The 63,324-nt window shown below is 41.3% G+C and overlaps 2 protein-coding genes across 2 annotated transcripts in view; one reads left to right on the top strand and one right to left on the bottom strand.

The window, feature by feature from the left end:
* Positions 1–8,090: 8,090 nt before the first annotated feature.
* cbfa2t2 (CBFA2/RUNX1 partner transcriptional co-repressor 2) lies at positions 8,091–39,974 on the top strand (the record flags this gene model as incomplete). Its single annotated transcript, XM_037678802.1, is given in 11 exon segments — positions 8,091–8,598; positions 27,345–27,503; positions 27,717–27,958; positions 28,060–28,149; positions 30,670–30,854; positions 30,944–31,197; positions 33,165–33,250; positions 34,195–34,387; positions 35,358–35,426; positions 35,565–35,755; positions 38,812–39,974. Coding segments are annotated over 10 exon segments (1,785 nt in total). The 3' UTR covers positions 39,154–39,974.
* A 16,043-nt stretch (positions 39,975–56,017) lies between these two features.
* Positions 56,018–63,324, bottom strand: part of necab3 (N-terminal EF-hand calcium binding protein 3) — a 55,688-nt gene continuing 48,381 nt past the window's right edge. The window contains exons 9-12 of the mRNA XM_037679823.1: positions 60,667–60,779; positions 60,196–60,273; positions 59,684–59,775; positions 56,018–56,214 (exon numbers count right to left, since the gene is read on the bottom strand). Of these exons, the coding sequence (XP_037535751.1) occupies positions 56,186–56,214; positions 59,684–59,775; positions 60,196–60,273; positions 60,667–60,779 (312 nt within the window). The 3' untranslated portion in view covers positions 56,018–56,185. The remainder of the gene's footprint in view (positions 56,215–59,683; positions 59,776–60,195; positions 60,274–60,666; positions 60,780–63,324) is intronic.

Raw genomic sequence — 63,324 nt, forward strand, 5'->3', positions numbered from 1 at the left:
CACACACACATATATATATATATATATATATATATATATATAAGGGCGTCTGTCAACATAAAAATTGTGAGGTTTATGGGAAACCAATATTGTATGTTTTCATGGTAAATTTTGTTGTATTTTTAATTACAACATTTTCAGATTTTTAAATATTGCTTTGCTGTTGCTGTACTTGCAAACTCCACATCACCGGCCAAAGATGTTTAGGTCATTTGGAGTTTAAAATGCAAAGACTTGCCTAATGACTACATCCATATTTATACACAAATCACAACCACATGCATCAAGTTAGATAAATGTAGATGTTAAAATGGAATACCTCTAGTTCTATAAAGCTGTGGCTGGAAAAAAAAACTGCACTTTTTTATTGTTAATAAAGATCTTGGCCACCATTTTACAGAGATTTTACAGCATTAAATATCCCAGTGAAATCCAATCACCAAGATTACTCTTTTAAATTCCTCAGAGAGGTAAAAGTGAAATATTCTCAGCATGTGTTAGCTGCATTGCCTTTGGAAGATGAATCTAACATTCTGCTTAACAGTCCTGCTGCTGAGAGGGGAGTTTCTTTAGAGGACATTTCTTTTTTGTTGTTGTTGTTGCACTGTGCTTGACGGCTGCTTGTAAAAATGTGCACGGTATTTAAGGTTACTCATACAAATTTATTGGCACAGAGTTACCAATGTATGATGATGTGAAAGAACTGGAATTCAAACGACCTGAGGAAACTTTGCATACTCCAAACTTCTTAAGGTAGATACATCTAATAAGGTTGAGTCAGGTCCTTTGGACTGGAGGTCTTCTGACTAAAAAAATGAATTTCAACAAAGAAGAATCTGTCCTGAGGACCTGACTCAACCTTGTTTAAATTACATACACACTTTGTAACTGCCATCCATTAGTCAAAATAGTCAAATGTTTAATTTTACTTTGTTCTGCGTTTTCATTTTATTTGAATAATAGGGTTTTACTAAAACAGTCTAATGCCCTAGTTGCAATACATTTGGAAAAAACATACAGAAAAAAAAACACATTTGCAATGATTTGCAAACAACTGAGCATTTTAACTAGATTTTCAACATGTAAGACTGTTTGCTGAAACAAAAAGACAAATGTGAATTTTTTTTTTTTGTGTGTGTAAAAATGTATTGACTGCCAAGAGGTTTACTTAAAAAAAAACTGTAACTCCAAGATGCTGGCAATTACCTCTCATAAAACATTAGCTCATTAAAGAGAGTTGTACATACTCTGTGTACACAATTTTGTTCCTCCTCATGTATCTATGATGCGAATGACAATAAAAAACCTTGACCTTGAATTATTGGTCATTTTTTTAATTTCAGCATTTATTTAATTTTTTTATTGCTTTTATAACTCTTACCTGGAGGGCTCTGGATTGTGCCAGGGTTAGGTTGGGGTTATACTTTTTTTTTAGTTTTAGGGGGTTACATAAAAAACTTAAATGTGCAACGTGAGGTGTACAAAGTATCCACAGTCCTTTCATTTGAAAGAACTGCAGCTGTTGGCACCTCTTTATTTGGTTCATATTGGGGTTTTTTTTTACTTTAAATTTCAACAAATGACTCAAAGATTGACAGCTGCGGAGGGTTTAATTTTCTCATAACATTTACAGTTTCTTATTTCACATTCATTCACATTTGGACAGTCTTGCAAACTGGATCTCTCACTCTGTCTGAAAGTAGAGCAACATCCTAATTCTTGTGTTTTTCTAGTTATCTTTATGGCAAAGGAAGAACATAATATAATACTTTGAAATAAACAACATTTTTGTAAATAAGCATGTTTTCATAACATCCATAGACATTTTGACTCCAAGCAAGGTTTCTTTAGTTCCTGGCAATTTTTGACCTCAACAACATTTCAACTCTGCATGATTAAAAGTGACTGAACGGGGTTTGTCGTAATTTACAAAAATGTTTTGTTTTTATGGGATGGGGGGAAAAGCTTTGCAAATGCTTGTAAAAACAGACAAAATTCTTTTTTTTTTTTTTCAATGGACTCTTCCCTTCAAATCTCTATAGTAGTTTTTATCTTGCTTTTATCATTTATAATCCTAAAATCCCCTTTTCTGTTCTAAAATAAGTGCTGTTTACTTTTTCTAAAACAGGAAGTTTGTGGGAGAGAGCGTGTGAACTGACGCAAATGCTGCATACTTTCTTGTGCTTTCCCTCTCTCACGCCTTATCTTTCACACACATGCACACAATGGCAAACAGCTGCCAGAAGCCGGTGCAGAGTAAAAATGATCCTTCACTGAATACAGACTAAGCCTACTGATGTTATAATGCAAGTTACATGGTTATTCTGGTTGTTTAGAGTACCCTCTCCGGGTCGGGAGGCGGTCCTGCCCCAAGTGGAGGAGTATCTCCGGGTCTTGTTCACGAATGAGGGAAAAATGGAGCGTGAGATTGATATGCGGTTAGGTGCAATGTTGGCAGTGAAGCGGGCGCTGTACCGGTCTGTCGTGGTGAAGAGAGAGCTGAGTCAAAAGGCAAAGCTCTCAATTTACTGGTCGATCTACATTCCTACCCTCATCTATGGTCATGAGCTTTGGGTTGTGACCGAAAGAACAAGATCATGGATACAGGTGGCCGAAATTAGTTTTCTCCGCAGGGTGTCTGGGCTCTTCCTTAGAGATAGGATGAGAAGATCGGTCATCTGGGAGGGACTCAGAGTAGAGCCGCTGCTTCTCCCCATCGAGAGGAGCCAGTTGAGGTGGCTCGGGCACCTGGTTAGGATGCCTCCTGGACGCCTCCCTGGTGAGGTGTTCCGGGCACGTCCCACCGGGAGGAGACTCAGAGGAAGACCCAGGACACGCTGGAGGGACTATGTTTCTCAGCTGGCCTGGGAACGCCTTGGGATTCCCCCGGAGGAGCTGGCCCAAGTGGCTGGGGAGAGGGAAGTCTGGGCCTCCCTACTTAGGCTGCTACCCCCGCGACCCAACCCCAGATAAGCGGAAGAAAATGGATGGATGATTGTTTAGCATTGCAGACTTAAAACTATTAGAATTTCTATTCATTGTAGATATTTTCTGTGAGTCCCCCCCCATTAAGAAAACACTATATATAGCTATATTGTCCAGTATATATATTGTTTGGTGCTGCTGTTGTATTGTTTTTGTAATATTAGTGCTTAGTCTCGCATCTTTTACCCTTTTCCTTCCTCAGCCTGCTGTCTTCATGTTTTGTTTTCACTCCAAGTTCATTCAGCTCCTGTCATTCAGTTATCTCCACTCTGCACCATGCCCCACTCTGCAATCACAGCTCATGCTCTCCCCCTGTTCACCTCCCTTAAAGCTCCCTGTCAACCCTCATTCAGTGCCAGATTCTCGAATCTCCTCAGTAGTAGAAATTCAGCGTACCTTGTCTTTTGACTATTGCCTTGCCATGAACCCTTGCCTGTTTTTTTTTTTTTTTGAATCCTCGTTCTGCCTGCCCCTCTTGGATTTGTCTCCCTCTCTGACTACGGTACCGACTCTGCGCTCCTTAACAACGACCACAATTCAGGATTACAATTTGGCTCTGGTTTCTGCTCTCTGCTTCCCAGTGCTTGACCCCTGCTTCTACTATTGAACCTCAGAACTGGATCTCCCCTTACTGGACCTCTACAATCTTCGTCTGCTCCGCGGCTGCAATTCACTCTGCATGAGTGACGTCATCGGCACCAGCGCTACAACAGCACCTGCCACTCCATCAAGACAGAAGGCTATTGAAGATCTCAGAACCCCTATACTTCCCTCATCCACGCCAAGTTCACTAACTCTTCTGTCTTGACAGATCAGACCCACGCCTGGACCCTGATCTACACCAGAAGCTGTTTATTCACAATAAACATTTTAAAACCATTCCTGAGTCTGGTGTTGATGTACTGATCCAAACTGCTTCTTGTCACTTAGTGTTTTCTTCGTTTTAGCATATTTCTTAGTTCATGTCTTAGATCTTTATTACTGTTTTTCTCTTTACAATTTATACTTTTGTTGGATGTAACTGGGACCCTGTGTACACAGTTTTGTTCCACCACATGTGGGTGCGAATGACAATAAAGAAACCTTGATATGTGATTATTAAGAAAACATCTTCAAAACAAATTTACTGAAAACTATTTGGAAGCTTGAGTCACATGATTGACCTACATAGGCTGGCTGTAGTCTGTGATGGGTAATTAAAATGGTGGAATCAGACGTGTGGAGTCTCAGAAGATGTTTAGGACAAAACATCTGTAAAAACAGCTGTAATGTCAGCCTCCCATCCATCACAGACACCTACACCTCCAGATGCAGGAAGAGAGCCACCTGCATCATTAAGGACCCCACTCACCCAGCACACACACACTTTTTGCCCCACTCCCCTCAAGCAGAAGGTTGCAGAGCATTAAGTGCAGAACCACTATACTGAGGAACAGCTTATACCCTACAGCTGTTATAAATCCCTAATCAGGATTATCACTGTGGACAAAAAATCACTGTAAAACCACTTTCATTGCTATGTGCTGCTGATTATCCATGCTGCTGATTTATTTCATGCTCCTGTATTCATTCGTTCTCATCTACTCACACAGACTCATGTTCGTGCTGCTGTTGTTCGGCGTATTGTTTTGCAGTATTAGTGTTTAGCGTATTCTTAGTTTAGCTTATTTGTTTATCTTAGATCCTTATTACTGTTTCTTTTTACAATTTATATTTTTGCTATTGTTGGATTCTGGGACCCTGTGTACACAATTTCGTTCCACGTCATGTACCTTATGTGATGCGAATGATAAAACCTATTTGAAATTTAACTTGTACTCACATCTGGCTGCTGTCTGTGTTTTGTTTTTATATACAGTACACACAACTGGAATTATTCAAACATAAAACAGGACATCAATGGCCGCTAAAGTTCCTGTCTGATAATTATGGTCTAATCATGTTTGTTTTCATTTATTTGTAATTCTTTGAGATTTAACATTGGGTGAGGAGTTCTGCCATCTGGGAGGCGTTCGGTTTAGAGCTGCTGCTCCTTCTCAGTGAAAGGAGTCAGCTGAGGTGGTTCGGTCATCTGATCAGGATGCCTCCTGGACACCTCCCTTTGGAAGTTTTCCAGCACATCCCTTTGTGAAGAGGCCCAGGGAAAGACTCAAAACTCGTTGGATGGATTGTGCATCTTCATTGGTCTGGGATCACCTCGGCGTTCCCAGTCAGGAGCTAGAGAGAGTTGCTGAAGAGAGGGAAGTCTGGGTTTCTCTCCTGGACCTGCTGCCTCTGCAACCCAACAACATAAACTATAAGTGGTAGAAGATGGAGATGGAATCTAGAGCTAATAAATTTCCCATTTTGATAAAATATTGGATGGGTATACTGTACATTTAAAAAGGAAAGAACAGTTCACAGTTTCCATCTCTACAAACTGTGCCAAAGCTTCTCATGCATGGATGTGTAAAGCATCTACAGTGTTTTTACTCTTTGCACAACCCATCATAGCCTCTTTGAATAGCAGCCAGTATCTATTCAGTTCTTCTGTTCAAGGTCTGCTTTGTCACATGTTTCTTTTTGTCTTAGTGGGGGATTGATCCAGACAGCTCTCTCTAGTTTGTGTTGTTACAAATGTTTGGCATGCATGCGGTCGGCCATGAAGGACTTGATGGACCCCCGCTGACTAATTCAGATGATGGAGTTTACATCAGATGGATCATGTGGCTGAACATGAAAACTGTATATATATATATATATATATATATATTTTTTTTTTTAGTCATGGCAAATGCCACTAAACATACACAGTATATTCTCTTATCATTCTAATGCTTCATTCTGATGCTTCAACGTGTTCGTTATATGCCACTGTTTTAAGTTTATTCTTGGGAACACCAGCAATTATATTTGCATGATGCTGAATTTTTTTTATTTAAATACTTACACAAGTGTAAAAACTGGTCTTTTTTTGTCTGCCACTAAGTTCGATGTGGTAAAATCACATGTTGGTTACTGTATGTATATGCAGATGCAAGCCTTCTGCCTTTTTTCCACCCCCTTCTTTCCCAACCACCTGGCCCTGCAGACTGACCAGATGCACCCTGAATAGAGCAGGCCTGCTAAGAGGAGGAAAAAGGAGACAGAAGATGTCGATGCAGAATGTCATTTTTTACAATACAGGGTAAAAATAAACTCCACACTGAGCAACTAGATCAGCTGAAGGCTTTATTGTAAGTGTGTTCATCAAAAGCAGAAAGAAAAACATGAACCACTTGTTTCTGGACAAAGAAATGAGAGTGGTAGCCCTTCATCTTAAATTTATTGTTTTGAGTTGATGACATTTGGCAGCCATTTGTCTCACTGACTATATTCGTTGGCCGTTTAATTAAAACTAGAATAACGCCTTTTTGTGTGATTACTGATTCAGCACTTGGAATCACAAATGAATATTAATTCATTTATGACATGATCTAATTTCTATTAATTCATTTCTTTCTAATTTCCATCACACCATGGTTTACTGGGGTGTTTATTTTGACCACATATTGTACAACTCATTCAACATATAACAATGCTGACTCCATTTATATATATACATACATACATATATAAATATATATACATTTATAAATATATGTATATATATATATATCAAAATGTTCAACTCATTCTTGTGCACTATGAATTTTGGCTTCTGTTACTTTGATTGTTTTTAAAATATCTAACTTATTTATAAGTATGTTTCCATATATCTACATTTAAATCTTACTTCTATTTCATTTAAATCTTACTTCTATTTTACATGCTTGCTCTATTCTTGTTTTCTGTTGCTATTTTTTTAGCTGCATTTTCACCAATTTTAGCTTTTAGCTAGCCATTTGCCAATTATAAAGTTTTAATAATTGTTCTGATACTTTTAGTTTTTAGCTTGCCTTTTGCATCTCTTAGCTTTTAGCTATTGTTTTGCTTCTTTTAACATTTAGCTACTGCTTTGTTTTCGTTTTTAGTTCAGCACTCAGCGTTCTGCATTTATGCAGCAAACGCCAGTTCTCCAGTTTCCTTTGCACATCTGAACGTTCTCGAGATGATCTGATGGAGGTGAATAACGTTAAGGATTTATAGGTGTGTGGAAGCTGCCTGATCTCGACAGGGTGACTACCGTATCTTCTGGCGTATATGTCGCATCAGTCAAAAAAAAATCACAAAGAGGAAAAAATCACAAATATAAGTTGCTTCGGTGTATAAGTCACATTTATTATGCATCACCACTGACCCATTGTGTTTATTATGTATTTATTTAATGGTCAAAACAGTTTCATTTTGCCTGGGCAGCAAGGTGCCATCCATCCATCCATCCATCGCAGCCAGAGCTGCTTGCTCTCCAGCAGTCTTCTGCCTTCACCAGCTGAGTGAAGCGAGCGTGCACAGGAGGACTCGCTGTTGTTGTTCTTAGAACTTTAAAGCATCAGTCAAAAATAGTTATGAATATGGAAAAAAAAAGTATATGTTGCTTTGGCGTATATAGCAGGACTGACAAATCTATGCAAAAAACTGCCACTTATATGCCGGAAAATACGGTATCATGTTGACCCGCATTGTCTTTGCACCTTGTGCACAAGGCCGGGCATAGATCAGACAGTGATTTAAGTTGAACTCGGGGTGTAGAGAGCATAAGAGCAAAGAGGAGAGCAAAATGACTCATTCAGATCCTCAAGTGTCCCCCATTGGTTATAGGCTGCGTTAAGGAAGTGGGTCAAAAGAGGATTTCAGTGAAAGAAGCTGAAAAGGGAGGTGGGGTGGTTAGTAGAAAACATTTTGAAAGGAGATCCCCACTTCTCTTGTGAGGTGGGGTGGAGGGGCAGCGGGCCTTGCTTTGACGTCACAGATGCACACACGTATGATTGTCTCCTTTGGCACAGCCTCGTGTTGAGCCTTTAGGTGCCAAAGCAATTAGTTATGTTAATTGCAGGGTCCACCGCCGGTGAACGCAGGTTGAATGGGGCCAGTCAACAGCGGATGGTTGGCCAGAGTCCATGTGGTGAGTGGGCGGTAGGAGGCGGGGCTCTGAGGTGGGGTGGGCGGGGCGAGTTTGTGACGTTGCCTGCGCACTAGACCCATGAAAAAAAAAAAAAAGGAGGAAACGGCGTGTGGGAAAACAGAGGAGGAGCTTGAGCTGAAAGGAAGAGAGACTGTGAAGGAAGGAGGGAGGCACAGACCTGGAGAGAGCCAGCATGCGAGAGGACTCCAAACCAGCAACAATAACAAGAAAAGAAGGAAAACCAACAACAGAGTCAGCCTGAGAGACAAAGACAGAACAAGGGTGACGGGAGGAGCTTCACCTCAGAGCAATCCAAACAGCAGAGATAAGGCAGGAGGGACGCAAAGTGAGTGTGAGGGAGTGTGTTTGCGCTGTTATCCGTCTCCGCTCCATCTGGGTGCCATCTGCGTCTCTGGCTTTGGCCTTCACCGCACTGGAGCTCCCATATGTGGGAATGCAAACACATGCCTGACATATGAAGGCGTGGAGTCACAAGCAAAGGACAGAAGAAAAGCAGAGGATATACGAAGAGCAAACTCTGCCGCTGCAGCTGACTTTCTGCAGGGACTGAGGAGACTCTGCTAGAGGAGGTAGGAGCGAGGGGCTTCAGTGTGCGTGCTTTTTTTTTTTTTAAAAGTAATTTATCAAAAGGGTGAGTGAAAGTGTGTGTGGTCCTGCAATCAGAGCACATTGTACACACAGTGTGTTTCATCCCGTAATACCCAGAGCTGTCTGTACTGTACAGATGGTGCTTCATCCTCTTTATCTCTTCATCCTTGTCAGCTCAGGTAAGAGGGATGCTCTCCTCACAGAACTTCTGCCATATGCTCAGAAATGATAAAGTCTACAAAACAAAGGTGGATCTTGAGTTAAGAAACTTGAATATTGGTAAAGATATTTTTATTTTCTTTTTGCCCCAAGGAATTTTCCTAAAACTCCATGGCTCTTTCCTTTTGTTAAACCATCATTTTTAATAGTATTTAACTAAAAGTGGGATCATTTGTGTTCATGTTAGCTACATATAATAATTTTAAAAACCATGGTGGCATTTTTTTTTTTTATCTTTACTTTTAAGATTTTTCCCCCAATAGCCTCAGCTTTAGTGAGAAACAACAGCTTTTCTATGTTGTTCAAGCTAAACATGAAACTATCCAGATTTCCACTATTTTCTTCCACTTGTGGCGTTTGTTGAAAAGCTTATTCTGCCCCGAACTGTTATGATATATGATCACCCAGACGACTAGATTATCTAGATTTGTGAGTAAGTGGGGCTCATCCCTCTTAGCTGCCTATTGCTCAGAAAGTAATCAGATTTTTTTCCACATGACAAGCAGAGCAGAAGAAAGTAGGTAAAGAAGACATGTGCATCTGTTGTCCAGTAACCCACACATATGGGAAGAGGAGGGAAACCGCTTCATCTGACCTTCATGCTGTGTCTAAATGTCAAACGCTTGACATTAATAGGAACTCGTTGGGAAAAAAAAAGAAACTTATTTTCTATTTTGTAATAGTCACTGCAGAAGAAAATATCTTCATGTTTTTGTGCAAGAGATGACGGGTAACGTGACGGGAATAGATGTGTGAGAAAGGATCAGGACAGACAGAGAGACCTGGTCAACATCACGCCAAGCAAGTCCAGGGCAGGCCATCAGGGAGATAGGAGCGACGAACTGTCGGCTGCACAGTCTTAAAGCAGAGACCTCTGTCTGGGGTTCTGGACTCTGTCATATGCCTGACATCTGGCTCTGTGCTGGATCTATTCAAGTCTGAATAAGCATTTGTGCAAAAGACATTCCACATCCTTTTATTCAAAAGTTTAGATTTGTATTTGTATTACTTTGCGGCAGGGATGAGGTTTAGTTGAAGACGTGTGTGGCTTTGAAGTTTCTTATCATCCCCTTGATAAGTGCAACTTAAGGGAGGGAGTGCGTCTCCATGTGTGCACCAGGTGTCTTGCAGACATTGTGTCTGCTGTGCCTACAAGGTTGCTTGTCTTCATTGCTTTCTCTCTGAGCTCAACCCCAGCTGTGAGTTTCTGTGCTGAAAGCGTTGGAACACACGGAGAATCAGACCACAAACGACCCCTGTGCATCGGAAGAATTCATCACAGATACCCCCTTCCCCGTTTTATCACGTATGCATACAGAACAGAGCAGCTGCTTGTAGAGTTTGCTGCAGGAAGTGCTCTATTAGTTCCAGTGGCAACAGCATGGATAGCTGGCCCTCAGGGGTCTTTGTCAGAGGTTGTGCATTTGGATGTGTGTGCACGCTTGTAGATGTTCTTGCGTTTGGACATACGTGTTTTTGTTCCTGCCCAGACCTCTCACTTAGCAGCATCTCAAATGATTGTTTCATCACGAGTACTTCATGGTCGGGTCAATGCAGAGGTGTGTATGAGTCAATGAGCACCTGCACTCGCCACATCCCTCTTCTTACAAACCCATTGATATCATAGTCTTTTCTCTTTGTGCTAAGTGCATGAGTCAGGGGTCTTTTGCAGTGGTTTACTGACACTTTGCATGCCTGGAAGACCTGCTCAGTGACCCAGAGAAAGAGCTTTATTTACTGCAGCAGCACACTTAAAAGGTTCATGTCAATTCAAGTCTTGGTTCTAGAGGTTATAGGTCATCTAAAACTAAAAATCAAAACCTTGTCCGAAAGAGTTAAAAATGTTTTCAGGACCATTTTATTTCTGTTTTGTTACGCATCATTACTTACTGTCTCTTAGTATTTTGTCCATTTATCTATTATCTTTACCCACTAATTCCTTTTCGGGTCGCGGGTTAGTAATTTATTAATATCAGGTTATTGCTTAGGTTTTTTTTGTCCTCGACCAAAGGAGGCATGATGTACACAAACATACAGAGCTCCCTTCTTCTTGTGCAGTGAGATGCTTTTACATTTACTTGGGGAAAAATAAAATTTTCCAGTGTAAACCCGCAAAGACTATAGTTAATACTCAGAAAGACTAAAACCTATATGTGCTGTCCTGCGAGATGTGTAGGTGGACAAGAAATGGGTGGTGTTGCTTCTCTCGATCTCTGTCAGTCATTTATTTCTCTTACTTCCCCCCCTTCCAGCATCACTGTGAGAAAGCGTGCACACAACGGAGAATGCTTCATTCACTCGTCTTGCCTTGGATGATTTGGTGCAGGGGTTTAAAACCGGAAGAGTTTTAATCATTATACATTTCATGTTGAAGCAGCAGTCACTTCATGATTGTGTGGCTGTTGGTTATCAAAACACGCAGCTCTTAGACAGACTTACTGACTGCAGTATTCAGTGATAACACCTTAACGCATGTGCTGTACAAACACACTCATCCTCTGCAGCTATCTGTGTCTCATTCTCCACATTGTTTTGAGCACAGCCGGCCTCTTTGTTTTACTTATCTGTCTCTCTCAGCGGTTGTTGGGCTCGATTCTGCCATACAGCTGGGCTTTAAGCTCGCCCACAGCTTTGTTTATGTACTCCGTGAACCATACTCACTGTGCTTAGCGTTCATTCATTGCATCACCAAAACTAGGCCGAGGCAGTCCCAAATAGTTTTTCGCTCGGGGTATTATCGTTGGTTGTTTTTTTGAGCTGGTTTTTCTTCAGCTGCCTTTATTCACGTTGCGATACTGCTGAAAATACCTTGTAAATATTCTACTTTTTTGTTGAATAACCAAAGAAGTGAAAGGGAAGATCTCCCACTAAAATGTTGTGACTCCATCCCTTTGCGTGCTAGACACAAGTCAATGCCAAAATGCCTCAAATCTGATTTTTTTTTTAAATTAAAATAAATGTACACTGCTTAGTCATTGGGTGAGCTTTCACTTGGGTTGAGAATGGCAAAGCGTTTGCCTTCAGTGTAGTGATGAGGACATCTGGTTGGACCTGAGCCCAGTCAATTGGGCTTTTAAAGCACCTGGTTAAATATGTGTGAATTTTGTTTTCTCGTGTCAGAGGCTTGTACTCTGTTTTATGGACTACTGTAACTCACTAGCGTGTTGTGCGCGAATGTGTGTGTGTGCACTAGTGTGGACTTGAGGAAAACTTTATTTTGCTTGGCTTCGGTTTAAGATTATTGTCTGGGATTATAATTTCCAGTAGCCTTGTTTTGGTCCTCCAGGAAGACACTTAGGTGGTGCCAGAAGAACTCTGTAACTTTGCTCCAACTTCATCTTTGCCATTATAGGAAATGTTCTTTCAAATAAATTTAACATAATCCATTTTGCACTCTTTTTTTATTTGGTGGTTTTGGTTAATAATTAATGCTAAAACTAAACTATTAGTTACTGAGAGAAGTAATGGGTTCTTTAACCTGAACTGAAGATGTGAATAGAAAGCAGCTGGACTTCCTTTCTTTCCTTTAGAAAGGAAGCTCTGCATGAGTGAGAATCAACACCAGCATGTTTCAACCAGATGTACTGGTGAGCTACAGTCCTCTGAAAAGAAGATGAAGTGAGGATCTGCGATTTGAGAGCATATCTTATAATTGATTGATAATTGAACTGATTGATGAGTGATTGTATGGGTGTGTGTACATGTGTCATCAACAAGTGTGTCAATGCTTAGACCTGTCGCGATAATAAATCAATTAATCGAATGATGAATGAAAATTATAGACTTCATTTTCATTTACCGGTTTTATTGTTTCGTCGTGTCTCTCTCTTTCTCTACTGAAGACACGGCTCAACTCCGATGTTCTTTGCTGGCCCCTCCCTTTCTCTTTTCTCTTTAAAAATCTGTTGTAACCGTCCAAAATCGCGTTTTTGGATCGTTAAAAGCAGCTAAGCTGAGAAGCTAAGCTACGAGTTTAGCTAAAAGGCCGACCTCGGGAATAAACCTTCGTCTTGTTGAGCTCCAAAATTCACGGTTGAAACCAGTGCCTTCGTGTAAAAAGTTGTTGTTCTCTGCAAAAAGAAGCTGAGAACTTGTTTACTGATTTTTTTAATATTTTTATTAAAGTCTTTGTGTGAAACATGCTATGCTAAAGAGCTCAAATCACAGAGCGTCCACCATGTCAACTCAGGTCAGCCCATGTCACGTCAAAGACCCTTCCTCCGATTTTTCTTAAAACGACACGCTGCTCAACTATCCCTCCTTTGATTCAAACAGTCTTATACTGCCATCAGGTGGTCAAAAAAGGTACTACACTCCAAACAAATCAACATTTCTTCTAAAATTTGACATTTAATTGTTGTTAAATTTCAAACAATATTATCATTTATCACAATAATTTCTGAGACAATCGCCCTGCAAAATTTGTTATCGTGACAGGCCTATCAATGCTGCTTTAAGCATAACTGTCCTCCATCAACGGGTATGATGCATCTAAACATAAACTTCAAGCTTTATTTGACGTAGGTTGTGTTTGTGTACAAAACGTTCATTTGACTTATTGATGGTACAACTTGGAGCAGAGGCCAGAAGCCTACAACAACAAAGTTGCAGACTGGTACTGAGAGACTCGTGATTTTGTGGTTTAACAAAACTATTCTCGGTGTCAAAAACAGCAGAACAAAATAACAGGTTTATATTTTGGTCGGTTCTTCGTGAAAAAGACAAAGCTTTAAATGTTTCTAACTCATACTTTCTAGTAAGTATTTAACTTGTAAATTTCGGTGAATTTTTATCGTCCTCATCCAGTTGCTCTTCTCCCCGCAGTGTGACCTCATTTATATATGTAGCCACTGTTCCAGTTCAGAGTCCACATCTGCCAAAGTTCTTCTCCTTCCATCATCACATAACTGTACCTCTTTTTACTGCTCATTCTTAGTTTTATGGTCAGCGTCTGTCTGTCTTGCCGTCCCTTCTTTTGCTTTCTTTTTTCTGCTTGCCACTAAGTACATTTCCATCTGTGGTTCTTTTTTGCACTGTGGCATGCTGGATTGCTGCAGCGTTTTTGTAATCATCTCACTGACAGAGGAGGTTATGCAAGGGCTTCTCCCACCATTACTCTGTCATGGGGACATGTGAGGAATTTATCTCAGGAATATTTCTTTTTTCGCATACACCCATAAAAGCCCTCAAAATATTTTCATCTCGTCCAGAGTTGTCTATTCCTCCCCTTTCTGTCCCTGTGTGTGTTGCTCTTGCTTTGCCTTTACTGTCAACCTTGCCACCTCCCCATTGCGCCCCGTCCTAGCAGAGTGAGGAGCACTGTGTTGACATTGGGTTTTATCCAAATATGTAGTCTACAGGGCTGGAAGGTGGTAATGAGAGCCAAGAAAAACAGCCTGGCTCTGAATCCGACAACCAGGCTCGTCTTCCTGACGAAACCAAATGAAAACAGTATTTTCTCTCCTTATTATTTCCTCCGATCCTCCATTTTTACCTCCCATTTTATGCCCCCCACCCTTGGCCAACTCTGGCGCCTCTAAATCAATGACTAATTTATTTTGTTCTTGTCAAACTTTGTTTAAACTTTTTCAAGTTCTTTTAACATCTACTGCAATAACACATATACTCTTTGGCTCAAAATAACAATGTGTGAATACATCATATGAAAATGTAATGTTTTGCAGTTCAAGGTTCTTTATTGTCATTCACATCACATGTGGTACATGAGGTGGAATGAAATTGTGTACTCAAGGTCCCAGTTAAACCCAAAATAGCAAAAATATAAAGTATAAAAAATGAAACAGTACAAGGATCTAAAAAAATAATGTAATTACGGTGTATTAAACAGCAGCCCGAACTAGGGGTGCACCGATTTATCGGCCCCGATTTCCTTAATTTTGGGAAATCGGAAATTGGCCGATACTTGCATGAGAAACTGATTTTACCAATGTTTTAATTTTTTTTAACAACAATTGTCTGAACTTCATTTATATTTCAGAGCACTACATCTTAGCCACTTAAAACAAGTTTGTATTGTTCTAGGATATTGTTCGAGGGTATGTTTTTCAATAAAATAAAATTGGAAAATTTTAGGTACATTGTGACTTTATAACACCTGACAGTGTCGCTTATAAAACAAAATCGGTATCGGCCAATATCGGAATCGTCAGGTCTGACTTTTTTAGAAATCGGTGATCGTGATCGGCCAGAAAACTGCAATCGGTGCAACCCTAGCCCGAACATGAGTCTGTTGTGAGCAGCGTAGGGGTGCACCAATTGCAGTTTTCTGACCAATCACCGATAACCGATTTGTAAAAAGTCTGACCTGTTGATTCTGATTTTGACCGATACTGATTTTGTTTTATAAGCGACACTGTCAGGTGTTGTAAAGTCACAATGCACCTTTAATTTTCTAATCTTATTTTATTGAAAAACATATCCTAGAAACAATACAAACGTGTTTCAACTGGCCATGAGGTAGTGCTCTGAAATATAAATGAAGTTCAGACAATTGTTGTTAAAACAAACAAAAAAACCCCGGTAAAATCGGTTTCTCATGCAAGTATCGTCCGTTGTCCCAAAATTAAGGAAATCAGGGCCGATAAATCTGCCGATTCATTGGTGCACCACTAATTTGAATATAGCAAATTAAAGAGCATCTTTTATAAATGGCCTAAATGAGGCCTAAACTTTCTTGTTTAAGTCTATTGTCTTGCAAAATAATCTTAATTAAAAAAATAAGGATTTTAGCTTTGTGACTATGTTGTAGCAACAGCTGAGAAGGTGTCATTCCCAAAAGAGCATCGGATGAACGAAAAAGCCACGAAGGCGTTGTTTAATTATTATTTTACAAATGTTTTAACACGGTCATTCAATCTGCCGTTGACTTTTTAGAATGTAATAACTGGCATTGCAAGTGATCCCACACACACACATGTTCAGATTCATTTAAATGGATGTGGTCGTGTCGGTTGCTGCGTTCATCTTTGCGCCGCAAGTGTGTGGGTTGGGGTCAGGAGGGAGCGCAGGGTAGAGGAACAGATGTGCGCTGTATTGTGACTGTGTGTGTGGACGGACGGGGACCAGGTGCAGCCTTTGTCTCCCCAGCATTTAAGTCCACTCGCTCCACATTCAGCTGCCTCGTGCCACCCCTTCCCTCCACACCGCCCCCTCCTCCTTCCTCTCGGTTGACGGCGAGAGAAATGTGTATTTATGTGTGTGTGTGTGTGTGTGTATGTGGTCTGGGGCTGCCTTGGCCTGAAGGAGAAGGCTCCAGCAGTCCCTTATGCTCCCCCTCCTCCTCCTCCCTCACAGGTGACTGTTGGAGGTCCCAGCTGGCTTGCTCTTGGCCGATTAGATCCATATGGTACAGGAAGAGGAAAAAAAAAAGCCTAGGTTAATGTTCAAATCAATCCCTGTTGTCTGTTCTTGTAGTTGATTTTTGTCTATTTTATGAAAACTGTGTTGTCACATAGATATGGATTTATTGCATTGGATTTGAACTCTTTCAACAAATGTGACTATTTTTTGGAAAACAGGACTGAATGTTTCTCTTTTATTAAAAGTTTCTCTCTTTTGCTCTTAGTTTGATGTATTTATATGTATAGTGTAAAAGGACAGACAAACCCAGCCGGTCGAAGCAGATGGCCGCTTGTCCTGAGCCTGGTTCTGCTAAAGGGTTCTTCCTCATGAGGGAGTTTTTCCTTTCCACTGTCTCCTTCGTGCTTGCTCAAGATGAGAGTCTGCGATGGAGTTAAATTCAAAGCAGTCTGCTCCTCAGATAAAAAGTGTTAACTTTTCTGTTCAGCGCCCTGAGATGACTTCTGTTGAGACTTGGCGCTATATAAATAAACTGAATTGAATCGTCGAATAGTTTTAAGCTAAAATTATGTTTACTTTAGTTTGTTCTAGCCTTCATGCTTGCCTTAAGGTTCAAAAGGAAAGATTAAACTTCTAACTTGCTGAAAATAAAGGCTTGTAGTCAAAAAACTATATTGCGCAATCTAACTTTTTTTCCCAACTTTTCTGAAGTATTGAACATTTCGTGACAAACTTGTGTAAATAAGAGATCAGACTAGATGACTGTTAAACAGCTCTTCCTGTGCTCCTTACACCACACATCTTCAGTAAATTCAAATTATTGCCTTTAAAAAGATACAACGCAGGTTGTGGTGGATCAGTGGTCAGTGCTGCAGGCTTGTAATCTTGAGGCTGCAGGTTCAAGCTCAGGTTGCATCAGGAAGGGCATCTGGTGTAAAACAATTGCCAAATCTCTCACGGCAGTTTGCTAAATGTGGTGACCCCCTGCAGAAGATTACAGCCAAAAGAATAACGGCAACACCAAAAGCACATACAACTTCTAGTTTCATGTGCTTTAGCTCCAATAACAGAATAACTACCGGTACTCACAGTACGAAATACAGCTCACTTGTGGTTTACTAATTTACGTAGTATTTTATATATAACATTTTGCACTCGCTAGCAAGTCTTATTATTGTCTTATTACTTATTATTAACTTTATTGAGCTAAACAACACTAGGGCTGTACAATACTACAACAGAAAAGTGTGATTATACCATAGTTGAATGTTTCATTTGTTGTATTAAATACAAAAAAAAAAAAACACACACACACACATGTTTCACACTACTACGGTAACTATCTGTTTGCCATCACAGCACTCACAACATGCCTTTATGTGTTTTGTTTCTTTTACCATTTTGGTTAATATTGTCTAATCTAGGCATTTACATTAGGCGAGGCCTCATCAGATTGGCTAAATATATTATTGGCTTTTAGAATAAGAGGTCCTAACACTGGGTATATAATACACTGGGTATATAATACACTGGGTATATAATATTATAATTCACTGCAGTTAAAGCAGTCCTTTTCAATATTGCTATTAACCACAGTGACCTTACAATGACGATAAGTTCTATTTCATATAGGCTTCGCCCTTTAAGGCTGTCGCTTAGTGGGTTTATCCCGTTATGCGCAAGCATCATACTGAAAAAATTAGTCCACGCCCACCTGCTGTGTGGGCCCCACCCGATCCGTATAAATTACATTAAGAGCGGGTAATCTGCTCCCATTTTTCTTCAGCAAGCTAAATACAATAAAAGAACAACTGACCTTTCGTCGAGATGTCCAGCTCCAGCACCATCCGCTTGTGTCCCTCCTGCAAGACCGGCTACTTGCTTAGCTTCGACCGGCACGACACCTGCGAGGGATGCCTGGGTCCCCGCCACGTCGCTCGCGCTTCCTCCTGCCGCCTCTGTGACGAACTTCCACCGGAGGAAAGGCAGAGGAGAGCAGCCTTGTTTAAGGCTACCATCGAGGACTGCCTGTCCGTGGCGGGAGACTGTTCGCTGGACGACGCCATGGATTTCTTCGACGCCGGCTCTCGGAGTGAATCGGATGATTCCTCTGGGACCGGTGACGCTAGCAGCAGCCCCGACGCTCGTTCCCTCCCGGGGAGTGCAGTGTTGGAAAGAGGGAGGCCGAGCGGATGCTCGACTCCCCCGGGGTTTCCCGCTTCAGCGACAACATCGCTCCCTGCCGTGGGCGCGCTCCTCTCGGAGCTGCCCGCCATTATCCGGGAAGCTGCTAGCGTAAAGGGGCTCTCCGTCCCCTCACCCCCCCCGCTCAGATCGGATGATCTTGCGGGAAGGTTTGGCTCCACGCCGGCTCGCCGTCCTGATCCCATTTGGCCTCGTTTTCCAGCGGTGACAGCGTACTGGAACGAGGCCGCAGCCGGTCCTGGTAGGTTAAGGGCGCCCGTCTCCACTTAAGCCCCCATCACCAGAGTGGAGGGGTTCACCGAGCGGGGCTATCCCTCGGTACCCCCCCTTGAGCCAAGCCTCGCGGAAGCCTTCGGAGCGAAGATGTCCAGGCTGGAGAAGCGTCCCGTCCCTCCGGGGAAACACGACCAGGTGGCGACCGCGCTCTCCAACAGAGCCCACCAATGTGCTTTTCAGGCGGCCGCGGCTAACAACAACGTGGCGCTGTTAGCATTTAGCATGTCGAAAAGGCTGGAGGCCTCAGACCTGCCGGAGGAGACAAAGAGCTCCCTGTGTAAATCGGCAGACGCCGTCCTCAACATGTGCGCCGCTTCCACGGTTTGCCTGTCGAGGATTGCAGCGTGGATGACGGTAATCCAACGTTCCATCTGGCTCCGTCACTCTCCATTGCTGCCGGAAAAGCTGCACAAGGACCTGATGGAGGGCCCCATCTCATCGGACGCGCTGTTCGGAAGCAGCTTGACGACCATGCTCACAAATTCGAAGCAGTCGGAGGAGATGTCGGAAGCGGTACGCCATCTCATCAAGCCGCGCGGCTCATCCCGTCCCCCAGCCCGCTGGAGAGACCGCCGAGAGCAGAGGCTGAAACATCGACGCTCCACGGCAGCAGCAGCTTCGTCTCGCCCAGCCCCACCACCAGCCCCGCCCGCCAGAGACCACCCCTCCTCAGTCCGGCAGCCTGCACTTCAGCGTTTCCCCAAAGATCGCCTGCAGACGGCGCTCGGGGCAAACAAACCGCAGAGCTCACGAGGGAGAAGGTTTAAGAAATGACGGTCTGCGGAGGATGTGTGTATGAATGAAACAGGAAGTGAAATAAATGATTTTTCAAAGATCAAAATGCCTGTTTTTAGCCAGTCTGTAAGTTCGGATGAGCTCACAGCCGCTACACGCACATCCTCCACACAGAGAGAGCCGGTGGCCTTAAATAAAGGTTTTTTAAACCCACCGCCGCTCCTTCACATGCCCAGACGCTCACGTGACACCACGGTAAGCGAAATAACTTGTTGTCAATCAGACCCGCACGATCACCACCCAAACGGTGTTAAACGCGCATCCGAGCGAGACAAGCAGCCTCCATCCAAACGGCGCTGTGTTGATGATGCACGCACAGCTGCCCGGCGCCCACCGGCTCACATCGGGATAAATGTGGGACCGCAGGCCGGGTCCGGTGGAGGTCCCCGCTCTCAGCAAAAACAACACACGCCTCTCCTGAATGAACGCGAGCGGCCGTCATCCATCGCGTCTCAGCGATCAGCAGCTCACGGCGGCATAAGCGTGAGACAGCTGAATGAATCCAATGACGGGCCCCGCCCTCAGCGAGAGCGGCGCGCGTCCCTCCAGAGGAAACGTGCGCTCCCGCGAGGCTCACAACCTTCACTTCGACAGCACGGCGTTGATGACGTCACGCCCTCCACCTCTCAACGTTCGCACAGCGACGTTAAACGTGCAGCCTCTCGTCGTCATCAGCTGACACACGCCTCGCCTCAGCGCACACCGCCCCGCCCGGACATGAAGGTTGGTCTGCGATCCAGACACAGCGCACGGGCGCACGCAGAACAGCCCTTTCGAGGAAGCCTCGCCTTGGGTCACGCGGAAAACTTTTCCGCGACGCATGACGGCGGTCGAGGCGGAGTTTTGGATGACGTCCGTTCAAAACACGGCACATCATTTAAACGCACGTCCACTCCACGAACGTCACGCAGAGTGGCTAAAAACATGCTCACCGGACAGATGGATGGACAGAGTGTTATGCAAGGGTTACACGCTGCAGTTTGCAACCCGACCCCCTCCGTTCGGAGGAGTTATAGAGACGGTCCTGTCATCACCAGACCAAGTCTCAGCCTTAAATGCAGAAGTCCAAGAGCTTCTGATAAAAGGTGTAATCTCAAGAGTTCCCAACGAGGAGGAAAACACAGGGTTTTACTCACGCTACTTCCTGGTCCCCAAAAGGACCGGAGGGATGAGACCGATTCTGGATCTGTCAGCTTTCAACAAAGCGATCATGAACAGACCTTTTCACATGTTGACGAACAGACAGCTGTTGGACAACATCCAGAAAAACGACTGGTTTGTTTCCATCGATCTAAAAGATGCTTATTTTCACATACCAATCATCCCAAAACACAGAAAATTTCTGCGTTTCGCCTTTCAAGGGATGAAGTACCAGTACAACAGGCTGCCTTTCGGGTACTCCCTCGCACCTCGTACGTTCTCAAAGTGCGTGGAGACAGCCCTGCATCCACTGCACAGAGCAGGGATGAGAGTTTTGTTTTACCTGGACGACCTGCTGCTCCTGTCTCACTCCAGACAGGAAGCGCTGATACAGGCTCAGGTGTTGGCATCACACCTGCTAAATCTGGGCTTCGCCATAAACTGGAAGAAGAGCTCGATTTTCCCGGCCCAGACAATTGTTTATCTGGGAGTGGAATTAAACTCAATTACCATGACGGCTCGCTTATCACAAACAAGAATCGACACTCTAAAAAACCAACTACGCCACGTAAGACCTGGCAAAGTGGTAACAGCTGTCTCCGTCATGAAGCTGTTGGGAATGATGTCATCAGCTCACACAGTGGTGCCGCTGGGTTTGTTACACATGAGACGCCTCCAGAGGTGGTTTACGCGTCTGCGTGTGGATCCAGTAAAACAAAAGAGACGGATGATCACTGTCCCTCCCTCCGTGAGAGCGGACCTCCGACACTGGGGAAACACCCTGGCTCTGTCAGAGGGAGTCCCTGTCAGCAGACCCACGTCACACGTGTCAGTCTTCACGGACGCGTCTCTGTCAGGTTGGGGGGGGACATGCCTATCTCAAGCAGTAGGGGCGCTGTGGCCCCACCGCACATCAGCCCACATCAATGTTTTGGAGTGTCGCACAGTGCTGAATGTGATTCAACATTTTGCTCCCGTGCTTCAGAATCAACACGTGTTGATTCACACAGACAACATGGTGACTGCTGCGTACATAAACCGCCAGGGGGGTGTGCGTTCAGCCCAGATGTTACACATTGCGCGGAAGCTACTGTGTTGGGCTCACCAAAACCTGCTTTCCATCAGAGCGGTTTACATACCCGGCGTTCTGAACAGAGGAGCAGACGTGATGTCCAGGGGCGGCCCACGTCACGCGGACTGGACCCTCCATCCAGACCTGATGTTTCAGACGTGGCAGAAGTTTGGCAAAGCAGCTGTGGACCTGTTTGCGACGCGAGAGAACGCTCAGTGCCAATTATGGTTTTCCCTGAGCCCACGAGACGATCCACCGCTGGGGGTGGATGCATTTGCCCACAGCCCGTGGCCCAAAACGCTTCTGTACGCGTTCCCCCCTCCTCCTCTGATTTTACGGTTCCTGAACCGAGTTCAGGAGGAGGGACTGACAGCTCTCCTGGTAGCTCCCGAGCGCGTGAACGCACCATGGTTCCCAGTCCTGCAGCGTCTGTTGTCAGGTCGCCCGTGGAAACTGCCATGGAGGGAAGATGCTCTCCTTCAAGCAGGAGGAGCGATCAGGAGTTACCCGGAAATAGGCCAGCACCTGTGGGTCTGGCCGCTGAGCGGTCCCGCTTAGAGAAGATGGGTCTCCCTCAGGAGGTAGTGCGCACAATTCAAGATTCACGCGCTGCATCTACCACAGCCCTGTACACATCAAAGTGGACGGCTTTTCAGCGCTGGTGTACAGAGAAAGGTCTGGAGGCCACCTCATGTCCATTAGGTGGTGTGCTGTCCTTTCTTCAACAGCTGATGGATAGGAAGTTGGCATTCAGCACGATTAAAACGTACGCTGCAGCCATCTCTTCCTGCCACGAAGGGTTCGGAGACAGAACAGCTTTTAATCACCCGCTGATGAAGCGGTTTCTAAAAGGTGTACAAAGACATAGGCCGGTTTCACGCCCACTCGTTCCACAGTGGGATTTAACGTTGGTCCTGCGAGCCCTGATCAAGGCTCCTTTTGAGCCTCTGGATCAAGTTTCACTTAAATTCTTGTCTCTTAAAACAGCCCTGCTGCTGGCTTTAACATCCGCTAAGAGGGTGAGTGATTTATCGGCCCTCTCTGCCGCTCCGTCATGTCTCAGAATCCAGGCTGACGGTAGTTCAGCTGAATTAAGACCAAACCCAGCCTTTATGCCTAAAAGCATCACGAGCTCTTTTAAATCGAGACAGATATCGTTGGAGGGATTCTTCCCTCCCCCCCACAGATCAGAAGAAGAAGCATCTTTTCATCTTCTCTGTCCGGTGCGGGCGTTATCGTGTTACATAGCGCGCACAGCTGCAATGCGTCAAACTCAACATCTGTTTGTGCATTATAGAGATGCGTCCGCAGGCCGCCCGTTATCCACCCAGCGCTTGTCACACTGGCTGTGTGAGGCCATTTCTGAAGCCTACAGAGCATCAGATTTAGAGCCTCCTGTCAATCTCAAAGCACACTCAACCAGGGGTATCGCATCTTCGACTGCTCTGCATAATGGTATGTCAATGCAGGACATTTGCACTGCGGCTGCATGGTCAACACCCTGCTCATTTATTCGCTTTTACCTACGTGATGTAACGGCTCGTTCCATGACACATTCTGTCCTTAGTGCTCTAACAGAATGAATATTGTTGTTCTCATGGAACTCTGTTTAAACTCACATCTGTCTGCATGCATTACAGTGTGAGATGTTGTTATCAGTCACAAGTTGTGTCTGTGATTTTGGTTCTATTGTCACTAATCAGTTCATGACTATTGTTACCAATCAGTTCATTGTTCAATAATCAGTTCATTGATATTAATCTGTTTATACTGTTCAATCATGAATCAGTTGCTTCATGCCCCCCCCCCCCTCCTCTTTTCAATATCTTCCCCGTTGAAGTTTTTTTCCGGGGCATTCATGCTTTGTCAGAACGCATAGTTGCACAACATGCGTCTTTGTAGGGCACACAATTACGCGATGCGTAGTTATGCACACGGGGAGCTGAGTGACAAGACGTTTTTTGGGCAAGCTTTCGTTCTTACTGTGTTCGAATGGACCCAGTGAGGCGAGGACCACATCCGCTTCGCCCTTAACCCACTAAGCGACAGCCTTAAAGGGCGAAGCCTATATGAAATAGAACGTTGGTTACGTACTGTAACCCCAGATTCTATGAATATAGGCGTAGCCCTTTAAGCGTCGGGCCTCACTGGCTCCTGAATAGCTGAAGAAAAGATTAAGCTATTTGGGAGCAGATTACCCGCTCTTAATGTAATTTATACGGATCGGGTGGGGCCCACACAGCAGGTGGGCGTGGACTAATTTTTTCAGTATGATGCTTGCGCATAACGGGATAAACCCACTAAGCGACAGCCTTAAAGGGCTACGCCTATATTCATAGAATCTGGGGTTACAGTACGTAACCAACGTTTTTCATATGTGTGTGTATTTATTATGTATGTGATTCTGTCTGGAACAAGTCCCTTTTGTAAATGAGTCCTCATGGCTCAATGAGACTAGCCAGTATAAATAAAGGTTGAATGAATATATTTTGCATCCCCACTAAACACCCCTAACATTGACCAATCTTCCTGATATGAAACATATTTAACACAATATGCTGTCTTTCTACAATGTTAAAGATGAACTCGGGACTGTTGCACGTTTTGTGGGTTTCTAGATGTTAACCTGAAGTCATACAGTATCATTCCATTCTACAAGGCGTGCTTTTTGTTTATTCTCAGTGATAAATTAGCCATGTCTGTGTTGTATCTTCCCTCACCTCATCTGTATGACAGGACAGAGATAGCAGAGAGCACACCAGGCCAACATAAATGTCTCGCAGCTGCCAGACCTTCACAGAGTTTAGATTTAAGAGTTAAAACAAGAGCTTATTAAACCCTAACACAGAACACATGGATTTAAACATTACATCAAGTGTGATTTATGTCTGCCGACACAAAGTAAGTTGTTCACCTTCTTGTGTTACGTGGAAAATAAATCGAGCATCTCAGAGATTTATCTTTGCATTTCTGATTTTTATGGCATTAAGGTTTTGATGTGGTTCAGCTGAAGTGGACGTGTTGTTTTTCCTCTGTCTTCTTCTGATTTGTTTTCGCCTCATTTTGAATCATCACCTGCGAAAGCAAAAGGCAATTAAAGCTGGCTGAATGTTTTAATGCAGACGAGCGTCACCTGACGCTGAACAAACAAAGAACACCTGGCTAGCAACAGCCATCACCATAGATGCATTTTTTTTTTTTTACTTTTCCATCAGCTCCAGTAAACAGCTGTTACAGACAGCAAATATATTAAGCCAAATAACTTGCATGTTTACATTAATTAAATTGTATATACCATTGAGAAGAGAAAGAAGACCAATATAGAAAAGTGCAGTTTTGATATTGTCAATGACATATGTCAGTATTTAGAAAATATGAGGTTGAATCATCAAGTTCCATATTTAAATTGTCATTTCAAAGTGAAATTTATACTTTTTGAACATTTTCATATAATCCTACCCATGCATGATGAGCTTTGTGGATCTTATCTATGTTCCATTACAGCAAGGGTGACAGGTGGCATTTAGACCAAACACCCCACATCCTCCCTTTAGCCAATATTCACCTGAGTTAATGTTAGACCACTTCGTGCACTCTGCTTGTGTTTTGTGGTTGCAGTGACAGCTGCCTCCCTTGAAAGTCCTGACGATATCTGATGGACTCAGGTGCTTGGACGCCAGATGAAGTCATCCAGCTATGCATGCCGTCTAATTGACAAGCAGATGCAATTCTCTGTGGGCTGTCAGCAATACATGCACACACACCTGATGTCTCCTGTTTTGGCCATTACCTCTGGCACGGCAAATGACAGACCCTGCCACATCTTAAAATTGTGTGAACACAGCTGCAACCTAATTTTTCAGTTCCCTGCCAGAACAGATCACATAATAAGTAACTGTTGCCATCTACTTTATTTTGGTAGCATTTTATATACCTGTCAGTCAAAAGCAGTTGGTCTTTATAAGGATAACACCTTATTTGAATAAAAAAAAAAGTCTGTTTTCTGTAAACTACATGCAAATGTGTCAATGATATTGTGAATACATTGAATCCTAGCGTTTCAGTGTAAGTGCATATGTGTGTGTTTGTGTGGGCAAAATTGTTTACATGGTAACAGTGTTGACTCTAAGGCCATATGCCCCGTTGATTCTGTTATTGAGATGTCAGTCTAATTTCCTGGCCATACGGACAGAGTGTGCAGAGCTTTGGAACCCGTGTGTGTGCGTACCGCAGGCTGCTTCCTGCGGTGCACTGGCAGACCGCATGTGTGGTGGGTATGGCAATCCAAATGTCTGCGGAGATCCCTCCTTCCTGCCCCCTGAGTTGGTGAACAGGTGGAGCGATGGCAGCCAGGCTAGAGGGTTGAGAGAGAGAGGAAGGGAAAGAGGGAAAGAGGTTGAAGAGGACCTCAAAGACAACAAAAGGAAAAAGAAAGCCTAAGCTGTATAATGAGTTAGAGACTTGACAGATGAGTTGCACAGGGCGTGCTCAAGAGAGTTTGGGAAAGGACACAGAAGTCAAATGGGGCTGTGAGATACGTTAAAACTGTAACAAGGTTACAGGCATATAGTCATTTAGTATTCCCCTGCATTTTTTTCTGAATTAATATGCAAATATTTTGTATGTTTTGTGCAAACAAAAATCTAATATATTCATTCAACTGAATTATTTAATATTCCTTTTGCATTACCTATTGAAAAACTTTCCATCTTAACCCTTTATAAACTATAACCCTATGTAACCCTTTATAAACTATAACCTTATGTAGCTGTAGGCCATGAAGAGTTCATAGCTGCGGAGAAGCTACAAAGGGCACCATTGAACTCCTAAAACTATGAAACTTCATTTTAAAAGCTGCACTCTTCTGACCTATGACCCGCGGGACCATGCTTGTCTATTAATCGTCAATTCTTGAAGCAGTTAGAAAAGTCTGATCCACTCTAAATGGAGACAGGACCAAGCTTTCATGGATCTTCGGCAGACAAAGGCAGCTTCTGATCCCACATCTCCCCACTACCACACCCCCCGTTGTGCTTTCTCCAAACCCCTTATCTGGTGGTCTCATTCAACGTCAATAGCATATTGAGGAGTTGCGCTTAACATTCAAAAGCTTTGCCGATCTTGTTAGTAAAGCGTGAAATAGCTCCGTCCCTTTCTCTCTGTGTGTCTCATTTCTTTCTTTACTCCTCTATTTGCTGGGGTTCTCAATGAGGGGGCATTCTACTCCCACACAATAGACTTCTTCAGCATTTCTTCTGTTATTGATCTGAATGGGTGAAAGGGGCTAAACTTTAGACATCTGGTTCTTTGATGGGGGCAGGGCAGTTGATACCATGGCAGTATGTGTTGTATGATGTGAAGTGGGTTTGGATGTGATGGGGGGTGTGTCACACTTTGTTTTCTTTTGCTTCTAAAAACCTGAAAGCTTTTGCATTAATTTAATTTAGTGAGCTGATACTTAAACTGGCCTTTTTGTTTGTTTTCATGTCTTTTTACACTCCTCATTGGAATGTTTTTTTTTTTTAATCTAAATTTACGTGTTAGTGTGCTGCTTATTCATTATTCAAATATACATACAGGTACTCTTTCATGTCTACTTGCAGCAGTCATTTTGAGACACGTTCATTCAGTGCTTTGACTACAAGATGACAGTTTTTAATAGTTTTTGACCCATAACTAACCTTTTACTTTTCTCTGCAGACTGTAGAGAGAAGAAGAGCCCTGCCATGCCCGGTTCGCCTGTGGATGCTAAGACTCATTCCAGATCAGCCCCCAGCAGCAGTGCCAGCTCCACTATGCCACCCCTGCCTTCTGTCAACCCCAGTGGCCCTCGACCAGCTTCATTTTCCACAACAGCATGTAAGACCAATTCCAAAGTCACTATACATTTGTCTGTTTACTTGTCCACCCTTCTAAACCCAAGTCTGCCTCAGTTTTTCTTTACAGCCTAAAACTGCAAGCCATTTGGAACTTGTCACTCGTTTTTACTCATTTGTTCACTGTGCTTAGTTGGGAGCTTAGTCAGAGTTTATTCTAAATTCAGCCCTGTTTATCTCACCTCCACTCCCCCAGTGTCCAATGGGAATCATCATTCCCCACCGACGCTGAATGCAGTGCCATCTCCACCACAGCGTTATAGCAACGGACCGTCCTCCTCCTCATCCTCCTCACTAGCTAATCAACAGCTTCCGGCCACCTGTGGGGCTCGCCAGCTGAGCAAGTTGAAACGTTTCCTGACCACGCTGCAGCAGTTTGGCAATGACATTTCTCCTGAGATTGGAGACAGCGTCAGAAGCCTAGTTCTGGCCCTTGTGGTAAATTCTTTGATGTCTAAGGAAGACAAGAAACCGCAGTAGTGTTTGTAGACATTTGTCTATTCTTTGCTTTCCTAACCTTCACTTTGCCTGTCTCCCAGAATTCAACAGTTACCATTGAGGAGTTTCACACACGTCTTCAGGAGGCCACCAACTTTCCCCTACGACCCTTTGTTATTCCTTTTCTCAAGGTAAATATGTCCTCCCTGTGGGATAGGCTCTGGCCTGGCAACCCTGAACAGAATTATGCATGTTACAGAAAATGGATGGTTAAATGGAGTGTTTGCAAAATGCAATGCAATCTTCAATCAACAGGCTTTTGTAGGGTTTTTGATAACTGAACATGTTTTTTTTTTACTAGTGGTTTAAAATATAAATCCAAATTTTCTCTTTCAACTTTCCTGGCAGAAGATGAGTGTGTGTTAAACAATCTTGTGAGGACCTTTGTACTGGGAGTTTGCAACAGTATACATTTTTGCAGCTCCCCTCAGTAAAGCAGCCCATAAATCTTCACTGAGTTGTACCTCTGTACTTTAAACACTCAAAATTTATTTTTCCACACTTACTTCTTACTTACCTTTGAGGCCCTTCATCTGTCTGTCTGAGGCTGAGACAAGAATCCTCTGTTTGCCATTTTTCCACTAACTTGTTACACCGTTTGCTTTCCCCAATCGTATACCAACTTTGTGAGAGACAGAAAGAGATGGGACAGATTGGATGAATTTTGCGAGGAAGTGGAAAAGCCAGAGATGGATAAGGAGGAGAGAAGGGAAAATGGGAACTCGGAAGTGTGAAACATTCCTATAAAGTGTTCCCTTCTTTTTTTATGGTCTCCAGTGTGCCATATGGAGCTGCTGTCCCTTTTTAAAAGAGCATTCAACTTCCAAGGCGCCGCCAATCTAGCATCCGCCCCACTGAACCCCAAAGAGACCTACACTCAACTGACACACAGCACATGTGTCTGCTAGCAGGGGCCCCACGGAAAGAGGAAAAAAAAGAACATGCAGAAGAGCATGGGAGATGGGAAATGTGGTGTTGTGGAAGAGGAAACCTCATAAGCAGAAGTTTATGCACATTTAAGGGGTAGTGCAAGAAATTTCATCAGCTTCAATAAACAGAACCGTAGCAGAAAAAACTGAAAATCTTTAAACAAAGGTTAAAAGTGCTCAATCATGAGATGAGGTCAGTCATAAAATGAGAAGGGTATGGTTATTTATTTGGTTGCTCACCAAGACGGAGCAGAGGGAGTGAGGAAGTGAAGTAATTGCAAACACACTGGAGTCTGTTCCTAATTAGGGAAATGCAGGGAACAAAAGCGAGATGGAAAGATTCAGCAGACAGACAGATAAATATGTACATATGTATATAAAAATGAAGGGGGGAGGGTGGAGATGGAGCTTGTACATCATTTGTTTTGAAATGTTTTGAAGCCTTGGTACCATCTTGCATACTTTTACTGTGACCAGCATATTGTTCTCTGCAGTTGTTTTGTGTGAAAGGCCTAGTAACCAACAACGGTGGCAGCTGTCCTATTTTCATTAGAAGTGGGAAAGCCACAGCCTCTATGGAGGCAGCCACAGAGCGACACCCAAACCCAAATCAAGCTCCCTGTTTAAAAATCATTTTTCGTCCTTACAACACAGATCTGCACTTAAGCCAGATTTATGGAAACCGCTTATGGTATATGAACCAATGTGGACTCTGTAGATAAACACACACAGATGTACAGTATGTACTTGTTTTACTTAGCTGCATTAAAACTTTACATCCATGCACATTCAGTTACTCCACACAGTTCTTTGACTCCTTCTGAAAAACATTGTGGAGATGTAAAAGATGATCGCAATTCTTCTCCCCTCTTTTCTGCCACTTCATCTACAATGTATTTGATTTTGACACGTTTGAATTGATGACTGGTTCATGTTATTCAATATACACATCTTTTTTTCTTGCGGCTGCTCCCTTCCTTACGCGTTGCCGCAGAAAGCTAACTTGCAAGAAATGCACACGATGTCTAACATTGGGAAATTAATGTTATACAGGTCTTGTTTAGCTTTAACTTTTGCACTTTCACAAAACACTTCAAGTTAGGACTGAGACACCTTCTGACCATCTAAATGTGATTTCTGAACGGACTACGGCGGCATGGGTGTTTAAAATCAACTCACCACTGTTGCTATTTTGAACTGCCAAGTTAGGTTGAAACTGAGTCTTAGCAGTCAATATATGGAAAGATAAGCCAGCTTTGTTGCTGAAGGATGTGATGTAGTGATGACATACAGTCTGGGTGACCACCCAACCGAGAGATTTGCAAGCATAAACAACAATAAACAGATTCATTACCAAGGAGCAGCTTTGCGTTTAGTTCAAAATGGTTAACCACAGAGGATTGCTAAACAGGTCATATGCTATGTTTTGATAATTGTCTGAAGGAGACGTTCATCGCACATTCAATGTCTAGTGAGTTGCATCATTGTAGCTACTGCTTCACACCTTTTGTGGTTCTGCAAAGCTTGCTTCATTTCTGAAATCTCACATCTATGCAGGATGTGGTGGCTCAGTAGTTTTGGAATGGTCAAAGAAGCTTAAAGACAGACTTTGTGGCCATTTTGTGGAACAATATTTTTGAACTTGTTGCATCATACTGGTAAATTAAGTTAAATTAACTCATTTTTACTAATGTTTTTTATTTTATTTTATTTGATCGATAGGCAAATCTTCCCCTGCTACAGAGGGAGTTACTCCACTGTGCACGGGCAGCCAAGCAGACCCCAGCTCAGTACCTGTCCCAGCATGAGCACCTCCTACTAAGCACCACTCTGACCTCTTCTCCAGACTCCTCTGAGCTCCTGATGGAACCTCCTGAGCCAGGCAACAAGAGACACAGCCCCAACAGGTTAGATACAGTAAATAATAGACTATGATTACTTGCTAGAATCATTCATAAATCTAGTCTTCAACTGAGATTTGATGTCTTTTGTTCAGAGTTAAAGAGAACGGTTTCCATGAACGCCCACCAGTAGCTTTGGAGCCTGCAGCAAAAAGGATTTGCACCATCAGCCCTGCTCCTCGACACAGTCCTGCCCACCCTGTGCCCCTCACTGCCCAGCTTCACCCTACCCCTCCACCCCTGCAACACTATGCTCTAGATGACATCGTAGCTCCACACATCTTGCACCGAGAGCACAGCCAACGTGTGCTGGAGATCCGTGAGCTCAAGGACAAGCCCAGGCTGCCTGGTAGGGGATGAATGTCGTCTTTGCATCGTTGGTAAAAAGATAAATGTTGTACTTTTACAGAAAGATATTTTAAGACAGTACTTTCTACCAGGCTACAGGTTATGACAATTACTGACATCTAGTGGTCAAGTGGAAAATAACAACAACCTCAAACACTACCATTAAACCACTGTATGCCATTAAACAGCTGCCAGACCTTGTTGCAGATTTTATTTATCTGTATTGGCATATCTATTTCAGCTTCTCTTTTCTTTTAGTTTGCATCCTTTTTGGTGCATTTAATCTTGTCATGTCATAATGCTCATTTGAAGCATGTATGGCTATCAAAAGGCTTCTACACCTTAGAAACAATTCCCACATATCAGCAACAAGTGACTGCTGATATTTCTAAGCAATTAATTAAGCAACCTTAAAGTCATGGAAAATATGCAGACCGGGCAACACGGCTGTGGAGTATTCCTTTTTCTTTTCATCACATTTTGTTATATAAACACTAAATGGACATATAAATGTACCTTATTTAGAATCAACTTCAGATTTAATAATAATAATTACTAAAAAACATAATAACCAATTGGATAAAGTGCTAAAATGTTTTTGTTCAACAAACATTGTCGGCATCTTTTTATAACTTGTGTAAGTACCGGTACTAAAAACGGTTCCTTCACAGTAGCACAAATTTAAGTAGAAAAAGGTGCTCCTTAGAAATTACCACATAAAAAGATACACACATGCACACAGTGGTCTGTACACAACAATGGGTGGTCTGTGTGTTTGTGTGCCCTGGTTCATTATATCTCTGGAGACCAGATATGCACATAAACAGAGCCATACTGTCCAGGCAGAGAGTTGGTTCTACTCTGGTGTATATCTGCCCTTCATTTGGGGATTGTCAACACTCAGTGGAAACAGCAGTAGCTCACACGTGCACACACACACACCAGTGCCTTGCATGCATAGACACATACACACCTTGCTGTGTTCGGGGTAGAGGTGCTGTTTTTATGAGGCCTTCGTCTGTCTGACGGCTTCCCACCCGCCTGACGCCACTTAACTTGCAAGCACACACACACACACACACAAGCACATCAGTCCACACACTCGTAGCTTTGAACTGATGAACACTTATGACAACCAGAAGTAGGGAAGATGTTGGAGAAAGCAACCGTGTGTGTAGATGTGCGATAATGACTCTTCTCCTTGGCCGTTTCTTACCAAGATCGAAAAAATCGTGGCTTCCATCTTAGCGCAGTGTGTAGGTGTGTGTGTGCTGACGCAGATTCTGTTTGGGAACATGGTATCAAGATGTTTCTAAGCTTCTGCATGAGTACTTCCCAGTATGTGCAAACTATTATTTCACTTCAGTGGATAATTAGATATTGCTTAAGTCCTGCAGTGATTGGAATCAGACAGTTGTGCGCACGTGTGTTTGTGTGTGTGTGTTTCAGTGATCCACGATGAGTGTCAGGCCGGCTGGTTGTGTTTAGAAGTGGAGCCACTCCACTCAGCCTGAGTGTCTCCCTACTGGAATGCTGTGAGCTCCAGGAGGGGAGGTGCTCTGGGAAAAGTGTGTGTCTGTTTGTGTGTGCGGTTGACAGCTGACTTCCAGATGTGTGCAGGGAGTCTGTTTTGCATCACAGGCTTCCCCTTTTCCCTTTCACTTCACTTTTGTTGCCTACTGTCCCAGGCAACTTTAGCGTCTTATTTTCCTCTGCAGTAACCTCACATCATTCCTGTCAGACTTAATATTTTTGAAGAAAGCAGTTGCCTTTTCAGATTTTTAGGTTCTGGTTCTGCATGAATAAAATTTATACAGGGTTGATTTGATGCTCTGATATTTGTTAGATTAGATTATTCATACAGAAACCTGGTCTTTCACACGCTCACTGTCACTGGTGGCTTTCCCTTCAGCTGAAGGAACGTTCATCACGTTGGTCAGCTGTCTGTCATGTGTGTGTTTTAATCAGGCACCAATGGGGGCTACCGAGAAGAGCCGGTGGACCACAGACTGACTGACAGAGAGTGGGCTGATGAATGGAGGCATCTGGATCATGTAAGTCCACAGACAGGCACCGCTGCTGCTAATGGTTTGTGATAAAGGAGGAATGTAATTTGTTTTACTACTGGGGTCTTTAGCAGGAAGGTTTCAGCTTTTCACAACTAGAAGGCGGTAATGAAATGGCATCTCTTCCTGATAAGGCATCAAAGGCGTATGACTTGTAAATGTATTTTTATAAATGGTTAGGCCTGTCGCAATAAACAATAAATCAATTAATCGCATGATGAATGAAAATTATCGACCTCATTTTCATTTACCAGCTTTAAAGTTTCTTTGTGTCTCTCTCTTTCTACCGAAGACACGGCTCCACTCCGGTGCTCTTCCCTGACCCCTCTCTTTCGCTTTTCTCTTTAAAATCTGTTTCCACAATCGCATTTTTGGATTGTTAAAAGCAGCTAAGTTGAGAAGCTAAGCTACGAGCTAAGCTAACAGGCCGACCTCGGGAATAAACCTCCGTCTTATCGAGCCCCAAATTTCACGGTTGAAACCCGTGCCTTCGTGTAAAAAGCAGTTTTTCTCTGCAAAAAGAAGCTGAGAACTTTACTGATTTTTTTATTAAAATCTTTGTGTGAAAAATTCTACGCTAAAGAGCTCAAACCACTGAGCATCCGCCATGTCACCATGTCAACCCATGTCACGTCAAGGGCCTTCCCTCCCATTTTTCTTAAAAGAGACACGCTGCGCAGCTATCCATCCTTTGGTTCAAACAGTCTTATACTGCCATCAGGTAGTCAAAAAACATATTACACTCCAAACAAATCAACATTTCTTCTAAAATTTAAATTTCAAACAATATTATCGTTTATCACAATAATTTCTGAGACAATTAAATCGCCCAGCAAAATTAGTTATCATGACAGGCCTATAAATGGTGACATGAAACGAGTGGCACAAAGCCTTTTTTTATCAGTCGGTAAAGGTTTATCTTCGTCTTGTAGGTGTTGAACTGTATTGTGGACATGGTGGAAAAAACCCGGAGGTCAGTGAGTGTGCTCAGAAGATGCCAGGAAGCAGATCGGGAGGAACTGAACTACTGGAGACGCCGTTCAAGCGAGCAGGAAGAGTCGCGCAAAGGAAGCTCCGGCTCGGCTCCGTTTTCCAAGACACACAGCCCCCACACAGCAGAGTCGGGTCAGTACCCTTTACATTTAATACATTTGTGTGTCATATGAAGATGGAAAACATTGTTTTTATATTTCCATATTTGTTTTTAGTAGACCAAATGTTTACTGTGCAGTGATTTTAGCATAAATTTAGAAAATAAACTCGAATCAGGACAGAGGTGTTTCTTTATCATACTCATCACACCATCTAGTGGCTGGGAGTAGAATTGCACGTGCAAAGTGTCGGTGTGTTATAGTCCTTCCACAGTTAGTCCCCCAGTCTGCCATGTACTGGCACTGTTCTCTCTGTGTGCCAGCCTTGCCGTCCCCCTGCTGCTCCATAGTCACAACAGGTGCCAGGATTGGCCTCCGCCATATCGGCCACAGAAGGGCCGTCCTGCCGGCTCAGAGACCCAGAGCTGGTTGACTCGCCAGAGGACCATCTGGGCCCACAGCCGGAAAGCCTGACTGCCTGGGCTCAGGCCACAGAAGTGGGGGTGTATATGAAGGCTTTTTGGATGAGAAGAGATTTAAATGAAGGGAAAGAAGGACTGAAATGAGGAGACCTGACATGAGAAATGGGCGAGAAGAAAATGAGCCAGTCAGCAGCGCTGTAAAGACAGCAACACAGAAGTGAACGGAGAGTCAGGCAAAGAAATCTGACAGAACAGTCAGTATATTGACACATCTTGTTGGTATGCTGTTTTCTCTGTGCCAAACACATTCCTGTCTGAAGCTGTCAGATCTCAGATCAGTCCAAGAATCTGACAACCAGCAATTATGTTGGTTACGTGCCCAAAAGTGCAAACGTGTTTGCATCTGTTACAAAATTACCAACTTGATTAAAAAAAAAAAAAGTTCATACATATATATGAGGCTTTTATATCTTGACTGAGCTGCCAATCTGAAAGACAGCCAATAATAATATAAAAACGACAACATCTCTTTCTTTGTAAGTTCTGGCTGGTGTTTATATCCTCTTTGTGTCTTTCCCTCAGACTCTCAGCGTGAATTTGCACCACGGCCAGGCTCAGCATACGTTACAGACGAGATCTGGAGGAAAGCTGGTAAAAAGAAAACTGCCATTAATGTTAATTATTGTCAAAACCTAGTTATTTTAAACACAAAAACAACCGGATTTATCAAACCGCTCTATACTAGACACATACTGAAATCTTCAAATACTTGTTTGTCCTCGTTTGCAGAAGAGGCAGTGAATGAAGTAAAGCGTCAGGCCATGGATGAAGTTCAGAAAGCAGTGGCAGAAGCTGAGCAGAAGGCTTTTGAGATGATTGCAGCTGAGCGTGCAAAGATGGAAAAGACTCTGGCTGAGGCAAAGCGGAAGGCTCAAGAAGATGCCATCCTGGTCATCAATGAACAAGAGGATTCTAGTGAGGTGAGCAGCAGAGAGTAAACTTCCTGAATACATTAAAATGTTCAGGTAGTTCTGCTTGAATGAATGCTGAAGTCCTGATGTGTTTACTAAATGTATACATAGGCAAGTGTTTGTTCATAAAGTCACCATAACCAGATGATTGGCTCAGATCTTCTGTTCCAGAACAAGTGTTTATAGAGTTAGTATGAACAATTACTGTATGTATTCACTCTGTTCAGGAGGTGAAGAGCAAAGGTGATTATCTGTCATTCTAATACTATGATTTAACATAAGTGTGAGTGTGTGCAGTTCTCCCCTGAATTCACTCTCTGTGTGTTTTAATCACTTGATTTAATCGTGTCCATCTGTTTATGTGGGAACAACCAAAAGCTGATATTTCCCTTAGCGGCGACTGTTGGGAGACTTCTTGGTGGAACAAAAGCCAAAGTTAAAAGACGATTGAAATCAAACAACTACTGAGCCTAGAACTGGACGATAGGGCCAAAACTTTTATCACAATATATTTCTTAATTTTGGTCGATAACGATGTAATTCCGATATCGATATAATATATCGCCTCAGAAAACCAATACAAACTGTACAAATAAATTAATGTTCACCTTTTATTTGTATTTAACTTAAAAAAAAAATTTGAAATCACTGTCAAATAAACATAAAACTCTCAACTTTGTCAATATTAACAGTTTTAACTTTAAACAACAACATTACCCACACGGGAAACGTCTGCGTTTGATACAGCAGGGGGTGTTGTTTCAGGGACACGTTGGCTCAAGCTTTTATTGTGCTTCATCTTCTGACTCTCAGCATATTCTGTCAAATGGAACAAGTTAGATGTGCTCCCACCGCTAGTTGGAACGACTCTCCGTCACATGTTGCAGCACACCGAAACCTGCAGTTTATCCGATCTTAGATAGCCGAACCCCTTCCACACCGCCGAATTAGTCTTTCCTCTTTTACCAATGATGTCATCTGCTTTCTCTTCGTTTGTGAAAGCTTGTTCAGTCACATTCTGACAGTCATGGGCACTCGTTTTGAAACAAAAACTTACCGCATGTTGTAGATTAGCCTAGCCTGCTACCGCTGACTCCTACTGGACTTGAGCTCTGTGTGTGGTGCACGTCACCGCGCACTTACGTACTTTATAGTTGTGTTGCGGCTTTTTCTGTTCAGAGTGAACAGAAATGCTAACCGCTGCCGCTGTCGGTCATTTCAACCCCAACAGAAAAAGAAATGTCAGTGAAACGCTGTAATCATAGTGTGATGTATATTGAAATATTGAAAAACTCATACTTTTATTCAATAATGGTGATATATCGTGATATATATCGATTTTGAATTATTGTCCAGCCCTAACTGAGCCACATGGCCATTTTCTGATAGCCATGGTCTATTTTTGTGTGCACGGCTTGTAAACCCATTTTGTTCTCAGTGCACTTTATTTTGCTGTCCACTTCCTCCCACATCGTTCTGCTTTATTACTACTTTGGCAGCCGCCCCTTTGATTTAATGATTTATTTAGCTGAAGAACTCTTTTAAAGAGAAGATTTGAACCAGATTTTCACAAAGTGATTATTTATCAGCATGTTTTTTTAGACTTAGACAATTGTCTTAAGATGTTTTCTGTCAGAGTGCACGTGTTAAATATACAGTACAACTCTAGCACTTTTGAGATAGGGTGTGCATCTGTGGTTCACACAAGGAAGCTGAGAACTCCCACGATGTTTGGGAGATATTTAGGAGACTCCTTCATTGGCTCCCTGGCAAATCCAGGATTGAATTCAAAATCTTACTTCGAACCTACAAAGCTCTCAACAACCTAACTCCATATTATATTCAAGATCCTGTTTCATATTTTCCTAACAGCGCACTACGCTCTCAAACTGCAGGCTCACTCGTGGTTCTTAGAGTTTCCAAAAGCAGAATGGGAGGAAGATCTTTCAGTTATCAGGCTCCTCTCTTGTGGAACGAACTTCCAGATACTGTCCATGAGGCTGACACATTGTCCAGTTTTAAGACTGGGCTTAAGACTTTCCTTTTTGATAAATCCTATAGTTAGGTTGGTTTGTTATGCTGCTATAAGCTTAGACTACTGGAGGACAAATTGACCTAATTTCCTTAAATGATTTGCTAAAATTGAATAGTTTTCATTTGATACTAGTTCTATCTTAACATGTGATTCTTGACCTGCCATTGTGTATCTGTTCCTTCTAAACCCAGCTGGTTGAAGCAGATGGCCACTTGTCCTGAGTCTGGTTCTGCTGAAGGTTTCTTTCTCACGAGGGAGTTTTTCCTTTCCACTGTCTCCTTCATGCTTGCTCAAGATGAGAGTTCTGCGATGGAGTTAAATTCAAAGCAGTCTGCTCCTCAGATAAATAATGTTAAATTATTATTTTTAAATGTGAATGTTTCTGTTCAGTGCCCTGAGATGACTTCTGTTGTGACTTGGTGCTTTATAAATAAAATGAATTGAACTGATCAAGTTCATTAATATCATTCACCAATGACTCGGTAGTGAGATACCACCTAAACGCGACTTAAAGAACACCTTATCTTTGCAGCCATATCGCAGAATGAGTATTTCGCAAACACATGGTAGAAGCAAGCTCATAAACCTTTGATTAGACTCGGTATTAAGTTTCATGACGTGCAATTTAAAAGGGTTTTTTAGCTCAAACTGATATCTTGTTTACGTGGCTCCTTTTCATCCTGTTTTAGAGCCTCGGCATCAGTCACCCTCATAAAACGTGTTCCTTCAGAGTGAAAGATCACACGCTGGATTTATGAAGCTGTCACTCTTTTTTTGAAAACTAAAATCTTAAAGTTTCCTTCATAGCGCTGAGAAAACTTCCACCAAACCCACTTTTTTTTTTGGAACAGACCTCGGAATATCTGAGTTCCCGTCTTGTGTTTACTTTAGTTTGACAGATAGGAAAACAAAATCATTTATGTGGTTTAAATGTGCACTTTTTCTCATGATTGTGACGAAAGAAGCGAATACACATTAGTTTGTGGGAAAGAAAGAAACATGATTTCTTTTTTCTTCTTCTTCTTCTTAGTGTTGCTGGAACTGTGGCCGTAAAGCTAGCGAGACGTGCAGCGGCTGCAACGCGGCTCGCTACTGCGGCTCCTTCTGCCAGCACAAAGACTGGGAAAGACATCACCTGATCTGCAGCCCTGGACTTCAGGCTCAGCCCAAACCGGTCTCCGCCATCACTGCGAGCAGAGTAGCTGCTGTCACTGCAGCGGCAGCTGGAATGTCTCCCGTCGGTCTAGCTGGAGTCAAAGCTCCTGACAGCGTGCCGTCAGTCTCCAGTCCAAATGGAGAGAAGGCGTCGGTCGCTTCTCGCTCCTCCACTCCATCCACCCCTGCCTCAGCTTCTGAGACCAACGGACATTAGCACGAGAGGGATTTCAGTGGTTAGCACATCATCGATCCTCTTCCCTAACTGGGGGAGAGTTGAATCAGCGGCATGAGGAAACTATTTGTGGGTGAAGTTAGGATAGCAGATTTTTTCATCGTACTCTGGCAGATAAAAAAAGACAGACTATGGAAGACTGTTTTGAGTGATACATCAACTGGGACTTTGGTTTTGGCAGAGAACAAAGGGACTGGTTCTGTAAGCATCCATTGGATGAACAGATCTCCATAACAGATGGAAACGTGTTTCTTGTCGTCCAAAAAGCCCAAATCCTGGATCTGTGAAGGCTGGAAAGAAACTCATGATTGATCTCGGTTTATCTGTGTCTGCAGAAAGAAAGTTCTGAAAGTAAGGCGAATAACTCCCGCGCCCACAAACCAGTGTCCCTCCCTCTGTTGTGTGTAACTTTAGGACGTGGAGGTTAGCGTTGTAAACAGTGTAACGTTACCAGCCCTGAAGCATCTGTCTGTGTTGTGTAGGAAAACTCTGACGGTACCTGGGACCGATCCTCTGTGTACAGAAATATGTGCTCACCAACATGTCTGATTTTCATGTGCGTGAATGAGTCGAACGTTGTGCTGTCGGTGATTATTGTAAAGCATACGATTATTTTTGTTAAAGCAATATTAAAATGAACTGTTCAGGTCTTTCGAGCTGTTTCTGCGTCACCAAAGTTTTCTCTTGCTGTCGTTTCCTGTTTGTGTCTTTGTGAACGAGAGATTTTAACGTCATAAACTGTTTTTAATACGTTTTAACTGGGAATTTTGCTCGTTATTTCTGATCTTCAGCCATGTTCAAACGACAGAATTGTTGGTTTGCTCGAGTATAAGCACAGAAGCATTCGGTTATGACTTTCGTTCTGGGGAACGTTTCATTCTGGCCTTGCTCGCACCATCAGCTGTGTATGACAGGGTTGCGCCAAATCTTTCACTGCAGTTTGTTCGTGAGCTTTTTCATTTGTCAAAATTAGGCCTGTCACGATAACAAATTTTGCTGGGCGATTAATTGCCTCAGAAATTGTTGCGATAAACGATAATATTGTTTGAAATTTGCCCGTAATTAGTAATTATTGTCAAATTTAAGAAGAAATATTGGTTCATTTGTTTTGAGTGTAGTACTTTTTTCGACCACCGGATGGCAGTATAAGACAAAACTGAAGGATGGATAGTGAGGGAGCGAGCCTCGTGTCTCTTTAAGAAAAATGGGAGGGAGGCCTCTTGACGTGACATGGGCTGTCTCCTTCATTTTTTCGGTTCTCAAAATGGCGGACGCTCTGTGTGGTTTGAGCTCTTTAATTAGCATAGCATTTTTCACACAAAGCTTTTAATAAAAAAAAATCAGTAAACAAGTTCTCAACTTCTTTTTGTTTATTCCCTGAGGTCGGCCTGTTCGCTTAGCTTGTAGCTTAGCTTCTCCTGCTTTTAACGATCCAAAAATGCAATTTTGGATTGTTAAAATAGATTTTAAAGAGAAAGGGAGGGGTCAGTGAAGAGCAACGGAGTTGAGCTTTTTGTCATCCAGTGTCTTCAGTAGAAAGAGAGAGACACGAAGAAATGATAAAGCTGATAAATGAAAATGAGGTTGATAATTTTCATTTATCATGCGATTAATTGATTTATTGTTTATCGCGACAGGCCTAATCAACATATGTTTCAAAACTTAGTAAACTGTTCCCAGCCAGAAACGTCTCATTGACGCCTGTACCGTGGTGGTGCAGGTTCAGAGCAGCCACTCTTTCCTACAGATCTCAGGAGCTAAATTTTACTTTTATGTACAGATCTTTCTTGCTCTTTTGTCCCAGTTAGGTTCAGTTTTAGTGAGTGAACTTTGATTTAGCATACTCTGCTGGTGCAACTGAGATATTCTTGTTTTTGCTCGTTGTAAGAAGACTTTGTACAAAAGATTATGAGAATGCCTTTATTTTGAGCCACGCCCACCTTCATTCTTTGAAAATGCTTCTTCGTTTTGAGGCATACCTTCGTATGAAAAGCTTATCTTGACATGAAATATGGATTAAAGAAGTTGGGTTACTTCAAACACGTTTTCTCGTTTGTATTTGTCTTTCTTTTAAAGAATAATCGATTCAATACTTTATTCTTAACACTGCGAGAACGAAGAGTGAAGCATAAGTCCAGCCAGAAATACAATTTATATGAAAATCTCAAGAATTACATATAAAAATAATCCATTTTAAACCCAAAACAAGCAGAAAGATGCTCAGTTGAATCATCAGATGGAGCGATTTTCAAAGTTGGGGTCAGGAGGACCCCATAGTGGGTTGTGAAACCCCAAGTGTTAATCCTCAAATTAGATAAATGCTCTGTCGCCTCACTTCAAGAAGGTCACAGGTTCTCCCCTCGGTCTTTCTATGTGGATTTTACATGTGCATTCATGGTTTTCTCCTGATACTTTGGTTTCTTCCTGCAGATCATAAACATGCATATTAGGATCATTGATAACTAAATAGTCCCTTGGTGTGAGTGAAAACATGAGATGTGTGTCTATGGGACCCTGGGATAGATTTGTGAACTGTTCAGGGCGTCCTCCATGGCTTCACTGCTGGAGTGAGGCACCAGTTCCTCCGAGGCCCTGCATTGAAAAACAGGTAAAACGTTAAAATAAAACTAGGTGGATGGATGGATAAATAAAAAGTTTAGCATGAGTGATATTACATTTTTTTCAATAATTTGTAAAAAACAAAAAAAAAAAACATGAAAAGCAGTAGTAATGAATAGTTACATTAACAGTTGTAGAGGCTGTTTGTGCTGCCATTGTATTCTTGATAAAGTGATTTATTAGCGATACATGTACAAAGTACATTTCATTGAGTGATAGTTTGGTTCACAAATCTCTGCTGCTGTTAGTTTGTGGATCAGAAGCTGGAAATGTTGGGAATAATTGTTCTAATATGTCAGTTTTGTAGCACTTTGTTAATCACATTTGGTTGAGCTAAAATACAGTTTTATTTTTATTAGTCGAGGCATTATTTTTTTTTAGCAGCTTTCAAAGAATGAACAGAATTGAGAACAAACTGTCTTTGTGACAAGCGGAAAACAAAATGCTTAAAGAGCCCGATAAAAACAGATGTTTTGTTATGTGTAGACACAACAGACTTTTTTAATGCCTGAATGATTCACAGGTCATACATAAGGGTCTAAATAAACAAGAACATCAGAAACCCTCTGAAAATGCTCAGGTGTTAGAACAAAAAGCAGCCAAAATATCAATGCATGTGAGAAATACTCAAAACTTTTGAACAGTGCAAATACTGCAATTAAATATAAAAATAAATGCTTTTGCATTTTATTTTACACAACGTTTCGATTAAAAAAAAAAAAAATTACGTTGACGACTAAATGCATTTGTGTCTATTTTAAAAGAACTCCAACAAAATTGCTAAGAAACAAAAAGCCAGAGAACTTAAAAGGCTGCAATATGAGGCTGGTTCCATCAATAATAATAACCCACATCAGTCGCTAAATTTGGCATCCACATTGTTCCTCTAATGGTATAAATCATTCAGCTGCTCCTTATTAAATATTCAAGAGACACCTCGGATTTTCTCTATGAAGAAATCCAAAAGCTTTTTGTGATTGCATTATCTTTAACAGACTTTGAAATCACATCCCAATGAAAAGGTTCAGGTTCTTATGTCTAAATAACAGTTTGAATAATCTAAATACTTTTATTTTAAAAACGTATATATTTTTTGGTTGGTGCTGATTTACTTTAACAGGTATTTTACTCATTTTCACGATTTTTTTGCATCAAGAAACAAAATGTCAGTCAAAGAACTGCAGCTCTGTGTAATATCATGTGTTACCACAAGGGGGCAGTAAAAGCTAAATGTTGATAGGTGAAGTACTTCTGGAAGGAAAGAAAAATGTGATGAATTCAAGAAGCATGAAACAAGTGAACAGTGCAGAAATCGAAAAAAAAAATGAAATATGCTTCCCACACTAGGAGAAAAAAATAATTTGAGATTAGTAAAACAAATATATCTGTCACTCATCCATTTGAATTAAACAATGCAAACCATTGATTATTTTTCAAGTTCATCATGGCATGTTTGACATGTTTTGCATTAAAATATTGCTTTGCAATAAATTCAACTAAAACCAGAACTCTAAATCTAGATTAAAAAAATTCAAAACAAAAAAGATGCTGGTAGATTAGACTATATGAAACGCCCTAATAGAGAAACAACAACAACAACAAAAGGACAATAATTCATTACTTGATAAATCTTTGTATGAACGGTGATAAAGAAGATAGCATATGAGTAACATCAGCAAGTGTTTCTGTGGGGTCCAGTGGACCCAAACATGCCAGAAATATGAACTGGATCTGTGAAGGAAAACTAAATCTGGATAATACAAAGTAGTTCATGATGATATGATGGATTGAAATTGCTGTTTAAATAGCAAAAACAGTGAATTATCTAGTTCACAACCATAAAGTTCCCCTCTCTGACCTTCAATCATTAAAAAAATATTTTAAAAAATCTCTGTCAGTGTCTAACTCAGTCACGTTTCTGGCAAACAAAATGCTAAAACATGGTAATGCTGATCATGAGCTGGTGCGGAAAGGAAACATGACTCATCTGTTTTCTAGATGAAATTGTGCAAAAAATATGTGTAAAACAGGACTGAAGCTTTTGTTTTTCCCTAGAGATGATGAATGGACTCAAGTAGGACACAAACAGTTTAAAATCCAATCTATTTTTTTTTTCCTGTGTTAATGTTCATTTATACCCAAAATGCTGTTGCGTCTCCTGCTTTCATCTGACACTGGTGAAACTTTTCTGTGCTCTCTTGTTTTGTTCAGTTCTGTGTTGCCAGTAGAACATTTTAGTTGATCATGGTTGAGCCAACGAGCAGAAGTGGAGTCAGACAGTGACAGTTGTGTTTATGTTCATGTTCCACTTTGTGTTTCATGGTGATTAGCAGTTTGTCTCACTGGGCAGTACACTACTGCTTGATATTTACAGGCAAAAGTTGATCATAATATCTGTAAAATATTTGTCTGATTGTGTTGAGTGTCTGGTATAATTCTGGCTTTTATTAGAGCTTTTACTTAATGAAGACTAAATAGTCTTATTAGTTTGCCCTTGCTTTTAAGGTTTCTATAAACTGAAGCAAAAAATACGCAAAACAGCAAAGACAAAATTATTCCTCTCATTCTTCCTTCACTTATTGCTTTTATGTAATCTATTACCGCACAGTGTCTGTAGATTATCCAAGTTCTTACTTCACAACAACTCAGTCATTTCAGTGACAAACTGTGGAAATGGTTTGTTAACTGCTGCTCTGAAAGTTTTTTTTTCTCAATGTATTTGTGATATTTACGTTTTCTCCATGTGGTTTGTTATCCTGTAATTTGTTCATATTCTGAGTCATCGGTTTTTCATGTAACGGTGGAAGATTGATCTAATAACAAAACAATTAACAACAAAATCAAATAATGAGAAACTTTTAATATTGGGGCCTTGTGCGATGAACAGGATAAGGAAATGACTCGGATGCAAAAATAAGGACTGAAAAATGAGTTAAGAACAGAAAAAGTCCAATTGAAAGGATTATGTAATCTGCAAAGAGCTGAAGCGTAAATTGTTTTTTCTTTTTTCTAAGAATGAGATAAGTTTGAGTCTGATTCACAGCAACTTATCAAAGAGCTCCTGTTTTAACAAAGCCGTGACCTCTCATTTGGAACTATAATTGTTCATCTGTTGTAAAGTTTAACAACTCTTGAGGTCGCATAAATAGCCACTTAACTAACATTGATTCACACCCAAATTTCACAAACTGGCTCAGCTGTTGACAATCATAGTAACAGTATAAAAAGTTAATTAAAAAAAAACTATGGATTGTTAATTATTTTGTATTTGCTTTAAAGAAAAGTACACTTTGAAAATTGCCGAGGCAGCACTGGGTCTGATATAGACAGAGCCAGCACAGAGTAACTGTAACTCAGCAAGGTTGGATTATTAGTTTAACCTAGCGTACTGAATTAAGATAGCCTGATGCACGGTCGATAATCCAGGTAGATAAATCTAACAAGGTTACAGGACCTGACTTAAGCTTGTTAAATACTGAATTAAGCTTTCAACTCCAAAATTAGTTTAAACATATTAAGTTGTTGAACCAGACAAATTAATAAGTTGCATTAAATAAAGCAGTTCAAAGTCTGAGTAGTTAGATAATTTCAACTTGGGTTGGTGCAAGCTGGCTGGAGTTAACCAGTATCAGCAAGCATGCTTTTCCAACCCAAACTCACTGCTTAACTAAACTAAATTTATTATTAAAGCCAACCAGGTTAAGCATTTTCTTACAATATGTTTTTAAAGTGGGTGGAGGGTTTCCGGTTCGGTGGCCTCAGGATTCCATCTCTGCTCTTTGCAGATGATGTGGTCCTGTTGGCGTCATCGTGTCGTGATCTCCAGCTCTCACTGGAGCGGTTCGCAGCCGAGTGTGAAGCGGCTGGGATGAGCACCTCCAAATCTGAGGCCATGGTCCTCAACCGGAAAAGCGTAGATTGCTCTCTCCAGATCGAGGGTGAGGTTCTGCCTCAAGTGGAGGAGTTCAAGTATCTCGGGGCTTTGTTCATGAGTGAGGGAAGAATGGAGCGTGAGATTGACAGACGGATTGGTGCAGCGACTGCAGTATTACGGACTCTGTACTGGTCTGTTGTGGTGAAGAGAGAACTGAGCTGTAAGGAAAAGCTCTCTGTTTACCGGTATGTCTGTGTTCCTACCCTCCTCTATGGTCATGAGCTCTGGGTAGTGACCGAAATAATGGAATTGTGGATACAGGCGGTTGAAATGAGTTTTCTCCTCAGGGTAGCTGGACTCTCCATTGTCCTCTCATCCAGCCGGTCAAAGCAGATGGCCGCTTGTCCTGAGCCTGGTTCTGCTGGAGGGTTCTTCCTTTTAAAAGGGAGTTTTTCCTTTCCACTGTTGCCACTGTGCTTGCTCAGGATGGGAGACTGCAACAAAGCCAAGATTCAACTTGTCTGCTGATTCCTTAGATAGAGAACTTTACTAATTGGCTTTTATGTATGTGAATGTTCCTATAAAGTGCCCTGAGACAACTTTGTTGTGACTTGGCGCTGTATACAGTAAATAAACTGAATTGAATTGAATAGATAAGGTGAGAAGTTCGGCTATCTGGTAAGACTCGGAGTAGAACCGCTGCTCCTCCACATCGAGTGGAGCCAGTTGAGGTGGTTCGGGCATCTGGTAAGGATGCTTCCTGGACGCCTCCTTAGGGAGGTGCTTCGGGGATGTCCGACTGGGAGGAGACCCCGGGGAAGACCCAGGATACGATGGAGAGACAATGTTTCTCGGTTGACCTGGGATCACCTTGGAATCCTCTCAGAAGAGTTGGAAGAGGTGTCTGTAGAAAGAGATGTCTGGGCCTCCCGCTCAAGGTGCTGCCCCTGCGACCCGACTTCAGAACAAACTGAAGATAGTGGATGGATGGATGGATGAAGCCAACCAGGTTAAGCATTTTCTCACAATATGTTTTTAAAGTCTTATGTTATCCTTAAAGCAAACATTTAGTTTGGTTTGATTTAATTTTTCAGTCAATTAAGTTCTTTATCTATAGCCCCTTTCATACAAGTCAAATACAATTCAAGGCACTTGAAAGACAAAGAAAGACAAAAAAACAAAATAAAGAAAAGAAAAGGTATTCTATGGAACAGAAGTGTTATTATTTTATATTTTAAAGCGTCCAGATATGAACTCCTGTCGGATGCTCCATCAGACTCTTCCACTCTCTCTGTGAGTTGCTACTACAAGCAGAATCTCCATACGTTCATGTTCTGTCTTGTGGAACAGCTAAAAGAGATGAGGCAGATATATATACACATACCAGTACATATCCTTTGACCAGAGGGATGGCTTAACACATTTTTTTTATTTTTTCATTATACCAACCAAACTTATGATCTAAGAGCTTTAACTCAGCATTTGAAGAAACAAATAAACCCCATCAATTTTCCACATGTATCCTTTTTTCTGACTTGCTCTCGACAAAGACGGACACTTTCTGTTAGGATTTGTGGTCGGAGCGAACCCAGAGTGCAGAACAGGGACTCAACTCGGCAGTATATACAAAAATAAGTTTTTAATGATGAATGAAAAGTACAAAATAAATATGCTGACGGGGCAGCAAAACTTACATAAACAAGGAGGGAGGCACGGGGAACTCAGGAGACACGAGGAACTCGAGGAACCAGGAAGAAAAGGAAAGACTCAGGAGACTCAAGGAAGCACACCCAACGAAGACGACCCGACAAAGGACAAGACAGAATAGGGTGACTTAAATACAAGGAGAAGACGAGACATGATAACAAACAGCTGGGACGAGACACAGGTGGCAACAATGGAACTAATGAGGAGCACGAGGGAAACAGACACACCGGGCCACAGAAAACTAACATCCTTACACTTTCTTTTCCATATCCTGCCTCCCTCCTGCTTTTGTTCTTGTCCTGTGAATATTTCTCAGAGCTTCTCTTTACAGATCTTCCAAATCGTAAATTATGGATCTGGTCAGCTGGTCTTTCAACATAACTGATAACATTTTCTCAATGAGAAGATAGTGTGCTGGAGAACCCACATGCCCTGAAGGGACACACACAGCTGGATATATCATGGATTCCTGGGGTGAATGGAAGATGATGTGTCTGTCCGTATTGTCCGGTGAGGATGTTGGAGATGCGTACATAATTAGATTTATAATAACAGTATTTCTGCTTTTTGGAATCGGCAGGTACCTGGGGTAGATTAGGAAGATGTCGGCAGCAGTTTTGGCAATGGTGATGCTGCCTGCCTTATATGAAGGAGTGCACTGTACTTCGAGCGTTTAGACTCATATGTTTTGTGAGCTAAACCATAAGCTGGCCACGATTTCTGAGAATCGCAGGCTACTTGCGGCTCATGGAACTTGCCGACGTGGAGGAATTGACCTTGGAGAAGGTTACAAGCACGGACCGGCGGTATGACCAAAAATCTGTCTGTTTGGATTCACCACTGAGTGTACCAGCAGAAACTATGAAGCCAGACGTGAAATCAGTAGAGTCATTCTTCCCCAAAACAATTGTTGTTTATCTGAAACTGGCTTCCCCACTTGGCCTTGGATAGGCCAACTTATCTCAAATTGCTCCTGGAGGATATGTAAATCAGGAAGCTCTGCTCTCCCGGGAACCCTTATCAAAGCTGAGCCAGCTGATAGACACTGCACCATCTTTATCAGGACTATGGAACTTTCTGGCAGTGTCCACAAACAATCTCACCCCCCCGCAAAATGTCTTATGTCTTTCTATGTTGCTTTTTTGTGCTGAGGTAGTTTGGTTTGGTTTTTTTTTGCTACCTTACACTGTGTCCTGTGTGTCTAGGACACAGTTTGAGATACCTTTTTTTATACCTTTTTCTTTCCTCGTGTTTTTCCTCTCTTTTTTTAAAATCTAAACGAGAAGAGCAGCGCTTCACAGCGAAGCTGCAGCCTCCGTGCACTTCCGTCCATCCCTGTTTTCTTTGGTCGGCTGCACTGAAATGTGTTTCGTTGTGCTTAACTGTGCAATGACAATAAAGTTCATTCTGATTTTTTCCATACATCAAGCTGAACGAAATGAACTCACTGAAAGCTGACTGTGGTTGTTTAATATGCCAATGTGTTCATTAGAACTAAATATGCTTTTAATGAAAATCATGTCAAATCATTGCATCCTGAGGTTTATATATTATCCTAACTTTACCAGAAACAAGCCTACAGTTGATTAGACACACAACTGAAGCCAAATGTATCTATTATAATCTATTTTAGTGTCCAAGACTGTTGAGCGGTAGAGCATGAAGAAGAATATACTGTCAATCTTTTTATATTGTAATATCCTGTAAAAAAAAAAGAAAAAAAAAAGGTTAATTTTGGTCGTGCACAGCTGTCACCATCTAATAACTGTCACAGTCCTCATGTTAAAACACCACATGGCGGTGAAATCTTGTCAGGATGATGAAACGCTATCTGTCTGTTTCACATCACACCCGTTTTTGTCACCTTCAGTGAAATTAACAACTGATTTTTGACAGCCTGCGATCATGAACAGCTTTCTTCAGGGCCGGCGATGGTTTACTTTGACACTAAGCGTTGCACAGTGCCGACGCTGAGTTTGAACTTCAGCACTCACCGCATAAAACTAAACCAAAAATTAAACACGTGAATTATAAGAGCTTCAAAAAGGGTGCGTGAGCAATAAGTTCTAATAGTTATATTGCAACGCTCGTGTCTGCAGGCGTTTCTAAGAAGACAAGGACAAGTGACTCAGTGTTTCAGAGGCTAGATGCCCTCTAAGCATGTTACCTCCCACACAAGCAAAGTCTCCCTTTTGAAGAAAACGGATACTGAGGCATGGAATAGGACAACAGCTGTTGCTTTTGCCACCTTTGGCCCCCGACATTGGATTTCTGAGAAGATCAGAAGCACACACAACTAAAGACTATCACTGTCTTCCCCTGTAAACTGAACAATTATTTCATGGCCATTTTTATATTAATAACTGTTATATAACCTCACATACTGCACAATTGGTTAAGAATCTCTCAGATATAGTTAAAAGTGCACAGACGGGTAGCGTGTTACCCCATCTGTTTCTATAGTGGTGCTTTTCTGCCACAGTCCAAATCCCGACCTGATGAAGCGACATATTTTGACTTTAGGTTGCTAGATTTGTTTCTTTCCTCCTCACAACAAAAGGTGAGGAAAAAAAGGAGACATCTTAACAGGGCACCATATGTCATGTGGTCACCTCAGCCCTGGCTGCTGGCTTTTTGAAGAGACGTCCTGCGTTTGTGCAGCTCAGAGCTAAGGACATCTGCTTCAAAGAGAATTTAAAAATGCTTTTTCTCTACCCTTCCCTGCTGTTAACAGAGAGGTGCGCAGAGCTGCATTACTGTTGTGTTGAGAACTCTAATTTCAAACAAGTGAGCGAGGTTTTAACCTTGACTATTCATTAGTGCTCACCTTTTCTGACACCCTCCCCAGAAAGGAAGGATACCATCAAGCGATGAAAAGAAAAGTTAAATCAAGAATGAAAACTGTATTTATTAAGATATAATACTATAAAAAAAAAAATCAATATAAATCAAACTAAATCAAAGAAGGTGTAGGTGGTGAGATTTTTTTTTCAGTATCATATTGAGATAAAGCAAAAGGCAAAACAAATCTGCAGAGACTCAATGGGTTGTACCCTGAAGGAAAACTGCATTCTGCTGTGGTTTCAGTCTTTTCTCTCCCAGGACAAACACAAAAAGCCTGTATTGTCAACAAAAATGACAGAGACTGAGCTATTCCCTGCTGAATCTCTAAAATAGACAATAAATCAGGTGCATTCACTGTGTCTGGGTACAGGAGAGCATCACAGTAGTTTTGTGGAGATGAGATAAACTTAAATCTGGTGGGTTTTAAAAAAACCTGAACTCTGTTATTGAGTTTACCTTAAACAGAATGAGATTATTAATGGTACATATGTGGCTTAATTTTTTTTTCATCCATCCAACCATACATACATACATACATACATGCATAAATACATACATACATTGTTTATTTATACTTAATTTACAGACCTAATTAATTCAGCCAGAAAATAAATATCAACGCTTTGTATATCTAAAAGCTTATTTAACATCTGGGCAACAACATAAAAATATTTGACACTATTTCATCATAATGTCTTAAAAATCAAAGAGTCAAATGCATGTATGTAAAAACAAATATAGGTTTCACTGAATACACAGTAATATTTTTCAGTTAAAGTGAATTTTAGCTGAAAGGCAATGTTTGCAATCGCTTGTTTTGCGGATCTTGTGGTGACGCTTTAGTGTTTTTATTTTTTTTTTAATTAAGGATTGATGAGGCTTTCTGCGCTGTGTGGACACACATGGGTTGAGCCTCATTTCCCCTGGTTATGTTTTCTGCCCTTTCAAAAGACAGCCTGCCTGAGAGGAAAGATGCAAGCGCTTCTATTTGCTTGTATTAATCATGTCATCAAAACGTCCAGCACCAACTATCAAAGCAATGATTTGCCATGCAGCCTCTTTTCTGTGCACACTTGTGTGAGTGTGTGTGTATGTGTGGTTTTCAAAATTGGCACAAACAATTTGAAGAAGTTCAGGAATTATGCATCTCCATCAAAACACACTGAGTGTAAGGAGAAATGTGCACTTTCATTGATATGCAGAGCTTGTCATATTCTCAGAATGCAGAGGCACAAAACATATCAACAAATTGTTTATCTGCAGCAACTATTCAGTTAAAATAACAATGAATGTGTGCGGCATTGCTATTCTCACTGCGTGCAAGATAGTGCACCACATGTCCCTCTGTTGCAGCTCTGCAGAGACCAAAACCCGAGTCTGCACATTAACATACAGTACTGTAGTGCTCCGGCTGACATAATGCACAACACATTATTTTTTGCATTAATGTATATATTTTTTCTTTTGTTTGAATGGAACAAAAGTTGTAGTGCAATAGGTCAGAATAAAAACCTGACTAAATGCAACTTTTAAGAAGATTAAATGAACGGTTGGTGGAATAATTGCCATTTCAGAGGAATCTGAGTCCATATGAATGTAACGTTCACATTGTGGTTAATCTTGGTCCTGCAGGAGCCCAGTTTGGTTTAAAGCGTATTGGAAATAAATTTCAGAGCATACAAGCTCAAGATCAACAAAACACTTCTTGTGCATGCCAATGTGCTTGTATGTAACTAAAGTTCAAATTCAACGTTATTGTCATTTGCATCACATCTGGTACATGAGGTGGAACAAAATTATGTACTCAGGGACCCAGTAACTCACAAAAATAGCAAAATATAAAGTATAAAAAGAAATAATGATCCAAGATATACACTAAGATAAATGCTAAACGAACACCAGACGGTACAATAAAAGATCCAGGATATACTCTAAACACTAATAATGTAAAACAATACGACGTAACAGCAGCCTGAACATGAGTCTATGGTGAGCAGATTGGATACGAATTAATACAGCAGCATGAGATAATCTGCCGCATGGATAATCAGCAGCATGAGATCAGCAGCATGGATAATCAGCAGCACAGATAAGTCACATATTACCAATTACAGTGGCATTGCAGTGAGTTTTCTTTTTTTTTCTTACTAAACTAAACTAAGTAATTAAAACTTAAAATGGCTTTAGTTACATTTGATCACAAATATAGTTTGCATCTACTGAGTTTAGCTTTTAGCAACACACCAAAGCAGCTAATGCTGTTTGGCTCTGTTGTTTATGGCAAATAACATAATCAAAGTGTTTACACTGGAGTTGGTCTAAAAATGAAACATGACTCATTTGTTCTGGAGATATAATTGCTGTCAGAGTTGCTGCGTTTGTAGTAACAGGATTGATGCATTGGTTTTTACCCGAGAAGCTAGTTGGACTCAACGAGGACAACAAAATGTTCTAAATACATGTTGCTGATGTGATGGACTTTTCCTGCTTTAAGCCTCTGAGCTAAATGGATGTAAATACTGTACTTTATTCTGGTGCAGATTGTTAGATTTGTCTTCTTCTTCCTGTGTCTGTCCTGTTATTTTTAACTTGATCATTCTTTTGCCAAAAGTCTGCTCAGAACAGAAGTGGATTCAGCAAACAGCGACAGTTTGTTTGTGTTGATGTGCTATTTTGTGGGAGTTTTTTTTGTTGTTTTGTTTTGTGAAAAGCAAAGCATCTTACTGTGCGGTGCACAATCTCTAGTTCCCAACACAATATACAGGAAAATGTTTGATTGATTGTGCTGAATGTCTGGCAACAGCTTTTTATTCAAGCTTCTTGCTGGAGGCAGAGTAATTGATGTCGCTTTAAAGATTGTCCTTGCTCTCAAGGCTTTTAGTACTTTGTACATTACCGCCTAAGAATGTATAAAGCAGCAGCGTGAAGATAAAAAAAAAGTGTCTCTTTATTTTTCTCCCAGCGAGAGATAGCTGTTTATTGTGATGAAACTACATGTGACAGTTATCATCATACACAGAGAGCCATAATGACCATTTTAGAACCACTCATGAAACCCAGCTGCCCAGTTGCTGAGTGGGTGTGTCTTTTCTCTGATTGTCAGCAAAACTTCTACCACTTTCCTGGCCTTATTTTCCTTGGAAATAACTCTCATTTTACAGTTGAAGGTCTAAAGTTCAGCTGTAAGATCACGGTATTTTCACTGTGACGATTTAATTTAGACTGACATGATCATTTCTGCACATTTCTCACCTGACCCTTACCTTTATATAAAGTTGTTTTTATCACCCTCCATATACAAGGGGTTTTTGCACAGACAAAAAGACTGGATGATGGCGTTTTGATATAATTACGCTCTGATAGCTGCTTCTCAGCTGGTGCGGAGAAAGACCTGTCATATGAAGGCATAGGAGGGTTAGGAGTGTTGATAAGAATAAATGACTGCAGTAACGCAGCCTTTGAAATGAGTCATTGGAGACTAGAATTAAGATGTAAATTGCGTGCATGTGGCTCAACTCTGTTGTCAATTGGTTTTCAAAGTTCAGGCTGAAATAGACACGGAGGGGGTACCAAGTCATGCAACTCTGGGATGAGTTAATGAATCCAAATGATTTCCTGTAAAATCATTTTATTACATTTTATTATTAATGAAATGCAAATCTGTGTTGATGTTTGTGAAAATGTCTGGGAGGGTCTGGAAAGCACAGCTACACTTTTGGTCAATGGGGGCTGCTGCTAAAACACCTTTGGAACTGGGATCTCATTCCTGTTCTCTCAAACCCAGCTGGTCGAAGGAGATGGTCACTTGTCCTGAGCCTGATTCTGCTAAAGGTTTCTTCCTCATGAGGGAGTTTTTCCTTCCCACTGTCGCCTTCATGCTTGCTCAGGATGAGAGTTCTGTGATGGCATTAAACTCAAAGCAGTCTGCTCCTCAGATAAATCATGTTATTAACTTACGTTTTATGTATATGAATGTTTCTGTTCAGTGCCCTGAGATGACTTCTGTTTAATGAGGCTGCTCCAAGACGAACCAGTTTAATCCAGCTGAGGCACATTTTCACCACAGTGTAAGAAATTGAGAGGAGACTCCTTCAGTTGGCATAAATTGATACAAAGTAAAATATGAAAGTGTCTGACACTGTTTTATATGAAAACTGTGTTTATCTCAGGTATAAATAAATACTATTCGTGGTCAGTTTGTGTTAGAATCTTTTAATTTTCCATCACTGTTTAACGTATGTCGTTTGATTTAGGCATCAAAAGTTAATTTGTTTAGCTTTGGCACTTTTGTCTTTATAATGGTTTTGATTTTGTGCCCATGTCATGGTTCACAGTAGGACCAGGATGTGTACGGTTAGTACACAATATGAAACATTAGAATTCATTTGAAAGCATGCAACTTTCTTTTTGCTCTATTTTCTTAACGTTTGGTGGAAACAAACTGCTGAATCCTCCAGTCTGTATGTCATTTAGTTTCTCACTGTGTTTGTCAGAGGTTTGGTGCAGATAAGGAAGAGTACTTAGCATTTTTAGAGCGTTTTTATTCATTTATTTGGTGACAATATTTTAAATGTTATATTTATGAGGCTGAAACTCAATATAGACCAATATATGGAGCTCTTTGAGAAAACTTTGCTTTAGATGAAGAAGATAAATCTCAAACCTCTGTGTTCGCTTTCACAAACCTAAACTGATTTACCATTTTTCTTTAATAGATTATTTTAAAAATAATAAAAAAAAGGCATGAGTTTTTTTTAATTTTTTATAAATGTAGAGCTGCTTTGAAAATAACTGTTCTGAAATAGAATTATTTAGAAATTGTATGTGATTTTAACTGGTTAATTTAGCTGTTTATGACCTTTAGGTTGTGAATTGATGGTGTAATTTAATATAAATTATCTGAACTAAATTAAATAATATGAGATTATTGAAATCAGCCAATGCTAATAAAATGCTTCAAAGTAGCTGAATGTATAATTAAAATACAGTCAAACCCTAAAGCAATCTTTCAAACAAACACAGAATCTGCAACACTTTTATTATAGTTTTCAGTCATTCAGTGGTGCCGACCACAACAGAAATATTTACACACGCTCCAGTTTGTCAATTCTGTATGTACAGATAAAAACTCTACTGTGAACAAAATAGAAATTAACGCAGATATTCTTCTGTTATAACTTAGCAACAACCATGAACACTTTTCTAAATAATTCGTTTTCTTTATTATGCACATTTTTAAAGACGTACCTTTTTACATTTGAGATTGAAGACTGTGGCTCATCGATGATTGAAAAATTGTAAGTGGTATAATAATTGAACACTTGTACATTTAGCAATAGATAAGCAACAGTAGCATATTATTTTTAAATTATGTGAACATGACAAAAGGACTGTTTATTGAAAGCAAAACCATGCTTCAGTATTATACAATATTTACATCAACATGGACATATAGGATCCAGTTTTATTCATATCCACATACTGATGCTTATTTTTCAACAAGTAATAAATGCACCCAACTGCTAAATCCATCATTGCACTACAAAATAGTTAAATCTAATAGCCTTGTGTGTTTTGGGCTGTTCTCTATTAGCATAATATCAAGCAAATACTTCAAGAGAAAGGAGGCCATAGCACAAGTCAGAGAAAACTGGAAGATTCAGAACAGGTCTTCTGCATTACACATAAACAGCTACTTTGAGTTTACGTACATACAGTCCAAGGACTGCAGCAAAGCCTTTTTACACAAGCGGCACAAAAAAAAAAAAGAAGAAAGGAGGGATCAGAAACTGGAACATTAGCAAATGCAGATGCAAAATTATTTGTGTTGAAATATCCATAAACCTTTTTAATTCCTCACTGAATATGTGTGTGTGGGTGTGTGTGTCAGAGTGCATATGGGGAGGTGGGACGATGCACCAGGGCGTCTAAGTCCGTGTGACTCTGCAGGCTGTGGATGTGACAGTCGATTCAGTTGTTAGTCATAATCCACCAGGAAGCTGAGGAAACGCAAACAGAGAGAGAAAAACAGAATGAAGCCCACGTCACACTCATGTGTTGCTTAACTCGTGTTCAGTACTGTTTATAGGAGTTATTTAAAAATGTGTTCATCTAGCTAATATTTAATTAATTTCCTGATTTCCAGACATCTACACCACCAGATGCAGGAAAAGGGCCACCTGCATCCTGAAGGACCCCACTCACCCAGCACACACACGTTTTGCCCCGCTCCCCTCAGGAAGGGGGTTAAGGAGCATTAAGTGTAGAACCACTAGACTGAGGAACAGCTTCTACCCTGAGGCTGTTAGACTCATGAATCTCTAACCAGAATAACCACTGTGAAAAATCACATCATGTTGCTGCTGATCTGTTTCATGTTGCTGCTGATCTGTTTCATGTTGGGGTGTTCATGCGTGGTCATCTGCTCACACAGACTCATGTTCGTGCTGCTGTTTGGCATATTGTTTTTATGCTGTTAGTGCTTAGTGTATATTTAATTGATGTTTTTTCTTAGTTCATATCTTAGATCTTATTACTGATTTTCTTTTACATTTTATTATTGGATGTAACTGGGACCCTGTGTACCCTGTGTCGTTCCACCACATGTACTACATGTGGTGGAACGACAATAAAGAAACTCTGACTTTGACTCTCTGACTCTGATTTCTCCAAATCACACCCATTTATCTCAGCCAGCCTAAGAAACATGTTGGAAAATTACAACTTAACGGAGAGAAGCAATTAAACTACTGGATTTTCCGGCATATAAGTCACAGTTTTTACACAGATTTGTAAGTCCTGCGACCTATACGCCAAAGCGACATATACTGTACTTTTTTTTTCCATATTCATAACATCATTTTTGACTGATGCTTTAAATTTTGAACTACAACAGTGAGTCCTCCTGTGCAAACTCACTTCACTCAGGTGGTGCAGGTAGAGGAACGATGGAGAGCTCACAGCTCCAGCCACAATGGATGGATGGATGGATGGATGGATGAATGGATGGATGGATGAATGGATGGATGGATGGCGCCACGCCGCCCAGGTGAAATTAAGCTGTTTTGGCCATTAAATAAACACATAATAAACGCGACGGGTCAGCGGTGACGCAAAATAAATGCGCCTTATATATATTTTCCTCTTCATGATGCTTTTTTTTTGACTGATGCAACTTATTCTCTGGAGCGACTTATACGCCGGAAAAAACAGGTACAAATAAGATGTCTAAATGTGCGCACATGTTCTGTTGTTACTGTGTGCAAGCTAAATTTAATTTAAGTCTACCAAAACCAAAACATTCAGCGAATACTCAACATTTTTTAGTAAATGCTCTTTTGTATTTTCATGAGCTCCTCAAAAATATATATTTTTGTTTGTTTTGTTAAACGTGCATTGAGCAGGAGTGCACTGCATGTTTGAACCCTGTTTTCAGCCTTTATGACTCATTTATTATAAATTTTAATATTCAGATACTAAACAGATAAAAGAAAGATACTAACCAGCTCAAATTTCACACAAAAAAAAATAAAGCCAATTATAAATGTGTTCATAAAAGGACATGCTCTAGGCTAAATCCATCTATAAGTAAAAAACAACAACAACAAAAAAAAAAAAACATGTTAGATGATTTTGAAGCATTGTCAGCTGAATATTGATAAGAAATATGTCTTTATAAACACCTGCCTGCTTGTGCAACATTTTCCGAGAAAAAGAAATGAAGGCAGGTCCTTGTGACCTTTCAGCACAATAAATAATATTTCACGGCACCTTTCTGAAGCAGCAGAAAGTTGTGTTTTATTTGCTTTTCCATTATTGCCTCCAGGGTCTGACCTGTCCTGCTTCTTTGATGTGGATCTCATAAACCACCATCCCTCGTCATCAAAATGAGTGCAACGTGATACACAATACCTTGGAAGCCATTTAATTTAATATTTTTTAACCAAAAAAGCTGCATTATTTAAAAAAATATCAAATAAAAAACAGTGACTTATAAACCACACATGCAAATACCTTCATATAATATTTTAAAGTATTTTCTGCATCTAAGATTTGAGGTAGTTTTGTTTTAAAATATGGTTCCATTTACAAACTACCTAAAACAAAACCAATTTGCTCTTTTTTAGTTCTTGTTCATCATGTGATTCTTACAAATATGATCAATATTATATTATTATAATAAGTGGTAAGGATGCAATCATGGCGGGCGCAGATGTGGAAGTCAACAAACGTGTAAAAAGTAACCTAGCAACGAGCAAAACTAACGCAGCCCACAAAGCTAAATCATCATCACTCCAATGAAAGCAGACACGCAGAAATAATAAGCAACGCTGCTGCTTTTCGAGGCGCATGTAGTTCAGAGTCGCCGACAAAAAAAATTAATCAAAAGTCTAGATGAGAGCGTCACGGCAGTGGCCTGAGCTCGAGTGGCAGTGAATCATGCGACTGTGCCGAGCGCTGCAGTCAATGATGTGATAACGAGCAGAGTGCAGAATGTGTGCGTGCGTCATGTGCAAGTCACTTTTCCAAATATAAAACCCTCCTTTCACCGTTTTAGTCATTTTGGAAATATAGCTGTGCAGATAGTCCTGTGTTATATATTTGATGATATTAAACAAACAAACAAAAAGTTAATTTTCTATTGAAATTAAACTGAAAATATAGGTGTTAAATTAAGTTTTTGTTTACTGCCCTTCCGATTTAGAAAACCTGAAGGATATGGTGGTTCAGTTGGTAGAGCTGATGCATCTTAGTGAGAAGGTCGCTGGTTCAAATCCTGGCCAGGGACCTTTCTGAGTGGAGTTTGCATGTTCTCTCCGTGCATGCGTGGGTTTTCTCCGGGTGCTCCGGTTTCCTCCCACAGACCAAAAACATGCATGTTAGGCTGATTGGTAACTCTAAATTGTCCCTAGGTGTGAGTCAGAGAGTGAATGGTTGTTTGTCTCGTTTGTCTCGATGTGTCCCTGTGATGGACTGGAGACCTGTCCAGGGTGTCCCCCACCTCTTGCACAGTGATGGCTGGACATGGACACCAGTGACCCCTGTGGCCCCAAAAAGGAAGAAGCGGGTAAAAGATAATGGATGAATGGATGGATGGAGTATGACAATCATTATTAAACTGTTGAATCATTTTTAAATAACTATTTACATTTGATGATGCATTTATTTGTTTTTATCACAGCTGGTTCACGTCATAATTATAGAATTACTGAGATTATTTAACTAAACACCAAAACACAAGGAGAGAATTGGAGACTGGTGTGTTACCACACCTTTAAATCAACTGGAAATAAGTGCAGCGCATGTTCTGTAACTCTGCAGCATGGTGACCAAGCAAGAAGTCACATGAGTTTTATTTAAACCTCAGGATTATGATATATTTCAAAAAGAAAAGGCGTGCAATGTTTCCTTTAAAATGTAGATTCATGTGTATGAGTGTGGAAGCAGTAGCGAAACACAAATCCTAACCTGGGAGCAACATGGTAGAAACAACTTCAGCGTCCTCCAGCATGTCAATGACGCAGCGCTGGAAATCCTTGCTGCTGTTGGTCTGAAGATAACTACAGAGACATCACAGAAATATACAAACCATCACGTGTCAGAAAAAAAAAATGGATAAAAGAACGTTTGTGCTGTTCTTCATTCAACCTTTATTTAAACAGGTTAGTCCCAGTCTAGGTATACTGAACACATTTAAAAGAGCACATAGCTCAAGTTTATTAGACATAAGTGATCTGAAAGTCGGGCAGCATGGTGGCACAGCTGGTAGACCTGCTGCCTCTCAGCAAGCAGGTCCCTGGTTCAAATCCCAGCCCAGGAGCCTTTCTGGGTGGAGTTTGCATGTTCTGTTCTATGTTGTGTGTGGACAGAGATATGGGCCATCTGCTCATCCTCACTGGTGGGGGAACATTTCCATCAAGAAGTACAAAAGTGCCAAACAGTCTGCCAATATCTAATAGAGACACACACACTGTACCAACCTCATCCAGGAGATACGATCTTGCCAGAACTCATATATTATGTAGCACGACTTTCCCGGGAGCTTCTGAACAGACACACTGACAGAGCAAAAAAAAAAAAAAAAAAGATTGAGGTAAGAAGAAGAAGTGAAATGCATAAGACCTTTTTTATTCTTTAGAGAATTATCAAATTCTGTCTAGGGAAAGAAAAGACAGCAAGACAGCTTGTTTTCATAGAAAAAAAGGGATTGTTACTTTGTAAAACTGATAAATATTACTATAACAATACACGTTATCAAGTTGTTCGCACTCTGTGTAACCACAAAACAAGCTGATAAAAAATTCTTTCATTCTCTGCATCGGCTCTGGCAGTGCTGACAATTCAGCCGCCCTGATTCAGCATTGTTCGACGCTTGAAAAGGTGCCGCGGCAGCAGAACCTGACACGGTCTGAAAGAGCTTTTGCTGTATTTGGAATAAGAAAGGCACTCACTGCAAGTTGTCGGAGTCGGCTGAGGTGGCATCGATGTAGCTCTTGAGAACTTTACGGAAGTTGTCCAGAGAATCATCAATTACGAACATCTGCCTCTGAACCAGCAAGATGTTCTGTTGGCAAAAATACAAGAATCTATGAGATGGAATGATTGTTGTCTGTGTTGGAGCTTTTTATTCCCTTTGGGATCGGTTGCTTTTTTATGTTTTAAGCATTACACATTAGAAACGTTTGTGTAAAGTGAGGTTGTTGACCTTTACTTTCTGGAAGTCATTCAAACAGCAGTGCATACTATTATTATTATAAGTTTGGCAGTTAGAGGTGATGAATAAAGAGCTATAGGTGAGAAATTATGGGAATAGGTGTCCGAGCAAAGATCAAAGTAAAAAATGTGCATTTAAGGTAAAATATTTCACCTCCTGTCTCCTACAGAGATTAAGAGTATCTGCAGAAATTATCCAGATGGAAAATTTTGAAGGGAATGTAATTGTGCCTTCCAATGTTTACATATTTTACGTTGACTAAGAACAGAGATTTCAAGAATAAACTATTTTTTTCCTCATTTATTATTTCTCTCATGTATGGGGAAAAAAATAACAAATGAGCACTTCAATTTTGTTTGAAAATATAATAAGCAAAATCAAAGAAACAAAACATCCAACCTAATTAGTGTAATTTTCTTCATGATTTTACATCAGGAATCTGAAAGTAGGTCATGAAATGGTAAATTTTCTCCACAACCTTTCAATGAACAAAACCATCGTATGCTCTGACCTTCTCATTTCTTGTGCACATTTGTCCTAACAGATCTGGAGCGGGGTGAAGAGTTCATGTTTATGTCCATTTACAATCAATAGCAACAGAGTCTGCCTGCAAATGACAGCTAGTCATCCTGGACATCAGAGTCAGATTCAGAGATTATTTATTGTCATTCGCAGCACATGTGGTACATATGGTGGAGTGAAATTATGTACACAGGGTCCCAGTTACATCCAACAATAAAATGTAAAAGAAAAACAGTAATAAGATCTAAGATATGAACTAGAAAAACATCAACTAAAAATACATTAAACACTAATAGCATATAAACATTACGTTGAACAGCAGCACAAACATGAGCACGAGTCTGTATGAGCAGATGAGCACGCATGAACACATCAACATGAAACAGATCAGCAGCAACATGAAACGGATCAGCAGCAACATGATGTGATTTTTTCACAGTGATTATTCTGGTTAGATATTCATGAGTCTAACAGTCTCAGGGTAGAAGCTGTTCCTCAGTCTAGTGGGTCTACACTTAATGCTCCTCAACCTCCTTACTGAGCGGAGCGGGACAAAAAGTGTGTGTGCTGGGTGAGTGGGGTCCTTCATGATGCAGGTGGCCCTCTTCCTGCATCTGGAGGTGTAGATTTCTGCGATGGTGGGGAGACTGACTCCAACAGTCTTCTGTGCAGCCTTCACCACTCTCTGCAGAGCTTTTCTTTCTGCAGCTGTGCAGCCTCCAAGCCACACGTTGATGCTGGAGCACAGGATGCTCTCCACTGCACACCTGTATTAGGAGGTGAGGACTGAGCTTCCCAGACCAGCTCGTCTCAGCCGCCTAAGGAAGTAGAGTCTCTGATGAGCTTTCTTGATCAGGCTGGTGGTGTTGTTGCTCCAGCTGAGGTTGTCATTCAGGTGTACACCCAAGAACTTGTAGCTGGAGACCACTTCCACTGCAGATCCTCTTATGTTCAGGGTGGTGTAGGTGTGTTAGTTCCTTCTGAAGTCCACAATCATCTCCTTCGTCTTCTTCACATTGATGTGAAGGTTATTCTCTTTGCACCAGCTCTCCAGGTGTTCCACCTCTTGCCTGTAGCTGGACTCATCATTGTTTATGATGCATCCCACCACCACTGTATCATCTGCAAACTTTACAATGTGACAGCCTGGATGGGTAGCTGCACAATCATACGTGAATAGAGTAAACAGGAGGGGGCTCAACATACATCCCTGAGGAGAACCAGTGCTGAGGGTTACGATGGAGGAGAAGAAGTTGTGGATCAACTGTGGTCTGTTAAGAAGTCTAGTACCCAGTTGCAAATGGAGAGGCTTAGTCCTAGTATGAATAGTTTGTCCATCAGGGTTTGGGGGATCATGGTGTTGAAGGCAGATGTGAAGTCCACAAAGAGCATACGGACGTAAGAGTCTTTCTGCTCCAGGTGGTTGAGCGCAGTGTGGACCACAGAAGAGATGACATCCTCTGTTGATCGGTTCTCACGGTATGCATAATGATGAGGGTCCTCGTTGATGTTGATGGTTGTTTTGATGTGAGTCATGACCAGTTTTTCGAAGCATTTAGCGACTATCGGGGTGAGGGCCACTGGCCGATAGTCATTCAGACCAGTCACTGTAAAGCTTTTTGGGACTGGGATCATTGTGGCTGTCTTCAAACAGGTGGGTGATGACATGAACTGATGTCTTGTTATGTGAATACTTATGAAGCATTCACATATTGTGATCCATTTTTTTTCCATTTCAGCATCGTTCTCGTTCGACAATTTTTGTGCTATTTCAACAAATCATCAAAATGTTCAGCTCGTTCAGGAGAAGAGTGCTATGACCTATGTTATTGGTGCAATTTTTTTCAGCTACTTTCAGCTAATTTCAGCTGGG

This window comes from Nematolebias whitei, chromosome 7 (genome assembly GCF_014905685.2).
Source record: "Nematolebias whitei isolate Nwh7 chromosome 7, NemWhi1, whole genome shotgun sequence".
Lineage (NCBI taxonomy): Eukaryota > Metazoa > Chordata > Actinopteri > Cyprinodontiformes > Rivulidae > Nematolebias > Nematolebias whitei.